The following is a 70,705-nucleotide window of genomic DNA, read 5'->3' on the forward strand; positions in this document are numbered from 1 at the left end:
GCTGTGTTCCAGACAGCTAACAAACCCAGTGATGGGCTTTTCTCTTTCCTTCCAGAGGGGCTGGCTGCATTGAGAGGTGAGAATCCTGGTGGTTGTTCTAGGGCAGGGAACAACAGCTGCTGGGAGCCTGTTCCCCTGATTGGAGCAGCCCCTGGGCTGGGTGGCTGTAAAGGGATCTGCACAGGAGAGAAACCCAGCTAGAGAACATGGGACAGAAAAGACGAGGGGGAGTCAGAGCCTGTTGAACCCTGGTTTGTTGTGAGATGGTGCAGAGCCAGGTGCTGTGGGGAGCAGCCCGTGTACGTACCTGATCCTCGCTCCGGGTGACTCTGCTGTGTGAACTCTCCACACTCTCTCTGTGCCAGTTGTTCCAGGACTCAGAAGAGCCCAAGGATTCGCAGGTAACTGAAGCTGATCTTGTATTGGGGGACTCCAGCTCCCTTACCAGGGAGAGATTTGCTCCCTGCAGCCCCTCCTGGCACCATGCCCAGAGCTGGGAGATGGCACAGACTGGTGTGTGTGGGGGAATAAACCCCCATTAGGGGAGTAGAAGAAATAACAGACCATAGGGCCCATCCCTGTGCAGGTACAACCCAAGGAGAGGTAAGAGCAGCAGCATGACTCCAGCCGAGCCCTGGAGAAATGAGTTCTGATCCTCCCTGAGCCTGTCCCCTCTGCCTGGTTCGAGGGAATTGCCAGGAGCAGGTCGGTTGGACGGGTTCCAGTTTGTGCCCAGACTCCCGGCTGAGCTCGGTTCAGCTCAGGTCAGTTCCTGACCAACATGAAGCTAAATCCGATCAGCCCCGTCCACACAGAGCTGGGAGAGTCACACAGGGGTTTGTACTGGGGTCTCTACATCATTTTTGGAGTAATTTGAGTTAACCCAGTGCAGCTTTCCTGGGGAACACTCCCTGGGGCTCTCACAAGTGGAGCAGGCTCTGCAGGGCTCCTGGTCTCTTTGTGCTGTTTGTCTGCAGCAGGAAAATCTGGCCTGTCCCACCCCACACCCACCCACATGGTCTCAACAGCGCAGAGATGTGTCAACCACCATGTGGGTCAGACTGGACTGGAGCAAGGCTGATCGCTGTGGGGCCTGCCCGGCACCAAGCCAGTTTGCACTGAGATCACTGGCATAATAGTCCCAGCCGTGCACATAGTCCCCAGCGCTATCCCACAATGCTCCTGTCCCAGCTCTGACAGCTCAGAGGGAGAAGGGAGGGACCCTGGGGCTTCTGTTACCCATCCCAGGAATGGGGGGAAGGGGACGTGGACACAGACAATGTCCCTGCGCATAGGCGGCAGGTTTGTATAATTTTTGGTGGGGCCCAAAATGGTGGTGCCCCCCCGCTCCCGCCCTGTAAGCCGATATAAAATGAAGCTACAACGCGTCAGTGCCACAAGATTACAAGGGTCAATTAAAAGTGGAAAGTCAGAAGCAGCACTTGCCTACTTCAATATACAGTATTATATTTTGTTGCATCTGTTGTGATGAAGTGGGAATGTTCTTAATATTTTCTCTGAATACTGTGTGGGTGCCTCAGTTTCCCCTGCAAGATGCCAACTGAAGGTGTTGGGGACAAAGAGATCAGGTGGCCTCCTTGTCCAGAAGAGACACAGAGGCCAGAGGAGGGAGTGTCAGTTTGGAGCTGGCTGGGGAAATTGGGAGAGACCCAGAACTTGGTTCTGGGCTCCCACCCCCAAGATGGACCTGACAGAGGGGTTCTGTTTTCTGTACCAACAAGCTCTGTTTAAACTGTGTTCCCATCATCTAATAAACCTTCTGTTTTACTGTCTGGCTGAGAGTCACATCTGACTGCGGAGTTGGGGTGCAGCGACCTCTAGTTGCCCCAGGACCAGCCTGGGCAGACTCACTTTGGAAAGTGCATGACGTGGAAGGGCATGCTGAATGCTCCGAGGTCAGACCCAGGAAGGTGTAAGCTTCTTGCCCTGGAGACAGTATGCTCCGAGAGAGGAGGCTCCCCCAGAGTCCTGACTGGCTTTGTATGGAGATGTTCCAAAGCATCACAGCATTCCTTCCACACCGTGCACTTCCCAGAAGTCCGCACAGGCACTGACACTCCCTCCTCCGGCCTTTGTCTCTTTTCCAGGCATTAGGAGGCCACCTGATCTCTCTGTTCTCCAACACCTTCAGTTGGCACCTTGCAGGGGAAACTGATTTGGGAGAAATGAAGTAAAAGCTGCCCAAACCGAGCTTGAGCACTCCTGAATTTTGAGGTGTTCAAATCTGGAAGGCAGGTGCTGGGGGTGGGAGAGGGCTGTGGGCTCCATGGGGGAGCATGGCAGCAACTGTCTGGAGCTGCATGGAGCCAGATACGCTGGTCTGAGTGGCACAGTAAGCAGTTTGGGGGTTGGAGAAGAGGTAGGAGTTCCGGGGCAGTCAAGGGACAAGGAGCAGGGGGAGTTGGATGGGGCAGAGGTTCGAAGGGGCAGTCAGGAGACAGGCAGCAATTGGATAGGCATGGGAGTCTAAGAGGTTTATCAGGGGACAGGTAGGGGGTGCGGTACTGAGGGGGGAAGTTGGGTGGGGTCTCAGGAGGGGGCAGTTGGGGACAAGGAGAAGGGAGGCTTAGATAGGGGCTGAGGTCCCAAGGGGCAGTTAGGGGCAGGGGTCTCGGGAGGGGGTAATCGGGAACAAGGACCAGTGGGGCTTAGATAGGGGTGGAGGTTCTGGGGGCATTTGGGGCAGGGGTCTGGGAGGGGGCAATCAGCGGACAGAGGCTGGGATTCAAAGGGCTCTGGGCTGCTGGCAGCCGCGGGGATCCCAGAGAGCTCTGGGCTGCCCGCCGCGGCGGGGAGCTCAGAGCCTTTTAAATCCCAGCCGTGGCCGGGAATCAGAGGGCTCTGCGCTGCCCGCTGCGGCGGGGCGCCCAGAGCCCGTTAAATCTCTGCCGCGGCCGGGAGGTAAACGGCTCGGGGCTGCCTGCAACCGCGGGAGCCCAGAGCCTTTAAATCCCAGCCGCAGGCCGGGAACCAGAGAGCTCTGGGCTGCCCGCGGGCGGGAGCTCAGAGCCTTTAAATCCCAGCCGCGGCCGGGAATCAGAGGGCTCTGCGCTGCCCGCTGCGGCGGGAGCCCAGAGCCCTTTAAATCTCAGCCGCGGCTGGGATTTAATGGATCAGGGCTGCCTGCAACCGCGGGGAGCCCTCAGCCCTTAAAATCTCAGCCGCGGCAGGGATTAAAAGGGCTCTGGGCTGCCTGCAACCGCGGGGAGCCCAGAGCCTTTTAAATCCCAGCCGCAGCCGGGAATCAGAGGGCTCTGGGCTTCCCGCTGCGGCGGGGAGCCCAGAGTTTAAATCCCAGCCGCGGCTGGGAATCAGAGGGCTCTGGGCTTCCCGCTGCGCGGGAGCCCAGAGCCCTTTCTCAGCCGCGCTGGGATTTAAAGGGCTCTGGGCTGCCTGCAACCGCGGGAGCCCAGAGCCTTTAAATCCCAGCCGCGGCCGGGCATCAGAGGGGTCTGGGGTGCCTGCTTCGGCGGAGCGCCGAGAGCTTTTTAAATCCCAGCCGCCGCCGGGATTCAGAGGTCTCTGGGCTGTCTGCTGAGGCGGGCAGCCCTGAGCCCATTAAATCCCAGCCGCGGCTGAGATTTAAAGGGCTCTGGGCTGCCTGCAACCGGGGAGCTCAGAGCCTTTTAAATCCCAGCCGGCCGGGAATCAGAGGCTCTGGGCTCCCGCCGGCAGGCAGCCCAGAGCCTTTTAAATCCCAGCCGCGGCCGGGAATCAGAGGGCTCTGGGCTGCCTGCAACCGCGGGGAGCGCAGAGCCTTTTAAATCCCAGCCGCGGCTGGGAATCAGAAGGCTCTGGGCTCCCCGCCGCGGCAGGCAGCCCAGAGCCCTCTGATTCCCTGCCGCGGCTGGGATTTAAAAGGCTCTGGGCTGCCGGCAGCGCACAGCAGGGGAGAAACCTAGCTCCAAATATTGCTGGAGCAGAGCCCCTGTCTGTGAATATTCCTGGGGCTAAAGCCCCAGGAGCCCATATAAGTCGGCGCCCATGTCCCTGCGTGTGCTGTGAGGGGCAGACCTGGCCGGCTCTCCCAGCGGGTGGAGCCTGTCAGCACCTCAGGGGCAGGGAGAGCCAGGCCAGGAGCAGAAACGCTGTCAGAGCTCAGGGTCCCAGAGAAACCTCTTCCTGTTGGGGCCTCTGGAGCCTGTAAACTCTGTGGGGAGCAGCTGGGCAGCCCCAGCCTGGAGCAGCTGTTCGAGGAGTGCACAAGCCCTGCAGACTCACTGGGAAGCGTGTCAGTGCCATGGGCCAGAGATCTCCATGGAGGGGACTCACACGCTGTTCTGGCAAAGCCGGGGCGGCTAGATCCCAAGGGAGGAGCAAGGGGGTGTCACAGATCCACAGCTCTGGCACAGTCCCCTTGGGAGGTACCCCATCAGAATGTGAACTCCCTCTGGTGTCACTCTCTCTGGGCTAAGCCCATTGGCTTCATCGCCTCCTAGAACTGGACTTTGGGGCTGTAAGTCCACCTGAATCAGACCCCTGAGAAGAACTTGCAGACCCAAGGGAGCAATGCACCGCCACCTTCCATAGACCAGAGTGGCTCTCAGCCAGCCTTGTAAAACAGAAGGGTTTATTAGTTGTCTGGAACACAGCATAGAAAGTCCTTAGATTAGCATAGAAAACAGAAAGTTACAGCTTAGTCCATCTGGGTCAGACCAGAGCCCAGGGCTCTCAGACCCTGAGACCCAGTCCAACTGCGTCTGTTTGTGTCTCTCTGTCCCACACGTAGGCACCCCAGCTCAGTTCTTTGTTCTCCAGCTGGTCAGAACGGGCTGATTTCCTGTCCTGGACAGGGTCACCAGTTGCCAGGTAACAAATCTCTGGGCCATTTTCTGGGTCTAGGCCCCAGTCAGGTAGATGTCAGCACCAGCTGGATTCTCCTGCAAAGAAAATACCCTTTTCCCCACCACCTTTTAAACCCTTCCCTATATAGGGGAAACTGAGGCACATACAGTATTCAAAAAATATTTGACAATTCCCACTCGATCACAGGGGGTTGTTATTATGGAGACTGGTTGTGACTCCAGAGCTAAAGCCAGGATACATTTCCCACATTAACCCTGATCATCCCCCATCTCTGTGTGACATTAAACTGCTTCCTCCCTACAATGGCCCTTTAGCGCTCTCCAGCCTGGGGAGAAAACTGTGGACTAGGCTGTCAAGCAATTAAAAATATTAACCATGATTCATTGCAGTTTTAATCATGCATCCGACGAAGTGGGTATTCACCCACGAAGCTCGTGCTCCAATACGTCTGTTAGTCCATAAGGTGCCACAGGACTCTTTGCTGCTTTTGCAGTTTTAATCACACTATTAAAAAATATTAGAATACCATTTATTTACATTTGAGGGGGTTTGTAGATTTTCAAATATAGCCTCAGAGCTTCAGCCTCTCTCAGGGTACAGGGGTTCCTGCAGAGCTGTGAGCTGAGGCTTCAACCCCCTCCCCCCCAGCAGCTCTGCTCTGGGGCTCCAGCTGTCCCGCTGCCTACGGAATTGCAGGCTGGGGCTTCTTCAGCCTCCCAACCTGCCCACAAATATGCAATTAACTCATTAAAATTAATGCATTAATTTTGTTTTCAGTTAATCACAGGAATTAACTGCAATTAATTACAGGAATTAACTGCAATTAATTGGCAGCTCTACTCTGGACATTTGTGGCCAATCTGGCTGGGCACGGGGATAAAATTGAGTTTCTGGCTTTGCGGAAAGTCTCATGTTTTAAGCATGAAGGTTTCGTCTACACAGCCCACAGCAGTGAGTCCCAGAGCCAGGGCGCCAGACATGGGCTCATGGGATTTGTGCTATAGCATTAGAAACAGCTGTGTAGATGTGTCTGGGGAATCCCCCCCCTGCTCCCCAGGCTCCAGTGCCCGACCTCCAGCCTGAGCCTGAACATCTACACAGCTATTTTTAGAGCCAGGTTGAGAGCCCCCGTTGACCTGGTTCTGAGACTTGCTGCTGTAGACTGTGTAGAGACATACAAAGTGTCTCCAGAGCCTTGGTGTGAAAGTTCCCATCTCTGACCCAGGGCTGGTTAATGAGAGTGAGGGAGGTGGCTGGCACAGTCATTAGCTGGAGACACATGATCAGCAGGGGCAACCAACTCTGCCTAAAAGTGGAGGGCCACAAGGCCCCGCCCCCGAGACCCCCACCCCCAGGCCAACCTGGAATCTGGAGCTGGGCCAGGGAGCCGGGGCCCCTCCACCTGTGCATTTCTGGGAATTTTACAGTCACTCACTGCAAATCACTGGGATTTGGGCTCCTAAGATGCTCAAACAGGTTTGAAATGGAGCTGGACAAAATGTTTTGGAGAAATAGTTTATTTGCCAAAACATTATATTTTAGGTTGATTTAAATTATTCATGAATCCATGTCGAGTCTGCTGAATAGTTTCAATGAACAGAAAAAGGTGCCACTGCTTCCCTTCTAACCTTTAGCTCAGTGGCTGGGCCCTCAGCAAGGAGCCCAGGTTCAATCTCCCTGTGTGATGTGGGGCAGGAATTGGAATGTGGGTCTCCCCAACTCAGGTGAGGGCTGGAACTGCTGGGCTCTGGGTGGCTGATGTGGGGCTCCCTCAATCTGGATATTTCTGTTGTTTGTTCTAGAAATGCCACACCTACCTCCTCCTCCTGATTTGGTGGTCTATAGTAGACCCCCCCCCCATGACATAGCCTCTATTTTTCCCCCTTTTATCTTAAACCATTTTAAGGCACTGCTGCCACCCACTAGGAACCTATCTCCTGCCCAATCCCTAGCACAAACCAAGAACCCAGGGAAAATAGGTGCCCCTCTGCTTATCTTACTTTCTGGGCCCAATTCAGCTGCTCTGCTCAGAGGCAGACCCTCAGTTCAGGTCCCATTCAGAATCTGGCCAGAGGAAGCAGTACCTGCCTCTCATTGCTTTCAGCCCAGTGATTAAAACACTGCTGGGTTTAAGAGCTGCTCTGCTGACCAATCAGGTGCTCTAGCCAATCAAACAGCCTAGTACAGGCCAGCTGCACACATTATGTTCCCCAGAGACTGGCTCTGCTGCGGGCCCTGATTCCTGACACTCAGCCTTCTTGAGGTTGTCAGTTATTAGCTTCCTTCTTTGCTAAGTAGGGGGCCTGCACTTTCCTTCATCTTTCTCTTGCTCCTAACACATGTATAGAATCTCTTCTTATTGAGCCTTTTTTGTGCCTAGCTAATTTTCTGACTTGGCCTTTCTCATTTTGTCCCTATGTGCTTGTGCTGGTCTCCTGTGCTCGTTCTTAGCAACTTGTCCATGTTTCCACTTTTTCTAGGATTCTCTTTTGGTTTTCAGGTCATTAAAAAGCTCCTGATGGAGCCACATTGGCCTCTTACTGTTCTTCCGATCTTTCCTTGTCATCAGGACAGCTTGCTGTTGCGCCTTTAGTAACAAACTGCCAGCTCTCCTGAACTCCTTTTTCCTGTAGATTTTCTTCCCATGTGGCCTTAGCTGCCAGTTCTCTGAGTTTGTTGAAGTCCATTTTCCTTGTTCTGCTGCCGCGTGCTGGGGAAAGAGGTTGGGATTTGGGGACGGGATCCAATAGTGGCAGGGAGGGGGTGGAGTTAGGGTGGGGACTTTGGGGCTGGGGCTGGAATGGGGGCGGGTCCAGGGGTGGGGAAAGGATGGAGTCAGGGCAGGGGCGGGGGCACCCACTGGCACCAGAGAAAGTTGGCACCTATAGCTGTGACTAAGGGCTGCTGGGGAAGTGGCTGGGGAGATGGAGGACTTTCAGGGGGTGTCGGTGGCTGGGAGTATCTGTGCTGAGCAGCAAGGACACAACACCAGATCTGGGCTCTGCTCCCTGACCTGCTCCTGTTCCCTGTTTTGGAAGGAGCTGGGGAGAGGGGAACTTGGGTGATTCACAAGAATCCAGCCCTTTGGCTTAGCACCCAGGGACTCTTCCTCTCCAGCTTCCTGCTGATTACAGCAGTGACAGGACCCTGCTGCCTTCAGCACCAGCCCGGAGCCCCCCAGAGATGTTACTGAAATTCAGATTTGGCCATTAAAACTCCCTCCGGGGTCGGGGGTGGGGGGGGCTTTCTCTCATGGCTGGAACCACCCCCTGGACAGCCCCAGGCTCTGCCGACACCAGCTCCTGAGCCTGCAGCTGAGGGGAGCAGGGTGGCGAGTTGTATGGGCCCATAGTGCCCAGGCTCCATGAATATTCAGGGCCCGTGGGCTTGGCTCCACCAATGTTCGGGGCTGGGTCTCTCCTCCGGCCCCATCTGCTGCCCCCACATGCCTCCCAGCCCCTCCTACTGCCCCCGGGTGATTTAAAAGGGCCTGGGGCCCCCCAGCTGCTGCCGCCACCACCACCGAAAGCACAGTCGGACTGCCCATGTGACAGAGCTTTCCCAGCGATAAAAAATAACCACCCAGTGACAAAGCGCTGCCTATACTGGCGCTTTTCAGTGCTAAAACTTTTGTCGCTCAGGGGTGTGTTTTTTCACTCCCCTGAACGACTAAAGATTTAGCGCCGAAAGTGGCAGTGTAGACACAGCCTAAGGTGGCTTCCTGCCTGCCTGCTCTGCGCCTCTCCGGGAAGTGGCCAGCACATCCCTGTGGCCTCGGAGGGGTGGGAGGTGGGGGGCACATGTCCCCGCACTGAGCCACTGCCAGAGGGGTGTGTGGGTCGCTTTCAGGAGCTGGCACTGCCCAAGTTAAGCGCCGACCCACTGACCCCGCCCACACCCGAACCTCCTGCCCCATCCCAGAGCCTGCACCCAAACTCCCTCCCTGAGCCTTAGGCAGGCGGGGGTGGGGGGACTTGGACCCGTTCTGAGCACCACCAAAAATTATCCAAACCTGCCACCTCTGGGGAGAGGCCCAGGGGAAAGGGCTGGGGCCAGGCAGAAAAGTGACTCTGCACCAACAGCCCCTTCTTGTCCCAGCTCTGCTCCCGGTGGGTGGGGGTCTGCGAGTCCTAGAGCTGCTCCCCTCAGCGCCTGCGGGAGCCGAGCCTGCTCCAGCCTGCCTGAGTCACAGTCAGTGCGTTCTGATTCGCCCACCCACGCTGCATTGATCAGCTGTTGCTTCCCGCCGCCCCGCCCCCTTTCCCACTCAGTCACTCCGGATTTCAGCTCCCCTCCCCCGGTAGCATCCCCCCTCCTCTTCCTCATTCTGCCTTCACCTAGGGCGGTGGCATGGGGTGGGGGTGGGAACTGGCTGATGCTTTTTGCTGCTGTTGCGTTATGTCCCCAGCCGGGCAGGGCTGTGGCGGGCGGTGCTGGACGGGGGGATTACTGGGAACCCAGCGATCCCTGGGGGCAGGAACAGCAGCGGGGGGGGACTGACACCCCTGCACTGGCTCACCCAGCAAACTGCCCCTGCCAGACCGCTCCCCACCAGCTCCGGGCCCTGCGGGTGGTGGTGGTGTTATGGTACTTTAAGCGGAATTTGCTCCGCCCAAACCAGTGATGGAGACGGACCGTTACTTTCACTTTTGAAGCGTATATAAGGCCCAGGCGCGCATGGGGGGGGCTCGGCCCCGTCAATTCAGCTACAGATGTAACACCGGTAACGCTGATGGATCCGGTCTCAAACCCTCTGGCTCCGTGACCCGTGTGCGGAACTGGGGCTGCAGCCTCGGTGAGTGACCGGGGGACCAGGGCTGGATTTAGGGGCAGGTAACCGAGGCGACTGCCTGGGTGCCAGGCTGGGGGGCGCCGGGCTCGGGGTCTGTGTTTGTTGTTAGCGAGAAAAGGAAAAACCGAACGTGTGAAGTGAAATGTTTCAGCTTTTCCTGCGCTCTGCAGGAATTTGCTGCTTAGGATGCACTCCGCAGTCGCGCACAAACTGAGCATGCTCAGTAACATCTGCTGAAGCCACCGCCCTTCACCTGGCCCTTACTAGGGGTAAGATTCTGCTTGTGGCTTTTTACAAGGGTTAAAAAGGGGCAAAGGGGGCGAATTGGAGCAGGGGGTGGCCAGGGTCTGAGCAGGGGGCGAAAATTGACTGGTCGGGGGGCTCAAGCAGCTAAAAGCAGGGTTAGGAAGGGGCTGAAGGGCAAAATCAGGGATGCGGGTGGAAGGAGCCGGCGTTAAGTCCAGGGGTGAGGCGCTGCCAGAGGGTAAAACCCTGGCACAGGCAGGGGCAGAGGGGTGGGTGCAGCAGAGGGGATTTTTTATTTCCCCTCTCACAGACAAAAACCTCTCAGCATCGGCTACCCAAGGCTGGGTTCTTAAAGGCACAGGCATCCCAATGCCTAGTCACTGCAGCTTTTCTTTGATGTAACCTACTGAGCTGCTGCAGCAGGAGACTTTATTCAGTGAGACCAGGCCTTCCCTACAGCCCCCCGCCTCCACCCCAGACTTAGTGAGGGACAATGGGGCCAGGGGGGTATTATGTCATTCAATCATTCAACCCATAAAATAGCACACATTCTGCCACACTGAACCCCCCCCCAACAGTAACCTAGCTAATGATAATAATAGTAAATAATTTCAACTCATATAATTAATGAAAAATGTGTGTATGCTGTATATGAGATGATATGAGAAATGAAAATGAGCTTGCTTTGGGATTTTACAAGGCACTTATATCATTTAAACATATTTGGTACCTTGAGTAATGATAACACTTCTTGCAAATCACATAAATAGGGATCTCATGGTCCCCTTCCCTCACCCATTGCAAAGGCACAGGGGTTATTGCTGGCTGCCCTAGGGCTGCAGAAAACCCTATGGGCAAAACATATGGAAAGAACAGGATCAACTTATACAGAGGGCTGAAGGGGGACTCCCGTAGTGCATTAACTAACACTTAATAAATACATCAAAATTAAATACATTACAGAGATAAGAACCTGTCATGACACACTTTACTTCATGAGAAGGTCCAGAGAGAGAAGACCCAGAGGGAGTAATGGGAGGGGCAATCCTAGGGTGACCAAAGGGGCTGGTAGAGGGAGCAGACAGAGAACAAGGGTAGAGGCAGAGTCACTGCAGGGTTGACCCAGTCTTCTGCCTCTCCCTGTGCGTGGAAACACTGATCACTGTCACTATAGGAGGGAACAGTAGAATGGAATGCCCAGAAGAATGAATGACTTGAGGACAATTTCCTGAGGGACCCTTACCCTTGCAGAGCTTTTCTGGCTCCAACCTTTACATTTCTACACAGGATGGTTTTGCCCACAGAAATAAAAATCTGCACATCTTCCATGTGGTTTTGGACCAATGGAAAAAAACAGTTACAATTCAAGTGACTTTTAAAATTGCCTATGAAACCGAGTTAACAAAATAAATGAGCTTATGAACAATCAGAAAATCTACTTCTCAAGTGAAAAAACTATAACTGGACTTCTTGGCAAAGACTTTGTAAGTTTTCTTACAGGAGAAGTCACAAACTATCTGGAAAGGAAGAGTAGACTGAATTACTTGCCTCAGTGAAATTAAATACCCAGAGAATTGCTGGGCCTGTGATGATGATGACCAGGGCTTGCTCACCTGTGCCCCCCCCCCCCCCATGCTGTGGCGGCATGGCCAGGCAGGTCTGCATCTGCAAGCAGGTGCAGCTCCCATGGGCCCTGCTAGCCAATAGACTGGGAGCCTCCTGGCCAATGGAATGGGCTGGGCTGGGGGCAAAGGCAAAGGGGGAGATTGTAGGGAGCTCTGGAGTGGGGGAGGGGCGTTGTTTGGCACAAAGGGGGGGCTCTCTGGAGAGTGGTGACAGGGGTGCACTGTCATTGGGGGTGTCTCGGGGAGTCAGAGGGTTGTGTGGGTCTCTGTGGGGCAGGGGGGGAGTGATGGATGGAGCCAACCACAGCCCAGGTCTGCTCTGCAGAGGGGGTGTTGCTATAGCCCCGTCAGGAAGCCCCCTCTGTATTTTATGCCAGCCCTGGGATGTCCATCGCTGCTCCTTTCCCCCGCCCATGGCTCCATCTGTCCCCACAACACCCCTGGCTCACTGGCTGTGTCTGCCTGACAGTGACACACTCCTGCTGCTCACTCTGCCTGTGGCTCACTCCCACTCCCTGCTGTGGAGGCGCAGCCAGGCAGCTCTGGCACCGCCCACTGCAGCTCCCATTGGCTGGGGTTCCCGGCCAATGGGCTGTGAATCGGGTCAGTGCTGGGGCCTCCCCTCAGCACACAGCGACTCCTAGCTGCCCCCGAAGTGAGAGCGCCCCACATTGCTGACCCATGGCACTGGGACCCCCAAAGCATGGGGCCTGGGGACCAAACATTGATGGATCTGGGCCCACCTTCAGGAATATTGGTGCAGCATGGGAACCACGGGCCCATATAACTCACCGCCTATGTTGGCTGCATTTCTGACAACACACAACTTAGAAGAGTTAAATGCTTGTCTATTGAACCCCAAACAGATGGCTGCTTGTGCATTTGATGGAGCTGCAAACTTCTCTGGAAGACATAGTGGAGTACAAGCTTTGCTCAGAGAAAAGTGTAACTCTAATCTCTCTAATACACACTGCAGAGACCTTATACTCCAACTAGCACTAGAAAAGGCATTTAAAAAGCTATACATTGAATCAGGTATCGGGGGTAGCCATGTTAGTCTGTATCCACACAAAAAAAGAGGAGTCCGGTGGCACCTTGAAGACTAACAGATTTATTTGAGCATAAGCTTCCATGGGTAAAAAACCCACTTCTTCAGATGTGTGGAGTGAAAATTACAGATGCAGGCATTACTATACTGACACATGAAGAGAAGGGAGTTACTTCACAAGTGGAGAACCAGTGTTGACAGGGCCATTTCAATCAGGATGGATGTAGTCCACTCCCAATAATTGATGCAGAGGTGTCAATACCAAGAGCGGGAAAGTTGCTTTTGTAGTGAGCCAGCCACTCCCAGTCGCTATTCAAGCCCAAATTAATGGTGTTAAATTTGCAAATGAATTTTAGTTCTTCAATTTCTCTTTGAAGTCTGTTTTTCAAGGTTTTTTTGTTCAAGTATGGCTACTTTTAAATCTGTTCTAGAATGTCCAGGGAGATTGAAATGGTCTCCTACTGGCTTTTGTATGTTACCGTTCCTGATGTTCAATTTGTGTCCACTTTATTCTTTTATGTAGAGACTGTCCGGTTTGGCCAATGTACCTGGCAGAGAGGCATTGCTGTCACATGATGGAATATATCGCATTAGTAGATGTGCAGGTAAATGAGTCCCTGATGATGTGGCTCATGTGGTTGGGTCCTCTGATGGAGTTGCTAGACTAGATATGGGGACAGAGTAGGCAACAAAGTTTGTTACAGGGATTGGTTCCTGGGTTAGTGTTTCTGTGGTGTGGTGTGTAGTTGCCGGTGAGTATTTGCTTCAGGTTGGGGAGCTGTCTGTAAGAGAGGACTGGCCTGCCTCCCAAGGTCTGTGAGGGTGAGGGATCATTTTCCAGGATAGGTTGTAGATCGTTGATGATGTGCTGGAGAGGTCTTAGCTAGGGGCTGTACATGATGGCCAGTGGTGTTCTGTTATTTTCACTGCTGGGACACTGGTACAGTTGGTCAGTAATAGCACAGGACAATGATACAAGGACAATGTCTGGTGATTTGTGTGAAGTGAGCTGTTGGGTCTTCATTTATTTCATAGGGAACTGGAGCCCACATCACCCCATCCACCATCACAATTGGCACTGTTGCAGATGCTGTTTGGCATCTCAGCACAGAGGTGAAACATCCACTGGACACAGAGTGACTGATTCAGATCTCTAGAAGGGGCCTTGCCCTTGGGGTCTCAGTCTGTGCATGAAGTGAACGTGGCCACAAACTCTGCTAAGTTGTTTTATTTTACTTGTACTAGGAAACTTATGAAGGAAACTGACACTGTGAAGAGGGTTTTCTCTGCTGATCTTGGGCTGCTGCTGAGTTTCTGCCAGCTGCCTGCCCTTGTCACACTCCTCACAACCAGAACTTTGTAGGGGTTTATCTCTAGTGTGGTGGGAAGCCTGGGCAGGTGGGTGTTAAATAAACATTATTTTCCTTATTACAGCTGGGCCCAGCGTATTCCTCTGTTCTTAGGCTGCAGAATTCACCTCTTGCTGCAGATATTGGGCTCCAGAATCTCCACCTGCATCTTCAGAAATCACAGGGGGGATTTTCAAAACCCCATAAAACATTTGGATGCCCAGTTCCCATTTGAAATTAATGGGAATTGGGCACCCAATTCATATAGACTTCAAGGGCAGAAGGGGTCATCATGATCATCTAGTCTGACTTCCTGCACATTACAGGTCCCAGAACCTCACCCACCCACTCCTGTCATAGACCCCGAGCCTCTGGCTGAGTTACTGAAGTTCTCAAGTCATGACTTAAAGACTTTAAACAATAGAGAATCCACTATTTACTCTAGTTTAAATCAGAAAGTGACCCGTGCCCCAATGTGCAGAGGAAGACAAAAACAAACAAACAGCGTCTCTGCCAATCTGTCCTAACATTCCTTCCTGACCCCCAAAATGGTGATCACTTTGACTCTGAGCATGTCAGCAAGACCCACCAATCAGACACCTGGGAAAGAATTCTCTGTAGCAACTCAGAGCTCTCTCCACTAATATCCCATCTCTGGCCATTGGAGATATTTGTACAGTCACAGATGGGGCATATGGCACTGTAGGCAATGTCATCATACCATCCTCTAGGTAGCTGTGAAACCTCAGCCTAAGTTTCTAGTTTTATGGTTGCAGAGATAACTTTGAAAATGAGAACAGGTAATGACTGCCTGAGTCTGCAGGCAGCCTGAAACAGCAGCTCTGAAAAGAGAGAACTGCACCAGGCATCTGAGTTAAGGCCCCATGGAGCTTATGATGGTATGGTATATTATATGTTGTATTAATGTGGCTGGAATCAATGGGTCCAAAGAACTAAAGGTGTTAACATGACCCCGTCACTTTCTAATATTAAGCACTTTTAAACAAGGTTTGGGGTTTGGTTTTCAGAGACCTCAGGCTGCTGAATCCCATGGCAAACACACCATGAAACATCCTGTAACCCCTTTGGGGTTTAGAGAGCATGGCCCCTTTAAATCTTTTTCCCGGGGGGAGGGGGAGAGTAAGAAAAAGGAGGGAAACTCCAGGGGGTGGCACTGGAGCTCCAGGGAGAGAGAGAGGAGCAGCACAGCTGGCCCTGCAGAAGGAAGCAGAGGGAACCTCCCTGAGGCCTGAGGAGGACAGGCCCGATCGGGGACAACCCAGGACAGGAGCCAGGAGGAGCCCTGTGCTGGGGGGAATCGCCCGAGAAGGATAGGCCAGAGCTGGACCCAGTATCACAGCTGCCCGGAGCTGCGTGGGACTGTGAGTACTGGGGCTTGTGACTCTGCACTGGGTACAAGGAGGGAGGCTGTAGCTAGTTAAGTGGGGAGGGGGTCGCTCTGTGCGGCTTTGCAGAGAGTGGCAGAAGAGGCACCGGAGGGGTTTGCTGGGGAGAGTTCACTGGCGCCGAAGACGACCAGGAGCACCCAAGACTCACCACCGGACTGGAACTTTGCTCAGGCCTCCTGAACTCTGTGTGCAGACACATTGCTCGGTGTCTGCCCTTCCAGATTGTGCTGCCACTGGGCCCGTGGGGCCTTGGTTTGAATGCAGCCCTGTTTTACTGCTCCCCCTATATTTCCCCTTGTTGTTTTTCTCCTCTCAGCCCTCTGTAAATAAATATCTCCCTTTGTTATATAGACTGTGCTTTTCCTGTGGGTGTGTGTGTTCACTCTGGGGGGTTTGGAACAGGTGCCCCTGGGGTGGAAGGGATTTCTCCTGCTGCGTTCCTGCGCGCGCCGTCTCTTGGCCAGAGCTGCCTGCAGAGCAGACTCCATCTTGGCCACGAGGGCGCTAAAGTTACAATCCTTTTAACCTTTAATTAAAGATACAGAAAAGAAGGACAAACAGTTAAAACATCTGAAATTTAAAGTATTGAGTCAGGCTCTCATTTTAATAACATGCCTTGTTTCCGTTAGCTGCAGAGAGATTTTAGAAGGGAGCACCCCCTGTATGGCAGTCTTTATGGTTTCAGAGTGGTGGCCGTGTTAGTCTGTATCAGCAAAAGCACCAAGGAGTCCTTGTTGCACCTTTAGAGACTAACAAATGTATTTGGGCATAAGCTTTTGTGGGCTAAAACCTACTTCTCAGATGCATGGAGTGAAAAATAGAGTAAGCAGTTACAGCACATGAAAAGATGGGAGTTGCCTTACCAAGTGAGGGGACGGCGCTAAAGAGGCCAATTCAATTAAGGTGGAAGTGGCCTATTCTCAGAAGTTGACAAGAAGGGGTGAATATCAAAGGAGAGAAAATTACAAATGGTAGTAGCTGTTCTTTTGAGTAAAAGGGAAGAAGTTAGTTGAGATGGGCTGGAGCTGTCATTACTTCTGTGAAAGTCCAATCCCGTTTCCTAGACGACCAAACAAGACAAGCCCACGAGGGGAGAGAAAAAAACAGCAAAGAGAGGAAATGCACTTTCTGTCTGTGAGTCTGAGGGCTTGGCTACACTTGCAGATGTGCAGCGCTGGGAGTTACAGCTGGGAGTTACAGCTGTCTTCGTACAGCTGTGTAGGGAAAGTGCTGGAGTGTGGCCACACTGACAGCTACCAGCGCTGCAGTGTGGCCGCATTTGCAGCGCTGTTGGGAGTGGTTCATTATGGGCAGCTATCCCACAGAGCACCTCGTCCCATTTTGGTGCCGTGGGTTGTGGGAAGGGGACGGAAGGGTGCAGGTCATTCCGCTTCCTGTCCCAACGCCCCGTGATACATCGCTTCACGTCCCAGCAGTCACTGTTTTTCAGTCCACATTTGGCGCCATTGTGACTCTCCCCAATGGTTTCTGTGCAGCGTGATTTCTGTGGGAAATGAAGCTCGAGCTGCTGAGGAATATGCTGATGAGTCTCGCCAGCACATCATGTTTGGCAGTTGAGCTATTCCTTCAGCTCAAAAGTGACAGTGAGGAGTCTGACGATGATGATATCGAGGCGCCTGATGCATATGACACTAAATTGCTTGTGGCATTCACGGAAATGCTCAGCACCGTGGAACGCCGCTTTTGGGCTCGGGAAACAAGCACTGAGTGGTGGGATCACATCGTCATGGAAGTCTGGGATGACAAGCAGTGGCTGCAGAACTTTCGGATGAGAAAAGCCACTTTCATGGGACTGTGTGCTGAGCTCGCCCCCACCCTGCGGTGCAAGGACACGAGATTGAGAGCTGCCCTGCCAGTGGAGAAGCGGGTGGCTATTGCAATCTGGAAGCTGGCAACTCCAGACAGCTACCAATTGGTCGGGAACCAGTTTGGAGTGGGAAAGTCGACCGTTGGAATCGTGTTGATGCAAGTTTGCAGGGCCATTAATCGCATCCTGCTAAGAAGAACCATGACTGTGGGGAACATGCAGGACATTGTGGATGGCTTTGCACAAATTTCCCTAACTGTGGAGGGGCGATAGATGGGATGCATATTCCTATTGTGGCACCATCCCACCTGGCATCAGAGTACGTTAATCGGAAGGGGTATTTCTCTATGGTTCTCCAGGCGCTTGTGAATCACCATGGGCGTTTCATTGACATTAACGCAGGCTGGCCTGGAAAGGTGCATGATGCATGCATCTTTCAGAACAGTGGCCTGTTCAGGAAGATGCAGGTCGGGACTTTTTTCCCAGAGCGGAAGATCACAGTAGGGGATGTCAAAATGCCCATTGTGATCCTTGGAGACCCCGCTTACCCGTTAATGCCTTGGCTCATGAAACCGTATACAGGGAAGCTTGACAGGAGCAAGGACCGGTTCAACTACAGGCTGAGCTGGTGCTGAATGACTGTGGAGTGTGCTTTTGGCCGTTTAAAAGGGTGCTGGCGATATCTGTATGGGAAGCTAGACTTGGGGGAAAGCAGCGTCCCTGCGGTTATACCTGCGTTCTGTACCCTCCATAATATTTGTGAAGGGAAGGGTGAAACATTCAGTCAGGCATGGACTGCTGAGGTTCAAGTCCTGGAGGCTGAATTTGCACAGCCAGAGAGCAGGGCTACTAGAGAGGCCCAGCACAGGGCTACAAGGATTAGGGATGCCTTGAGGGAGGAATTTGAGGCTGAAAGCCAACAGTAATGTTTGTTGCCTTGCACGGGAGTGAAGTACAGTGGTTACAATGTTAGTAGGAATCTGTTTTTCCTAAAATGATTTGCAGTGCCTGTTTCTTTCCTGGGCTACGGTATCTTTCAATTTTTGCAATAATAAAAGCAGCAAAGAATCCTGTGGCACCTTATTGACTAACAGACGTTTTGCAGCATGAGCTTTCGTGGGTGAATACCCACTTCTTCGGATGCATCCGAAGAAGTGGGTATTCACCTACGAAAGCTCATGCTGCAAAACGTCTGTTAGTCTATAAGGTACCACAGGATTCTTTGCTGCTTTTACAGATCCAGACTAACACGGCTACCCCTCTGATACTTGCCATAATAAAGACTGTTTTCAAAGCCAAGAATTCATTTATTGAAAAGAAAATAACTTTATTGACAGACACACAACATTTTGGGAACCTAAAGGGCAGGGGGGCGGGGTGGTGGACTGTACAGTCACAGGTTTGAATATGTCCTGTCTGGAGTGCTGTGCAGTGAGTGCTGCACTTCAGGATGCCTATACTGCATGGTGATGTGGGTTGAGTGCAGAGGGTAAGGGTCGTAGTTCTCAGGGCTGGTTGGTGAACGCACAGATGTTGGGGGCAGCGGGTGCTGGTAAGAACCTGGATGCTGGGGAAGGGGGTTTTGAGCTGACATTGGGGCACAAGGGAAAGAGCTTTGGGACGGGGGCGGGTGGGGCGGCACGGTAGTGCTCTGCCTGCATGGCTATGAGTGACTGGATAGAGTCCGCTTGGCGGCCAGGATGCTTATCAGCTGCTTTGTTCTTTTCTTCTTAGCCACTGCATTTCTCTGGCGGATCCTGCTTTCCCTTTCCCTCTAGTCCTGCAGTTTTTTCCTCCAGTCCTGCTCTTTCTTACTTTCTCTGGCAGACTGATCCATAACTGCTTTCAGCATGTCTTCTTTGCTTTTTCGTGGCTTCTTCCTGAAGTTTTGTAGCCTCTGAGCAGTCAATGATACTGGTGGTCCAGTAGTCAAGGACACTTTTCGAAAGGCAAAAATGGGAACAGTTAACAGGGGGAGCATTGTTTATAATCTCATCCAGACAGTAATTCCCACACACTGAAGGAGTTTACAGTCTTCACTTTAGCATACTTTTCCCATACCAAACAAAGTGCACATAACCCACAGGAGCCACAAAATGGTGAGTAAGGGGGACTGATTGCTTCAGGGCTGTGCAGGGGTTTCTGTGCATTGGGGACAGCAAACAGCTACAGGGGGCATCTGCACTGAACACTCTCCCAACATTTTCCACAGGAGTTAATCCTGGAAGATATCTCTCTGCTGTGGGTCACCTGGGAAGAGCGGGAGGGTCTTCTACAGCAATGCGGATTACGCCCTGGCCCCTATGCATCTTGCCTGTGTGCAGCAATGATCCCCCCACCCCTCGCGGCACATTGGCGCGGACGTGTTAGCCTGACTGGGACAAGGACCACAGTGGCTCTCCCTATAAACTTGCGCAAGCACATTGCCCACGCTCTGGCTGAAACTTTTGAGGAGATTACTGAGGCTGATTACCACGACGTGATAGACCACATCAATGGGCTATTCCACATCTAGGCATGCATGCATGCAGCCCTAACCCCCCCTCCTCTCCCGAAACATTTCCATCCTGAAAATAAAAGCCGCTTACGGGTAACCCGCTCCTCTGCTTCTCCTTCATCAAGTACCGGCTGCTGCGACTGGCTACCTTCCTCCTGGCTTGAGAAGAGCTCCTGGTTGCATGCCTCCTGGGACTCTGGTGTATCTCCCCCCACTCCAGTACCCTCATTCTCGGTTTCCACCCCCCCCCCCGCGCTCTGAAGTGTCCATTGTGGTCGTCGGATTAGCAGTGGGGTCACCCCCAAGTACTGCATCCAGCTCCTTGTAAAAACGGCAGGTCGTGGGGGCAGTGCCGGAGCGGCGGTTTCCCTCGCGGGCTTTGCAATAGGCACTCCGCAGCTCCTTCACTTTAACCCTGCACTGCAGTGCGTCCCGGTCATGGCCCCTTTCCAGCATGGCCTTTGATACCTGGCCAAAGGTATCGTAATTCCTACAGCTGGAGCGCAGCTGGGACTGCACAGCTTCCTCCCCCCAAACACTGATGAGGTCCAGCAACTCGCCATTGCTCCATGCTGGGGCTCGTTTGGCGCATGGAGACATGGTCACCTGGAAAGATTCACTGATTGCACTCCACACCTGGCTGAGCAAACAGGAAGGGGATTTTTAAAATTCCCGGGGCATTTAAAGGGCGGGTCACCTGAGGCCGGGGCAGTAGAGTGCGAACTGATGAGCAGAGTGGCTGAACAGGCATTCTGGGATACCTCCAAATACCTCTGGAGGCCAATAACAGCGCTTTTGGTGGCCACACTGGCGGAGCAGCACTGCATCACCAGCGCTGCAATAGTTATACCCGAGGGAGAGCAGGAGTACAGCCAGTGCTGCAGCCAGGGAGATGCAGCCCTTTATGTGTCTTGCAAGTGTGGACGGTGTGTAAGTTGCAGCACAGTAAACCCACCACCAGCACTGCAACTCTCCAGTGTAGCCAAGCCCTGACTTTGACTTGTAGCCTCGCTGCTGGAGAATCACAGCACAAGGTCTGATCAGCCACTCTGAGGACAGAACAAACTTTTACCAGCATCGGGCTGCTTAGGGCATTGCTTGTAGCTGCCTCTTTCTGGCCACAGGCTTAAAGCTGAGTTGCAAAATATACAGAAGGCAAAAAGAGGGGGATAGGACAGAGAAAGGTAGGAAGGGAAGGAAATGGACACACGGGGTGTGTGTATGTGACAAATTCTCTTATCCCAGGTGGTGTCTGGGATTTAGCCAGAGTTAGTGGAGGTGGTGATGCCACCTGGGTCCCTCCCTGGCTCAGTCTGGTCAGCACATCCCTCTGGATCAGGACTATGAAGGCCCAATCATGTAATGGTGGATTCTGAAGTCCCAAGAGATGGTGGGGGTGGCAGCCATGACGGTGAAGCTCGCTCTTTCTGGCTCACCTGGCTCCCAGGCAGCCAGCAGTTAATCCCCCCCCCCCCCCAGATTCTCTTTTAGAGGTCGCCAAGGGAGAGCGGTGAGTGGAATAGCCCATCCTCTCAGTATTATGTTTACCAGCTTGGCCTAATTTCAGTCACACCCATTGTGGTCCATTGATTTCCCATCCCACACTTCTCATGTTTACCAGGCATGATCTTAACACAGTCCTGGAATTAAACCAGGAGCCTGTTTGTTGGGATTGATTCAGTCGGCCTGTCTCCCACCAGAGCTGGCACTAGGCATAAGCAGACTAAGCAGTAGCTTAGGGCCCCGAGCAGCTCAGGGTCCATGATTTGTGGAAATAATACAGTTAGAATTCTCTGGGGTGGGGCAGGGCCACCCCCCCCACACACACACACTATTCCTGCTTAGGGCACCCAATGGGGTAGCTCCAGCTTTGTTTGCAGCTCTTCCTATCAGCATTTATTGTTACTGGCTATTGTGATATTTTATTAATGTTTGCTCACTTCTCACAGCCCAGCTCACCATCCAGGGACATTTTTACCCCGAACATTACAACATTCCCCGGTGATGGAATTTAGCATTTTTCCAAGATCCCAGAGAATTCAGCAGGTTTGTTGCACGCAGCCAGGCACCAACTTGCTTTTTTGTTTCCCTGCCTTGCTGGCACCTGCGTCTTGGAGAAGAGCAGAGCAGCTGGGGCCCAGGAGAGGAGTGTCTGAGCCAGGCTGTCTGAACAACATTGCAGGAGCTGAGGCCCAAAGGGTGGGGCTGGGCCACCTGGAGAGTATAGCAACAAACCCTGTCCCCCAAATAGTCATGGGTTAATTTTGCATCGATGAGTATTTTCAGCCACGAGTCCTGCATGTATTTGTAGGGTGGGGCTGGGAATGAGGAATATTCCAGGGCACTAGAGTAAATTAACCTGGCCACTGAGTCTAGCGGCTGCTGAAGCAGACTTTGGTCCCATTCTTTACACAGGGCTGAGGTAATTACAGTGACTCCTGGAGCACAAGAAAACAGCCTGCAGAACTGACTGTGTCACCAGTCGAAGTTGAGAGCTGAGGCTGCTGGCACAAAGCTGCCCTCACACTAATGTTGTGGGTGTGTCAGATGAGTTTGATCTTTGTGCCAGAACCATTCTGAGGAGCCAGTGACAGTCACATTCCAGCCTCTTTCCGTTTTGAAGCTGGTGGATGTGCCAAGAGAGGACAGTGCTTCCATGAAATATAAAATGTATTAACTTAATGAAAAGCTCAGGGGCAGGCTGGAGTTAATCCCTGTTGCTCCCTGAGGCCTCCAGCAGGATGGATGTTACAGCCTGGGAAAGTGGTGCAGTCACTGGGAGCAGGAGCTCTGCCTAGAGAGAGTGGCTCTGGGGGCTAGCGAAGCTGGGAGATTGGAATGGCTCAGAAACAACTCCAAAGGACTCCGCAGGTAGGGGGTTCACTCACTGCAACCCCAGCTGAACTGCATCCTTGGTATTTCCTGGATCCTGGCGCTGATTAGTCAGAGGAGCTGCAGCTATCAAAGGGCCTCGCTCCTGGGATTTGGGGGATAAAGTGTCACTTTCCCATGGGAAACTCAGCTGTGGCTGTAGAGATGCTCACACAGATTCAGAGACCTGCTCAGTCACTTCTCCACTGCCAGGTTCATGTTTGTTTGCTGTTCTCCTCTATTTACTGACAGTCGTAGGAACCGATTGTCAGTTGTAATTTTCCTGTGGGCGCTGTTGGGAGTGTGCAGGTGTTTTCATCATCAGCTCACCACTGTGAGCTTCCAGAGTGAGAGGGTGAAAGATGGAAGGGAAACACCTGGAGCCAGATTGGGTGCAGCTGATGCAGAGAGGGGGAGAATTTCTAAAGCTCCTAAGGGATTCAGGAGCACAAGCCCCATTGATCCTAACTCTCCTGCGTTTGTGAAAATCTTCCCCTCCGAGTGTGAATTGCACCTGCCTGTGCCCTCAAGGCCCTTTGCATTCCCGGGGGGAGGAGACTCACCCCAAGGGAGGACGGGATGAAGCAGCTGTTTCCCTCAGGGGGGTTTCTGGCAGGGAGGGGGGAGCTTTACCTCTCACTGGCAGGGTCTCAGCAGCCGCCACCAAATGCATCTGTCAGCCCAGCGCTCACCTACTTTCTCCCCAGTGCGGCTGCTCTTTGGGCTGTGCTGGCACCTGCTGCTGTCCTGGCCTGAGGCAGGTTACAGCCACTTCACCCTGCCACAGCCCAGACCCAGCCAGAGCTTCCATCAGTGCTATGTGGTGTGAGCCCAGAGTGAAGTCAGCCCTCGTCGGAAGCCCCCCACAGCCATGCAGCCTCTTACAGGTGCCAGCGGCCATAGGGGCCTAGGGCCACATTTCCAAGAGAGCTCAGCTCTGAACTGCTCCCAGGCAGGTGCCTGTGTGACGTGGGCAGGTTTCCGGGGGCTCTGAGCAGCAACACTCAGGAGGGCAGGACTGGATTGCACCCAAAATATCACCGACACTGCAGAAAAGGGTCACAAAGATGACTTGGGGGCTGGAGCAAACACCTCACAGAAGGAGACGGAAGGAGATCGATCTGTTCAGTTTAGCAAAGAGAAGAGTGAGAGGTGAGTTTCTGTCATGGATTCACAAGGTCTGGTCTGTGCCTTGGCCTTCAGCCAGCCCCTCAGGAGTGACCCCTTGATTGTGCTGGACCCCACGACCCACACAATTCCACAGAGGCAAGTCCATGGCTTCAGTGACTCAGAAACTGGGCCTTTGAGCACCAGCGATCCCTGGCTTTCTCCATGGCTCCCTGCAGCAAGTCCAGCAAGCCAGACTCCTGACCTGCAGGAGACTTGTTCTACCCTTTCAGGGCTCAGTGTTCTCAGGGAGTATCTGCAGAGACACCAGGCACCTTTTCCACACCAACTAACAATGTGTTAGTCCCCTGGCCTATAGAGTCTGAAAGGCCTTAGGTCAGCACAGAGAAGCAAAGTTTAAGAGCGGGTTCAGCCTGGCCTGAGCTGGGGCTCTGCCGAGCTGTGCTGCTGGAGGGCCCAGCTTGGCTCACTCTCTCCCTGTCCCTTTTTGTCTCTCAGTCCCAAGTGAGTTCCTCTGTCTCTGTCAGCCCAGCCCCTTAACACAGACCCCTGACACCTTCGCCCTTTGTGCTCCAGCCAGGGCCGGCTCTAGGTTTTTTGCTGCCCCAAGCAAAAAAGATTTTGGCTGCCCCCTACCTCTCCCCCCCTGCTACCCCAGCCCTTGGTTCTTTCTCCCCCCCCCCTGCACACCCTGCTGCCCCAGCCCTGCCCCCACCAAAACGTGACCTCCTCATTCACCTCCTCATTTCACTTCCTTTTGAAACATCTTGTTCCCCCATTGGTTCCTCTGGTCAGGTGTGAGCTAGGCTAGGTGAACTTCTTAACCCTTTGCAGGTAAAAGAGGCATTAACCCATAACTATCTGTTTATGACAGATGGGGATCTAGTAAAGAGGGTTCAGGCAGAGGAGCAGGTGTGGGGGTGCTGGGGGCTCTACACTGGCAGAGAAGCCGCGTGTGATGTACTCACAGAGGAGGGTGGAGAGAGGGTATCGGGAGGGTTGCAGGAGAAGAGGTGCAGGGGGAGGTGCAGGAGGAGAGGGCTGGGGGGAAGGTACAAGGGGAGAGGTGCAGGGAAAGGGACAGTACAAGGGGAAGGGGTGCCGCGAAGGCGCGATGGGGGAGGTACAAGTGGAGGGGCTGGGAGTGGGATGGGGGGTGCAAGGGCTGAGAGGGGCAGGCACTGACAGGTGCTTCCCCAGCCCCGTGCAGGCAGAGCCGAGAGGACGGACGCTGACCCCCAGGTGCCTGAGCCAGGGGAGTCCCCTGGAGGGGCAGTATCCCCGCTGCCCTGCTCGGAGCTGGGCTCTGCCTCTCCCCACCCAGGGCAGGCAGTGCAGGACTGAGGCGGGGAAGGTGCACGGCGGGCTGGGTCCAGGGGCAGGAGGTGGCAGCCCCCTGGCAGCTCGAGCTGCCCAGCCACTCGCCCTGTCAGCGCGAGCCGGGATCCGCGCCCCCTGCCCAGCCCGGCGGCGCCCTGCACAGCCCACTCGGGTGGGGAAACGCCGCACGGCCCTGGGGAGACTCAGAGCAGAGCAGCAGCGGCAGCAGGACCCCTCCCTGCATCCTGGGCCCTGCTTCCCTCCCTCCCCTGCTCCTCACCCACAGGCTGGGCTGCAGTTTAGGCTGCCCTGATGCTGGGGAGCCCGAGCATCATCCCCCGGAGCTGAGCCCCTCTCGCCGCCGCAGCCGGGGCTCAGCTCCAGGGATGATGCTCAGGGCCGCCTGAACTGCAGTCCAGCCTGGGCGACTCAGGCTGCCGTGAGCGCCATCTAGCGACTGAGGGCAGAACTGCAGTGTCAGTTCCAGCTCAGCCTGAAAGCCTCAGCTGACAGGGAACATCCTGGTTCAGGGCCGGCTCCAGGCTTTTTGTGCCCCAAGCAAAAAAAAAAGCGGGGAGGGGGCTGGAGTGCCGCCCCTTGGAAAGTGCCACCCCAAGCACATGCTTGGAGTGCTGGTGCCTACAGCTGGCCCTGGCTCCAGCTCTGGGCTATGGCTCCTCTTCCCTGCAGAGAGGTGGGGGGAAGAAACTTGGTGTAGGAGTTGATGCTTAATCGTTGAGGTTTCCCATTGTCTTTCCAAGATCCTCCATTGATATGGGTTGATTCCAGCCCAGACAGTCCGGGTGGCTCTACATCTAGCCTGTTCGGCCATGTCCCAGCGAGAGAAGCAATTCTTTCCCCCGAAACAGCAGTGATGCCCAGGATCGGTACAGAGTCCTACCGATAGTTCATAAAAATATTTCAGTAAAATTCCCACCTGTCACATCTTCATGGAGAAAACACAGGGTACTAAAGGGCTCTTTAATACAGTGGAGAAAGGCATAAAAAGAAGCAATGGCTGGAAGTTAAAACTGGACAAATTCTAATTAGAAATAAGGCACAGAATTGTAACCATGAGGGTGATTAATCACTGGAACAAACTACCCAGGGAAGTGGTGAATTGTCCATCTCTTGCTGTCTTCAGATAAAGACTTGGTGACTTTCTGGAAGATGCTTCAATCAAACAGAAGTTTGGGCTCAGTACAGGGGTAAATGGGTGAGAGTGTTTGGCCTGTGGCACAGATCAGACTAGATGATCTAATCTATATTGGGAGGTGGGCCAATGTAAACATAACTGACCAATGGACCAGGGCTATGAAAGTCAGACAACCTGGCACTATCACTGCATCCCACTCACTCGCTGTCTGGTTTGTTATTTCTCCTGTTCCCAAGAACAAGCTACGATGACAGGGAAGGTTCCCTCGTTCTCCCCTGGCTGCACAGTGAGCTCCGCTCTGCCCGGCTACGTCGCTCTCTGCCTCGCTCTACAGGTTCCCAGGCTGGTGTCAGGTAGGAGCTCCGGCCTCCTCGCTGGGTTTGCTGCTGTTGCTATTGCTGGTCATCGCCGTCTATCCCACATCACTGCCTTGTCATGTAAACCACGTCTGCTCAGCCTGCCAACAACCAGCAACATGGAGAAATCACAGGCTACACCTGGGTCCCCACTGACCATAGTTACTATCTATACACCATCTTGTCAGGCCTAGACAATACATCCATCCTACTGCTCTGGCTGATTTCTGGCAGCTTCTAAAACACAGAACACAGTGAGAACCACTACAGGGCTCATAAACTATTTAAAAGGACACTATCCAATTCCTATACACTGCACTGACCGATCATATATGTCACAAATCAGGTTCTTCAGCCACAAAGGAGTCCTGAATCCTAGACTCTCCAGTTTAGACGTAACAACCCACAAGTCATTCATGCTGCACTAGGCACATCTGACTAGGGCTCAGAGCTAGACCTCATCTCACAGTGAGGATGTGAGGATATTTGCTGGCTTCTTCCGTCTGTGCCCTCAGTGAATCCCTTGCATTGTCCCACCCACCCCAGGGCTGGCTCCACAGCTACCTGGGCATTTTGGTTCCCCCCGCTGTGGTTTCCCTCCTGTTAATTTAACCAGCTCTCTCGGTCTCTCCTGATGTTGAGTCTCTTCACGAGCCCCACATCCTGTGCAGTTCCATTGTGACCAGTTCTTTGTTTCCTGCACTTTTCTAACTGCCTCCTCCCTCTCTCCATTATCTGACCCTGACTTTACCTTTAAAGCCATTGCCTGCATAGCGATGGTCTGTTTTCATATCTTTACACCTTGACAGTCTTTACACCACCCCTCCTGCAGATGAGGAGGCCCCTGGGCTGGAGCAGCATGAAAAGGCCTTGGTGTATCAGAGACCCAGGCCCCAGGGTGCCTATGAGAAGTTAGAGCTTTATTCAGAGATAATAGGGACAGTGTATGACACTCACATGTGAACTCTGTGTGACAGATATTGCAGCCACATGCGGCATTTTGGGGACTATCAAATTCACGTTATGCATGTTCTGTTTATTTGTGTACCCCTTTATCAATGGTATCTATATGTGTTATATGTATCTTTGTGGGCTCGGGATTGTAATCTATGCCATGGGGGAGGGTTACCCCATCTCCTTCAGAATTTGCCAACCATGGAGGGTAATTACTTGTGGGACAGGTAACAGCTCTCTAGGGGGAATTGCATAAATTGGGTTAGACCAGGTCCCAGAACCCCAAGAGAACAAAGATGTTTGGTATAAAAGCTGGATTTGAAGGACCAGAGGCCCGAGATCTTGGGCTGCAAAGTGACAGGACCTGTTAACCAAGAGGACAAACCCTTAGAGAAAGGTTGGAAAGACTTTGGAACCTACCAGAGAGTCCCATGTGCCAGATGAGAATTTTTTGGGACAAGTGTAACATGTTCAGACCTTTTATTGGTTTATGCTCCGTCAAGCTTTTGTCTTTAAATGGTCTTTCACTTCTAACGCAGGGTACTCTATTACTCTGTATCTTACTGCTGAATTAATGCTAAACCCCAGCCTCTCGCCAATTTAATTTCCTTTTTTCATTGTACATTTCACAGCACAATTCACAGTGACTGGACCTAACCATCCAATCGCTGCCTCCCTAGATGGGGAGGCCGTCCTGCCCTGCCACCTCTCCCCCAGGATAAGCGCTGAGAACATGGAGGTGAGATGGTTCCGATCCCAGTTCTCTGCAATCGTGCACCTGTACCGTTATGGGCAGGATCAGTATGGACAGCAGATGCCGGAATATCGAGGAAGAACTGAGCTCTTGAAAGACGACATCACCAATGGGAGAGTTTCCCTGAGAATACATGATATCCGGCCCTCCGATGATGGACAGTATACGTGTTTTTAAATCCAACGTGTCTTATGAAGAAGCTTTATTAGAACTGCAGGTGGCAGGTCAGTAACTTGTTCTGACATTTAACGTCTTCAACAGGGTAATAAGTGGAGTCAGAAGGTTCATTGTGAGATTACACAATTTTTTTCATTATTGTGGGTCAGCAGCACTGCTCTGGATAAGGTTGATTCTAGTTTGCTGTTTAATATCCATTTTTTGTAAGTTCTCCAAAACCCATACTCAGATTGTCTTGAAAATTGCTGTAACTCATTGGTCTCTGGGGTGGGGCTAGTGGCCCAAATTTGAGGGCATTGGAGCAAGGGGTTAATGAGACACACTAACTCCCTTAAACAGTCAAGTGACATTAACATGTTGTGCTTATTATAATTATTTTGTGCACACAAGGGGAAACAATGGCTGATCATCCCCAAACTGATGCCATCAGCTGGGACTGATCTCCGCTCATGTCTGGCCCCTTCAGGGTTACAGTGGTTGATACACAGGGCCCTGTAGTCCAGAGCCTGGTCTAAGAGTGGGAGAACTGAGGAATTCCCCGCCCCCAGAACTGGTAGAGGCAGGAGGCCTGACCCCCGAAGTTGCTGTCAGAGAGACCAGCAAGGGGACAGAGGTGCAGCTAGTTCTGTAACGATGACATGAGGTTTAGGCCAGGTGTAGTGAACACCTGGGTCTACATTCAAACACTGAGCCTACTCCACACAAACCACCCCCAACTTGCAAAATGTTATCGCCTTGTCACCCTTGCCCTGTGGGTGTGGATTTCTTCTGGGACGTTGCCTTCACTTACCCCTCACCAAGCGCTGGTGATCACTGGCATATCTGACACCAGGCTGCTGACAATCCCCACAGCAAGGAGTCTGAGCCCTGCTACTGACAGAGCCCTCACCGCTCAGTTCTGAAATGAGGCATGATTGATCCCTCAAGGTACACCTGCACCTCTCCTAATGTCACTGTGACAGCTCTGCCAGTAAGCTCTAAATAATCCCTCCACTGGTCATTACAGCTACACCCAGCATAGTGGATGCAGCTTTAGTGCATGCAACCAATTCCCAGTGGTTATTATGAGCTCCAAAGGCGCAGAGTTAAGGTTGTTTGGGTGTTTACCTTCCCAATAGATTTCCTCATTTTAGAGGTCTGAGTATTGCTGAACTCAGCGTTCTGGAAGTGCATGAGATAGTACAGAGTAAAGGTTGCCTGGAGGTAACTAAGGCTACATCTATACTACAGCCAGGATCAACAGAGTGGAGATTGATGCATCGGCAGTCGATTTAGCAGGTCTAGTGAAAACACGCCAAATCGACCGCAGATCACTCTCCAGTCAACTCATGTACTCTACCCCCTATGAGAAGAGAAAAGGTAAGTCAGTGGGAGACTGAATAATAATAAATATTATTCATGTAGCTGGAGTTGCACCTAAAGTCGACTTACCGCAATAGTATAGACCTACCCTAAGTTTTTTTGTCAGTGAATGGACATGAGGAAGGATTACAGGAAAGTGCCACTGTTTGTGCTGTGCTCCACTGATTTGAATTGCAGCATGTATCTGCCTGCAGTGCAGCTGCATTCCCTGTGTTCAGTGTAGCTGTACTGACAAGTGGAGCTGTCACTGTGATATGGAAGGGCAGGAGATAATATCACCAGGCAGCCTGAACTCTGTGCTAGCCAAGGTTTTGTCAGTGAATTTTCTAGTTGTGTTGTTTGTTTGTTTTTTTTAACAGAAAGAGAAATGTTTGTTGTAGGAGCTAGTGGCCATTTACGTGGTTGTAGTTCTCACCTAGGTTTGCAGTTGCTACATGTCTGTGCCTAAGTAATAACCAAAAGTATAGTTAGTGCTTTTCTATTAGTAGACCTGAAAGAACTTTACATCATTATCCCCATTTTACAGATGGGAAACTGAGGCATCCAGCAGCTCAGTGGCAGAGCGAGGAATAATCCCAGTCCTGGGAACTCTCTGTTAGGCCACTTAGTTGCTCCGTGGTTGCTCACTGCCCCTCCCCCCTGTATGTTCTGTGATAGCGCAGTGGGGATAACGGTCGTGCTTTGCAATGTTCGCAGTGTGTAGCTGGTAACAGGGCTGGTGAGAAATCTCATCCCAGGTCCCTGCCCCAACACCTGGACAGTTTTATTACCCAGCGGCTACTTTAAGCATGTGAGAGGAGACTGGTGTGTCTGTCTCCTTCTCCACCATCCCCCACAATGTGTAGCTCCCCTCTGCCCTGCGTTTCTGGGTGCCCACATCACAGGCAGCAGCTTACTGATTGGCCACACTCCCTCGGTTATGTAGCCTGAGCTGCACACTGAGCTGGGCTCCTCACCCCAACTACCAGACCTAGCTGGGCCCCCTGCCCCTGGTCCAGCCAGACTTCCCCAGGACCCCAGCCATGTTGCAGGCCCACCCAGTCCAACTCCCCCTCCCCCACACACTCTGGCAACCCCACACAGGAGTGATGTGTATTTTAACTATTCATTTCCTGTGTTTCAGGTTTTACATTTTCACCACATTCAGCCCCCACCCCACTCCCCCGTGATCACAGATTACATGAGGGGGTTAGACACCCCAAGAGTGACAGGGTCTCCCAGATCCCAGGACATACAGTGGGAAGAAAAGGAATTCAGAGCCTTGTAAAAGGGTAGGGCTCCCCCAGATCAGGAAAAGGGAGAATTTGGTGCTGACAGGACTCCCTGCCCCTAAACCCACAACTTTTACTGTCACCCCTCACAATATCAAATCCCTCCCACCCCACTCCTTTCCCTTACCTGAGGAGGCTCCAACCCTTTTTTCCTCCCCTTCCACCCATTCCCATTTATCCCCCTCCCCATAATACCCACATGCCTTGCTGCAGACCCGACCCCTGTTCCCATCTCCTCTTCCATCCCCATCACCCCTCCCAGCGAGTGTTTGCAGGTGTAATTTATTTTCTTTTCAAATATAGTTTCAGCACCTTCTGAATTATCTCAAAAAGGAAAAACAAAATCAAAACAAAAAACCCACCCACCTCGAAATAGGCCTTGTCTACACTGCCAACTTTTGTTGACAAAAGTTACGGTGACAATCAAAAAGCATCATTATAATGTAGCCCTTCTGCCAGCTGGAGTGGGCAGCAAAAAGGGCTGGGTTCAATATCCAGGGGGCTCCTTTTCGACAACATAAACAAAACTGGCTTGAGCCCCCACCCAGTAATGTGGGAAAATTTCACTCTACCCTCTGGGCGCTTCTAAGAGGCAATTCTTCCCCTCTCGCAAGCACAAAGTCTGAGATAGAAATAGTTTCTGTAATAAAAGTAACCTAGCATTAATCTGAGAGAACAGCACGAGTGATATTCATTAACTCAAAAGCATCAGCAAGACACTCTCCGCAGAGTGTGCTGGGCAGTGTCCTTTGCTTCAGGTTCTTGAATCCAACAACCAAGTTCTTGCAGTGCGCCCCTCATTTAACCATCACTCACAGTTGTTGTGCCTGGTCAGCACAGACTCAGAGTTCATAGGTACATCTGTGTGCATGCTGCTCTTGCCATGAGCAGAGTGGTGGTGGGGGAAATGCATCCGCGGGCCACCTGGCTGCTGCTCCTACCAGCCGTCCCCACTGGCCGCCTGCCTGCTGGTCCCACTGGCCGCCTGCTCACTGCTCCCATTGGCCACCTCTGCGGACCACCTGCCCACTGCTTCTGTTGGCCAACTGCTCCCTGCTCCCACCTGCCCACTACTCCTGCCGGCCGCCTGCTCTCTGCTCCCACCAGCCGGATTAAGATCATTCAGATTAAGATCATTTTATTTCAGTTTAGCTCATCAGTAAAAGTGTGATCTGGGGCAGAAGGCAATACCTTAACCCTGAATTTCTTTGTTATCTAATGTCTGTATTTTGTGGCTGTGAGTGTGGGTGTGTTTCCTGGCTCTCAGTGAAGTCCAGTTTTCTGCTGCCAGCTTCTGTGCTCTGGAAGGGTACAAGCAGGGGCGGCTCTAGGCACCAGCTAAACAAGCTGGTGCCTAGGGCAGCAAAATGTAGGGGGTGGCATAAGGCTGGGGCCCCAGCTCATCCCGCCGCTGCGAGCCGAGGAGCAGCCCGTCCCCTGCAGCCGGGGCAGGGCCGCGCTACCGGCTCCGCTTGGGGGAGAGGGGGAGCCCCTTACCGGTAGCGCGGACCCGCCTGGCTGCAGAAGACGGGCCACTCCTCCTCTGCTTGTTCGCGCCCGGGTCCTAAACAGCGCTGCAGCCGCCTGGCTCCGGGGGGGCTGAGCTCTTCCCCGCTCCGAGCCGCATGGTCAGGGGGCGGGGCTGCGAGCTCCGGGCCGAGTCGCTCCACCCCAGACCACGCGGCTCAGAGTGGGGCAGAGCGCAGCCCCCGCCGGAGCCAGGCGGCTGCAGCGCTGGGCAGCGCCGCTTCTCGAGGGGCGCGGTGAGCCGGGGGTAAGCAGCCGGGGCCGGGGGGTTGGCTAAGGGGCAGGGAGTCCCGGAGACACTCCGGGGGCAGGGAGGGGGCACGGGTTCTGTGGGGGCGGTCAGGGGCCAGGAAGGGGGTTGGATGGGGGGTCTCAGGAGGTGGTTGTCAGGCACCCCCCAACCCCATTACCCCCCAGGCCCAGCCCTGACCCCCAGCTCCCAGCCCAGCCCCTCTGATCCGGGCACCCCCCGGACCCCAGTCCCCCCACAGCCCTGACCCCCAGCTCCAAGCCCAGCCCCTCTGATCCGGACACCCCCCTGACCCCAGTCCCCCCACAGCCCTGACCCCCAGCTCCGAGCCCAGCCCCTCTGATCCGGACACCCCCCTGACCCCAGTCCCCCCACAGCCCTGACCCCCAGCTCTGAGCCCAGCCCCTCTGATCTGGACATCCCCCTCACCCCCCTTACCACGCGGCTCTGAGCGGGGAAGAGCTCAGTCCCCTCCGGAGCCATGCGGCTGCAGCGCTGTGCAGGGCCGCTTCTCGAGGGGCGCGGTGAGCCGGGGGTAAGCAGCCGGGGCCACGGGGTTGGCTAAGGGGCAGGGAGTCCCAGGGACACTCAGGGGGCATGGAGCGGGCACAGGTTCTGTGGGTGGGGCAGTCAGGGGCAAGGGAAGGGGGGTTGGATTGGGGGGTCTCAGGGAGATGGTTGTCAGGCACCTCCCGACCCCATTACCCCCAGGCCCAGCCCTGACCCCCAGCTCCAAGCCCAGCCCCTCTGAGGTGGGCACCCCCAGCCCCATCCCCTCACAGCCCTGACCCCAGCTCGAGCCCAGCCCTCTGATCCGGACACCCCTGACCCCATTCCCCCACAGCCCTGACCCCAGCTCCAAGCCCAACCCCTCTGATCCGGACACCCCCGACCCCATCCCCCACAGCCCTGACCCTCATCTCCAAGCCCAGCCCCATTGAGCTGGGCACCTCCAACCCCATCCCCACCCCAGACCCCAGCTCTGAGGCGAGCCCCTCTGAGCCAGACAACCTCTGACCCCATCTCCTCACAGCCCTGAGCCCAGCCCCTGTGAGTCGGGCACCCCCCAGAGCCCAGCTCCCCACCCAGCCCTGGGCAACAGCAGCACCACCTCCAGGCAGTGACAGCCCATTGGCACCAACCATCACCCAGCAACAGCCCATTATGTAATTGCAAATGTAGACAGACCAGTAAAGCATTTAATGTTTTTAAATAATGTATTTGGTGTATTTTCAAATTATTACAAATTAATTTTCACTAGTTATTTTTTACATTTCCAAATACATGTTACTATAGTATTGCAACTTTTTTTAATGGAAGGGGCCCCCAAAATTGCTTTGCTCCTCTGGGCGGCCCTACCCAGTGTGTGTGAGAAGCCGGGGAGGGAGGGAAACGGGGTCTCCTGGAGCCAAGTCCAGGCTGCGATGGTGGCGAGGGGCTCCTGGAGTGTGTGAGGAGGTGAGCAGCCGGCTGGGTTTGTCGGTGCTGAGCAGGTAGCCCCCCAGCCGGAGATCCTTGCCTTCCCTCCTGCCAGGGCTGGGCCAGGGCATCATGAGGCTGAAGAGCAGCAGGTCCGGGGGGCTCTCCAGGTCCTCGGCCGCCAGCATGTCGGGGGCGAGGGCGGTGAGCGCGAACGGATCCACCTTGGCCACCAGCAGTGCTGCGAAGCCCAGGGAGGGGGCCGTGTTCTTTGCGCCGCCCCATAGCTGCACCGCCACCTGGAAGTACTCCCGCTCCGCGCCGCCCAGCAGCTCCTCATGGGGACAGAGTCTCTGCTGGGCCAGGGCTCAGTTGCAGTGTGCTGGTAGCGGATCCCACATTTGGGGGGGAGCCCAGTGCTGGGGCAACAGGGGGTGTGAGTGGGGGGCACTGGTGGGCTGGGGAGGCTCATGTCTGGGGGCGGGGGGGGCAGCCAAAATTTTTTTTGCTTGGGGCGGCAAAAAACCTAGAGCCGGCCCTGATGTGGAGACTCTTAAATTATTTGGAAATGGCTTATATTAATGTAGCTTGAGTTGATTCCTTCTTGATTTAAGAGTGTCCACACAGGGGTTCACACTGGTTTAAAAAAAAACACTTTAACAAAACTGGAGCAAGTTTGTGCATAGAACAGCCCTGACATTAAGATTAATTCTATCAAATTTGAATCTGACCAGATTAACTGACCAGCTGCACTTGTGGACTCACATTCAGTTCTCAGTTTAATAGGAAATGGCTTTTGATAACTGAGTAATAAAACATTTGACTCATTACTGGGCACGGTAGGATTATCACAAGTTCATTTATTTCTTCTGTAGGTTTGGGCTCTGCTCCTGCCATCTCTGTGGAGGGACATCAGGACGGAGGGATCCGGGTGGTGTGTCGATCAGCTGGATGGTACCCAAAGCCCGAGGCTCAGTGGAGAGATCCTCAGGGGCAGGTCTTACCATCAGCCTCTGAAAAAATATCCCCAGAGGCCAATGGCCTGTTTCAAGCAGAGATTGTCACTGTTCTAACTGAAGAGTCCAACCAGAAAGTGTCCTGCTGTGTCAGGAACCCCCGACTCAACCAGGAGAGAGAGTCAGTGATTTCCATAGCAGGTCAGTGCCCGTCCCAGCCGCACATGGATAGATTGAGATGCAGCAGACATGGGCAGAAAGTATTTATCATTGTGTCTCCTGTTTATTGGCCTGAACCTTCCATGTGCTGAGCACGTCTTGGAAAGTCCTGAATAACCTCAGTTCTCTTTGGATATGTCTACACTGCAATTCAAAACCCGCTGGTGACCCAGGCCAGCTGGCTCAGGCTAAGGGCCTGTTAAATTGTGGTATAGATGTCTGAGCTTGGGCTGGACCCTGCTACATGCACTAAAAATTCTATGCTGTGCTTTGATCTACCCCACTTTAAAACGGGAACAGATCAAAGTGCACCAGGGAACTTTTAGTGCAGTGCAGCAGGGTGCACACAGCCAGTTAGAGCTCAGCAGGCCAGTGCACAGTGGATTTACACCCCAGCCTGTCGCGCACTAACTGTGCCTATAGATGAGCCACCATAGAACAAGGTGGGTGAGTTGTGCCTGCTGCCTTCGGGAGACACCTGCCTCTCTGTTCTGGGGTTCTTGTGTATTCAGGTTCTGGATTCTAAGAGATAAAGTCATGATACACTGCAGCCTTCCAGCAGGAATATTTATGCTTATATCTCACTGTGTGTGTGTGTGTGTGTGCGCGCACACGCTGTGAACATCACAATTCTCTGTGGGGGTGGGGGAGGGAATTCTCCTTTGTTCTCAGTGAGAGTTTTGGGTGCTAAATATTTATGAAAATCTGGGTAATAAAGTCACTTTTCCTGACTAGCACAAGAGAGCCCTGAATATGGCCTGAGCGTTGCTACTTAGGTTACATCTGAAAATACCAGCAATAAAAGTTCAGGGCCAGAATATGCAGAATGAATATTTCATCATTATAATAGTAAGAATGTTGTATTTGTAACTATAAGAGTAAGAACGTTGTATTTGTAAAGCATTATTTGTCTGAGGTGTCATAGTGCTGCACTGCTGGTTAGTCTATGATATGCCCAGTATTACCTGACTGTTCACAGCACACATGGAGAGTTAGAAACAAAACATAAATACTGTTCCTGAAAGGCTGCAGTGTCACACTGCTTTATTTCTAAGAATCCAGAACTCTAACATGCCACAGCCAACTACAGAGAGAGACAAAGCAGGCTGCTCCCTAAGGCAGAGAGGCAGAACCAAACCCACCCTGCTCTAGGCTGGCTCTTTGCTGACTGACTGCAGAGGACCCAGATGCACGCTCCCTACAGAGCCCCTTAGCCTGCAAACAGGACCAGGAATCCCCTCAGGATTTCAAGTGTCAACTTGTAATTTTTACATGGTTTTCAATACACCACACTAATCACTTAGCAAGAACCCTCTAGGCAGCCATTGCTCCAAGGCCCAGGAAAGAGGATGCTGGGGGAATTTTTACTCTGAATCTCCAAGCTCAGTTTTGTTTTTATTAAAATCCTGCATTAACATATTTTGGGCCAGATTCCTTCATGTGGCTGAACCCCAGTGAGCACAGGGGTGTCGGGAAGCTCCTCACAACTCTCTGATTCTGAGGGCCAGTCTGCACTGGCTTCAGCCTTGGGATCACTTAGAGCAGCCTAGGGAGTGCCTGAATTTACACCAGTGGGGGATGGTGTAGCATAATGGAGCTGCACCCTACCCTCTCCCCTCCCTCAACACACCCCCTCCCAGTAATTAACCATGTTCAGTAACCAGGCAAAAGCTTGGGTTTTGATTGGCAGCCACATCTCCCTGTATATTACCCTGTGAGACTCTTAACTAGTCACAGCATCACCACTGTCACTGTGTCCTGCCTTCATTCTGCGCGTGTTTTCTCCCAAGTCAATGGCACTTTCTCTTGCAGAGCTGTTTTTCCCGAGGGTCAATCCCTGGATGGTGGCTCTGGGTGTGATCCTGTCTCTCCTGGCTGTTCTCATTGGCCTGGCCAGTTACTGCTTCTGGAGGCAACACAGAGCGAAAGGTGAAGTAACAAAAGGGGGGAATTTGGTGAGAGAGAGAAACAAAACCAAAAGTAAAGATACAGGGATTAAGGGGCTTTGATTCTATATTTGGAGGAGTTTCAGGCAATGGGAGCTGGGCTGAGGGTGAAGAGGAAGCTGAATAAATTATGATCATGTTTGAACCAAGAAGTGTCAAGTGGTTTCACCCATTCAGATCTCACTCAGGAATCCCAATCAAATGTGATTCTGAACTGTTCCCTGGGGATCAGCCTGGCTCAGTCTGAAACACCTTGTGAGGCTCAGGTTGCTGGGCTTGGAGCACCGACATACGTAACTTGGCTGCTCACAGGAAAACCAGACTGCAAAGCCGGGCAGGGGGAACTTATGACCCAATTCTGCCCTTCAGACTGTGCATGAACCCCCCACCTCCCATCTCCCCATGCAGGTGAGTAGGAGCTGTGGATGGGCAGAGTAGTGGCTGTGCAGATGGAAAGGTTAGCAGTTACCTTATCTACACTAAGGCCTTGGCTACACTTGAGAGTTACAGCGCTGGTGGTGACTTTACAGCACTGTAACTTACTCCCCATCCACACTGGCAAGGCACATATAGTGCTGTATGCAAATAGCCTTCAGACCAGATAAGCAATTCCAGTCCTAATAACCACTGGGAAGCATTTCTTGCTCAATTTTATCCTACTTTTTCTACATCAAGTTACGGTGGATCAGTATATTTGATTTGGGAGAAATGAAGTAACAGCTGCCCAAACTGAGCTTGAGCACTCCTGAATTTTGAGGTGTTCAAATCTGGAAGGCAGATGCTTGGGGTGGGGGGAGGGGGAGTTGTGGCTTCATGGGGGAGCACAGCAGCATGTATGCAGCAGCGTGTCTGCCGCTGCGCGGAGCCAGACACGCTGGTCTGAGTGGCACGGTAAGGGGGCTGGGGGTTGGAGAAGGGGTAGAGGGTTCGGGGGCAGTCAAGGGACAGGGAGCGAGGGGTTGGATGGGGCGGAGGTTTGGGGGCAGTCAGGGGACAGGCAGTGGTTGGATAGGCATGAGAGTCCCAGGGGTTTGTCAAGGGACAGGTAAGGGGTGGGGTCCTAGGTGGGAAGTTGGGGGTCACAGGAAGGGGCAGTTGGGGACAGGGAGAAAGGAGGCTTAAATAGGGGGTGTGGTCCCAAGATGCAGTTAGGGGCAGGAGTCGCGGGAGGGGGTGATCAGGGGACAGGGAGCGGGGGGGGGGGGGGGTTGGACGGGGTGGGGTTTCTGTGGGGGGCAGAGGGATTATGGGACACTTCTAGAGGCCAATTGATTGCTTTCTGTGATGTGATGTGTTTACAGTGCTGGAGCCTCGGCACTTTAAGGCTTATGACTCTCGTCGAGGTATTTTTTTTGCAACGCTGCAACTAAGGAGTTTCTGCACACACAGTGGCTTGGCAGTGTGTACATCTCGGGAGTTACAAGGCAGAAAGCTGCTTTACTGCACAGTAGCTTGCCAGTGTAAACAAGGCCTATAAAAAGTGAAATAAGGACAACCCAGGGAATTACAGACCAGTCAGCCTGTCTTCTGTACCTGGAAAGATAATGGAGCAAATGACTAAGCAATCAATTTGCAAACCTCTAGAAGATAATAAAGTGATAAGAAACAGTCAGCATGAATTTGTTAAGAACAAATTTTGTCAAATCAACTTGATAGCTTTCTTTGACAGGGTAACAAGCTTTGTGGATGGGGGGAAGTGGTAGACGTGGTATATCTTGACTCATAAACAAACTAGGAAAATGCAACCTAGATGGAGCTACTATAAGGTGGGTGCAAAACTGGTTGGCCAATGTACATGGCAGAGGGGCATTGCTGGCACATGATGGCATATATCACATTTGGTAGATGTGCAGGTGAATGAGCCCCAGATGGTATAGTTGACGTGGTTAGGTCCTATGATGGTGCCCCTTGAATAGATATGTGGACAGAGTTGGCACTGGGGTTTGTTGCAGGGTTTGGTTCCTGGGTTAGTGTTTTTGTTGTGTGGTATGTGGTTACTGGTGAGTATTTGCTTCAGGTTGGGGGCTGTCTGTAAGCGAGGACTGGCCTGTCTCCCAAGATCTGTGAGAGTGAGGGATCGTCCTTCAGGCTAGGTTGTAGATCCTTTATGATGTGCTGGAGAGGTTTTAGTTGGGGACTGAAGGTGACAGCTAGTGGCGTTCTGTTACTTTCTTTGTTGGGCCTGTCCTGTAGTAGGTGACTTCTGGGTACCCTTCTGGCTCTGTCAATCTGTTTCTTCACTTCAGCAGGTGGGTACTGTAGTTTTAAGAATGCTTGATAGAGATCCTGTAGGTGTTTGTCTCTGTCTGAGGGATTGGAGCAAATGTTGTTGTATTTTAGAGCTTGGCTGTAGACAATGGATCGTGTGATGTGGTCTGGATGAAAGCTGGAGGCATGTAGGTAAGAATAGAGGTCAGTAGGCTTCCGGTATAGGGTGGTGTTTATGTGACCCATCACTTATTTGCACTGTAGTGTCTAGGAAGTGGATCTCTTGTGTGGACTGGTCCAGGCTGAGGTCGATGGTGGGGTGGAAATTGTTGAAATCCTGGTGGAATTCCTCAAGGGCCTCCTTCCCATGGGTCCAGATGAGGAGGATGTCATCAAACTAGATGTCAGTAAACAAGTAAACAACTCTCCCCCTTTTCCTGCCTGCAGCAGGGACACTACAGAGCAATGGGGAGTGGTGATGGGTGAGAAATCAGCAGACCCCATGGGTGAAAGTGGGTTGGTACGGGCCAGTACGGCGGACCGGGAAGAAGTGGCCACTGGTACCGGCCCATATGCAGCCAACATTAAAGTGCTGTCGCGGCAGCGCTTTAACATCGCTGCCCCTTTTGTCCCCCCCCCCCCCAGTGGCGGTCCTGCTGGACCCTACCGGCAGGGCTGCCGACAGGAAAGAGGAGGGGTAAAAGGGGCAGCTGCCCCGGGGGCTGGGGCTCCCAGCTGCTGCCACCAGTACTGTGGCCAGAGCCCTGGGCCCTTTTAAATCACCGCTGGAGCCCCGTGTGGTGTGGGCCAGGGAGTGCATATGGGATGGCTGGGAAAGGCTGAGCCCCCAGCCCCGCCCCTTCTCCCCGAGGCCCTGCCCCTTCCAGGGGCCTGGAGCCGGGGCCCCATGCCAGTAAGTCTTCTGTGTTACTTTCACCCCTCGCAGAGCTCCTCCTTCAGCAGGTGTTGGGGGGGAAGGTGTTTGCACACTGACAATTCCAGTAGGGAGGGAGGGGAGAGGGAGAGTAAATGCATGTTCTGGAGAAAGTGCAAAAAACCTGTGGGATGGAACAATTACAAATGACGTGCTGGTGTTTGAAGGGGTGATGGGGAATGTCTCTGTATTGGCACCAGAGCCCAAGCAGTGAGCTCAGGGCTGCTTGCGCTGACACAGATGGGCTCGAAAGGGAAGGGGCCAATTGTCCTAAAACCCCTTGAAAGTTACAGACACAGCACCCGGAGCCCAGGCCCTGAGTCACCCTAGCCTGGCTGGGCCAGAGTCATTGCTGAGGACTGTGAGACTTGTACAGTATTTAACAGAATCCCTCACATGGGATCCCCCCTTCCACAGCCATGTAAAAAGGGAAGGGTCAGGATTTCACCCTCAGTGACCTTGGGCTCTGTGTGTGTGTGTGTGTGTGTGTGTGTGTGTGTTCTGGTATCCAGGACCAGGAGGCATTTCATACTTGAGGGAAGGGAGGGAGAATGTATCTCCTCTCTCCCCTCCCCGTTTTAGCAGGCACAGAGCTCACACTGTATTTGGATGGAGGAGGGAGGGGCCTGAATTCACTGTTCCTCACCCCGGCAACCTTTGATGACAGGTAGCTGCCCCACTGCCCTCTGCCATTGCCCCACTGCCGCCCTCCCCAGTACCTGTCCTCATCCAGCTGTGAGGGAGAAGCATAAAAGCTGGATGTTTCTGATTAAACGATCAGCACTGAGATAATTGCAAATAGTGACAATTAAATTGTCATCAGTCAGGCTTCAGTGTCAGCATCCCAACCCCACTGTGCTGAGTGTGAGCAGGGAACAGCGCTGCCTGCAGACTCAGGCAGATCTCCCTGGGCTGGAGCATTGCTTACACCCGGGTCACTTGATCAATGTCACCTTTATACCCAGAAAGGCTGGACACATTTTAATATATGGCGGGTGAGATTTTCACCCCCCTCTCAACTGCATCATGTTCAGTAAAAGGACCAGAGCAGCGTAACAGGGCTCCTGAAAACCTGGATCCAGCTGGGGGCAGATTCCTCCACTGCAGCAAGGGCATAAAACAGCTGCAGGCTGCCCTTTGAGGACCCCCTCACAAGCCTTATTGTAGGGGACATATGTGAGATGGGACTGGGACAAGAGGGGTGTGTCAGGGCGGGACCACAGTGCAAGGGCTGGGCCTTAAGGAAAATGGCACCCTGGGTGGACTTGTATTTTGGTGCCCCTGGCCTCTGTGGGCACAGTGCTCCCCCCATTTCCATTCCCTGTGGGTGCCCCCAGTGATCCTGGCCCCCACAGGCTCCCCCTTCACTCCAACCCCTGCACTGTGCCCCCTCCTCCCCAACCCCAGCCCCTCGTACCCCTAATCCCTTCACTCCCCACCTCCTCTGCTCCTAACCTCTGCCTCCATCCTGTGTCCCCAACCCCTGCACTGTGCCCCCTTTGCCCCAACCCCAGCCACCCATATCCCTAATTGCTTCACTCCCCACCTCCTGCGCTCCTAACCCCTGCCCCTGTCCTGTGTCCCTAATCCCTGCACCCCCTTCCTGTGCCCATGTGGGAGAAGTGACCTGAATGCACGGAGCATCTGGCATTGCTGCTCCCTCCCACCCTTGAACACTGCTCCTCTGAACACCCCTAGGGGCTGGGGGGGGGGCGCGATGGAGGAGCGATGTCAAAGTTCCCTGCATCCCAGGTCACTTTCCCTGCCTGGGCTGTGTAAGGGGAGGGCAGGAGAGCAACAGCTCCTGATGTCTCGCCTCTGTGAGTTTGCTTTGCTCCCCTGCCAGCCAGGAGCAGTTTCTGATATTACATAAACTAAGCCAGAAAAACTCACTCTTCTTACAGAATGTGTGTGTTGCCGTGGAGCTATACACCGGTGTAACAAAGGCGGTTTAAATTGCCAGTTTACCTTGTACCTGTGTAACTTTCCCATGCAGACAAGCCCTGCATTGCTGCGGGGTAGGGTGACCAGATCACAGGGATGAAATATCGGGACACGGGGAAGGAGGCGGAGCAAAAATGGCGGCACCCAAAAAAAAAAAAAAAAAAGCAGTTTTGCAGGGGCCGGGGGCATTAGCAGGACCCAGCCGCGCCGCCGGATTGCACACAGCGCCCCAGCCGCGCGCACTGCATTCCCCGCGGAGCCTCCCACCCCGGGCACATGAGACTCGTCCCACCGCAGGCGGGGAGCCCCACGCCTCTCCCGCTCAACTACACTCCAGCAGCTCCTTCCCGGCAGGGCAAGATGCTGGAGCGCAGCCGAGCGGGAGAGGCGCAGGATTCCCCAGCAGCGTCGGGGAAGTTTATCGGTTCGGGGGATCCTGGCCGGCCCTTCCTTCCCCCACGTGTCTCGCCCCCGAAGCCCCTCTCCACCACATGTCTCCGGCGGGCAGCCCACACCCCCGGGCCACGCCGCTCACCCGGGCCCTGCCTGCTCCGCGCTGCCCCTGGACCCACCATGCTGCCCCGTGGACTGCAGGGCTGGAGCAGCCTCCGCGCTGCACTGCAGCGATCCCGGCCCCAGCCAGCCATGGCTTGTGTGCCCAGACTGCTGCACAGGGGCGCCTCCTCCCCAGGTTCGGGTTGGGATCCAATGGGGCAGTGAGGGGGCGGGGCTGGGGGCAGGGATTTGGTGAGGGATCCAATGGGAGAAGGAAGGGGCGGAGTCGGGCCGGGGGGCAAGAGCCCCTCCGGGCTCCGCCTGTGCACGGGAGCGGAGGGCAAAATTGTTTGTTTGTCCAGTGTCCCGACCGAACATTGGTCGGGACGCGGGACAAACAAGCAAATATCGGGACAGTCCCGATAAAATCGGGACATCTGGTCACCCTGCTGCGGGGGTTGATTTGGCATCCAGAGCACCCAAGATCAGGAGGATACAGGGCAGGGCCTGAGCCCTCACATGCTCCTGGGCTGCAGGGTCTGAGCGCAAAATCTCACCCTGAGAGTTTAGGTCACGGAGCATAATTATGTGGCAAATCTTTAACAAGAGGGTAGCACATTTTGTTGATTACATAGGCCCAGTAGTAATCCTGGCTGGGCTCCTCCCCATCTCCATCCCCTTTCAACTGGGTCCCTCTTCTCCCCACTCTGGCCATAACCTTATCGAGCTTGGTGAAAAGCAGAAAACTGGAAAAATTAATTTCCACTAAAATCAGGCTTTTCTGATTGTTACCCAGATCAATAGCGTTCAGACCAGGGCAGGGATGAGAACGGCCTGGCTGGACTCCGGGGGTGAGGAGACCAGCTGGGTGTCTGGCTGACACTGGGGCAAGAAGTGCAGCTGGGGAGGGGATGACTGGAGTGTAATGAGGGGCCTGCTGACCCTAACTCTAACCTCACCCACAGCTTAAACCCTAACCCTGAGGTCACTGCCTCATCCTGTATCTTGAGGGATCAAATGGTGATTTTAGTGGAAATCCGGCTTTTACAGTTCTCCGGTTTTCACCAAAATCAGGAGGTTTCTGCCCACTGAAGCCTAGAACATGCCCTGAAACGCTGGAGCTGATGGGACGTGGTTTTCAAAAGTTCTCCCAGTACAGATGGACAGAAACGCCACCGAGTTGAGTGTGGGGCCTCCCTTCACTCAGCCAGAGGGGAAAGGAGATAGACATTTACTTGTGTTTTAACTGCACTAGGCCTTCTGTCCACAGTATAATGCTCGCAATGGGAATAGTTAGGCAGAGCACCTCTATGGGTATGGCTACACTTGCGAGTTGCAGCGCTGGTAGTTTGCAGCGCTGGTCGTCCAGCTGTGCAAGGCCAGCGCTGGAGTGTGGCCACACTGACAGCTACCAGCGCTGCAGTGTGGCCACATTTGCAGCATTTGCAGCGCTGTACTGAGAGGTGCATTGTGGGCAGCTATCCCACAGAGCACCTTGTCCGATTTTGGCGCTGAGTATTGTGGGAAGGGGAAGGAAGTGTGTGGGTCTTTCCGTTTCCTGTGCCAACGCCCCATGGTGCATCGCTTCACTTCCCAGCAGTCACAGTGTTCCCGTCCACGTTTCTTGCCATTGTGAGTGCAGCACGCTTTCTGTGTGAAATGGAGCCTGAGCTGCTGAGGACTTTGCTGATGACTGTCACCAGCACATCACGTTTGGCAGTTGAGCTATTCCTTCAGCTCCAAAGTGACAGTGAGGAGTCCGACAATGATCAGGATTTGCCTGACGCGTGTGACATGAAATTGCTTGTGGCGGTAACGGACATGCTCAGCACCGTGGAACGCCGCTTTTGGGCTCGGGAAACAAGCACTGAGTGGTGGGAAGTCTGGGATGATGAGCAGTGGCTGCAGAACTTTCAGATGAGAAAAGCCACTTTCATGGGACTGTGTGCTGAACTCGCCCCCACCCTGCGGCGCAAGGACACGAGATTGAGAGCTGCCCTGACGGTGGAAAAGCGGGTGGCTATTGCAATCTGGAAGCTGGCAACTCCAGACAGCTACCGGTCGGTTGGGAACCAGTTTGGAGTGGGAAAGTTGACCGTGGGAATCGTTTTGATGCAAGTTTGCAGGGCCATTAATCGCATCCGGCTAAGAAGGACCGTGACTGTGGGGAACGTGCAGGACATTGTAGATGGCTTTGCAGAAATGGGTTTCCCTAACTGTGGAGGGGCAATAGATGAGACGCATATTCCTATTCTGGCACCACCCCACCTAGCCACCGAGTACGTTAATCGGAAGGGGTATTTCTCTATGGTTCTCCAGGCGCTTGTGGATCACCGTGGGCGTTTCATTGACATTTACACAGGCTGGCCTGGAAAGGTGCATGATGCACGCATCTTTCGGAACAGTGGCCTGTTCAGGAAGCTGCAGGACAGGACATTTTTCCCAGACCGGAAGATCACAGTAGGGGACGTTGAAATGCCCATTGTGATCCTTGGGGACCCTGCTTACCCGGTAATGCCTTGGCTCATGAAACCCTATACAGGGAAGCTGGACAGGAGCAAGGATCGTTTCAACTACAGGCTGAGCCGGTGCCAAATGACTGTGGAGTGTGCTTTCGGGCGTTTAAAGGGGCACTGGCGAGCGCTTTATGGGAAGCTAGACTTGGGGGAAAGCAGCATCCCTGCGGTTATATCCGCGTGCTGCACCCTCCATAATATTTGTGAAGGGAAGGGTGAAACATTCAGCCAGGCATGGACCAATGAGGTACAAGTCCTGGAGGCTGAATTTGCACAGCCAGAGAGCAGGGCTACTAGAGATGCCCACAACAGTGCTAAAAGGATTAGGGATGCCTTGAGGGAGGAATTAGAGGCTGAAAGCCAACAGTAATGGTTTTTTCCTTGACCGGGAGTGAACTGCACTGGTTACAGTGCTTTTAAGTGCCTGTGTTTTCCTTGGGGTTTGTTACCTGTGTTTTCCTTGGGGTTTGTTATCTTTCACTTTATGCAATAATAAAAACCGTTTCATAATCAAAGAAATCATTTATTTAAAAAAAAAAAGTAAAAGGGCAGGGGGGTTGGTTGTTGGACTGTACATTCATAGGTTTGTATATGTAGTGCCAGGAGTGCTGTGCACCTCAGGATTGTACTGTTGCATGGTGATGGGGGTTGAGTGCAGAGGGTAAGGGTCGTAGTTCTCTGGGCTCATAGGTGACCGTACAGGTGTCAGGGGCAGCTGGTGATGCTGTAGGTAAGAACCTGGATGCTGGGGAACGGGGTTTGGAGCTGACATTGGTGCACAAGGGCAAGAGCTTTGGGAGGGGGAGGGGTTGGCACGGTAGTGCTCTGCCTGCATGGCTACCAGTGACTGCATACAGTCTGTTTGGCGCGCCATGAGGCTTATAAGCTGCCTCGTGGTTTTCTTCAGCGACAACTCCTTTCTCCTGCTTTGTGTTTCCCTCCAGTGCTGAATTTTGCCTCTCCATTCCTGCGTCGTTTTATTGTCTCTTGCACACTGATTCATGACTGCCTTCACCAAGTCCTCCTTGCTTTTCTTAGGCTTCCTCCTTAGGTTCTGAAGATTTTTTTCAGTCTCTGATAAGGCCGGTCCAGGACTAGTCAAGGACACTATAAAAATACAGCAAATGATACATTTTAAGAGAGCTTCCATTGTGTATAATCTCAGTGAGTTACTTTCCAGTCTCACACTGTAGCATTCCTCAGACATTTCAAACACACCTAGAGAATTCACAGACTCACAGAAATGGTAAGTGAGGGTAAGGCAGTAGAGTAGAAGTCAATAAAACCTGGGAGATATGTTTGCCTGGTTTGCCTGGGCAGGGGGCTTCTTGGTTCATGGGTGCACTGCTGTTTGTGGGTTTTGGGGAAGGCAGAAAGCTGCTGTTGGGACCTGCAATGAAACAGTGTGCCTCCCTCCATTTTAAACAGGAGTTAATACTTGAAGATATCTCCCTGCTGCGGGTTTCCTGGGAAGCAAGGGAGGGTCTCCTACAACAATGCGGACTCCGCCCTGGCCCCTATGCAGCTTGCCTGTGTGCAGCAATGGTCCCCCCACCCCTCCTGGAACAGTGGCGCGGACGCGTTAGCCTGACTGGGACAGGGACCACACTGGCTCTCCCTTTAAACTTGCTCAACCGCATTGCCTATGCTCTTGCTGAAACTTTTGAGGAGATTACAGAGGCAGATTACCGCAACGTGATAGACCACATCAATGGGATATTCCACGTCTAGGCATGCAAGCATGCAGTCATACCACCCTCTCCTCTCCCAAAACATTTGCATTGCAATAAAAGCTGCTTACCTGGGACCTGCTCCTGTGATTCTTCTGAACCAAGTTCCAGGTGCTGCCACTGGCTAGCTTCCTCCTGGCTTGAGAAGAGCTCCTGACTGCATGCCTCCTGGGACTCCGGGGTGTCTCCCCCCATCACAGTAGCCTCACTGTCTGTTTGGATCTCCCCCTCCACCTCCCTCTCCTCTACCGGCTCTGAACTGTCCATCGTGGTCCTCGGATTTACAGAGGGGTCACCCCCATAAATCGCGTCCAGCTCCTTGTAAAAACAGCAGGTCGTGGGGGCAGCGCCGGAGCGGTGATTTCCCTCGCGTGCTTTGCAATAGACTCTCCGCAGCTCCTTTACTTTAACCCTGCACTGCAGTGCGTCCCGGTCATGGCTCCTTTCCAGCATGTCTCTTGATACCTGGGCAAAGATATCATAATTCTTATGGCTAGAGCGCAGCTGTGCCTGCACAGATTCCTCCCCCCAAACACTGATGAGGTCCATCAGCTCGCCATTGCTCCATGCTGGGGCTTGTTTGCCGCGTGGAGGCATGGTCCCCTGGAAAGATTCACTGATTGCACTCCACACCTGGCTGAGCAAACAGGAAGGGGATTTTTAAAATTCCCGGGGCATTTAAAGGGCGGATCCCCTGAGGCCAGGGCAGTAGAGTCTGAGCTGATGAGCAGAGTGTCTGAACGGGCATTCTGGGATACATCCTTATACCCTGGAGGCCAATAACAGTGCTGGTGTGTGGCCACACTTGATGACCAGCGCTGCAGCACCAGCGCTGCAATCTTTATTCCCCATGCTGAGCCAGGTGTACGGCCAGCACTGCAGCCAGGGAGTTGCAGCGCTGGATGTGCCCTGCAGGTGTGGACGGTTATTAATTGCAGCACTGGAAAGCCTCCACCAGCGTTGCAACTCGCAAATGTAGCCATACCCTATGTGTGTTCTACTTTCTACCAGTAGAAAAATGACTCCTATGAGCTTGCAATACTTTCAGATAAATCTTCTACCTTGTAACACATCTCTCCTGTTACTCACTTGCAGCGGCGCATCGAGCAGAGAGAGGTGAGTCCCTTTGTTCATTGCAATGGGTAAGGGAGGGGGAATCTCAAACTTTACAAGTTCCGAAGACACCCCCCACCCCCAAGGCAGGTATTCAGAGCTCACACTATGAACTGAGAGTCAGTTGGGTTTGTGTGGTATGGGAACTTGTTGAATAGCCTCCTTTATCTTTTATCACGTTTACTCGTTTCTCTTTGCTTTACTTTTAGAGAAACTGCAGGGTGAACTCAGTAAGTTGCCTTTTATTTCTAGTATAAACCTTGCTACAAAATTGTATCGTATTCGGAGTGTCTGTGTTCAGGGGAGGTCTCATCTCTCTGTCTGTGTTTGGTTTCAGAGTGGAGAAGAGCCCTACTAAATGCAGGTAAATAAATTTGTGGTTTTGCTAATAGATAGTTATCATACCGAAATATATTCTCTTATCATAAACTTTGTTAGAGATTGTTTTCTATTCAGCAAGTCTGTGTTCAGGGCAGTTCTCATTTCTCTCTATTTGCTTGATTTCAGGTTGGGAAAAAGCCCGACAATATGCAGGTAACTGTGCTGTAAGCTCCGCTGAAATGAGATCTGTCAAAACCCCAGCAGCCCCTGAGAGCTCTCTGCTCCTTTGCTTTGGAAAAATGCTGAGTAATTTCCCCTCCACTTCACCTTCCCAATATGGTATCTGGGTCGTGCCTGATAGACATTATCTCACCTAACCTTAATAGGCATTAAACTGCTCAAATCGCCCCTCCCAACAGCAGGGTTTCCATGCTCATACAGGCCTTTAACCTGCAATTTCCTTCTACAATACTCTGAAGGGCTAAGAGCTGTTCAGTGTGTCCATGGATTGGGCTGAGGCAGGCTCTCTCCCCGGTGCAGAGGCAGATGTTTTTATAACCAGACTGTGAAACTCATGGACACAAGTAAAACAAACTGTGCCCACACAGCAGCTTTCCTGTCTCTCAGCTGTGTCTGAGCTGTGTTTTACATTCACACCCAGCCTGCTGCCTGATCTCTGTGTGCACTGGTGCATGCTGGGGGCGATTGGGCAGCGCCAGCAGAGGTTAGCAAGCCCAGGGGACATGCGCGCACACACAGCAGCACCAGTAGCCCAGGGGTCAATGAATTCTGGGGTATCCTACCACACAGAGCTGGGAGGGAGGGGGGCGCTCTGGCCACCATCTCCTCAGGGAAGCCAAGGCCTGAACAGGCCGCAGGGATGGTTCCTCCCCAGGGAGAGGTTCCAGCAGGTGTCAGGGCTGAGCCACGTTGGCAGGACAGTGGGGGGACTCACACGGCCGTTGTGATGTCTTCGTATCCTCGATACACAGAGCTCCAGCAGCTGGGGTGTAAACCCCACTCGTACCCCCAGCACGAAGGGGGTGGCTGGCAAAGTCAATAGATGGAGACACCTGAGCCCCTGGGGCTCTGAGATGGTCTCTGTGACCATTATCCGCTCTGGGAGATGCCCAGGTGCAGCTGCAGAGGGTCTGTGCCGCTAGCATCGTCCATGGGACAAATGGCTCTGGGCAGAGAGTTCAGGCTGGAGCCGAGTCTCCATTTTCAGCCTGATTTGTGGGGGTGAGATCAGGGGCCCAGGGGCTCCTGCCCCTCCCTTACCCTTCCCTCACCCCTGTGAGGGACCCTGGACCCAGCATCTATTCTGACCCCTCACCAACATCCCTCCCTCTCTTCTCACTCCCTTTCTGCTCCCCTGGGCTCCTGCCCCTCTACTCCCACTTTGCTCCCTGGCACATGCCCCTGCCCTCCACCCATCTCTGCCCCACTGGAACAGCCCATCCCTTCTCCCCCTGCCCTCCTGGCATCTGCCCCTCTCCCCCAAACATCCTCTGCACCCTGGAGCCCACCCATCACTTCACACCCCCGCTATGTCCTGGCATCCACCTCTCCCCTTTCCCTCCTCTGTGCCATGTCTCCCACCCGACCCCTCACCCTCCTCTGCTGTCCTGACTTTCACCCTTCTTACTCCCCTCATCCCTCCTGACACCTGCCCCTCTCCCCACCCTCTCTGACCCCTGGCACCCGCCCCTTCCCTCGCCCCCCTGTGCCCACCCCTCCTCTAGCCCCACTCTGACCCCTGGCACCTGCCTCTCCCCAATCCCCTCTGCTAACACCTCCTCTGCCCACCTGCCCTGCCTTTCACCCCTCTCTGCTCCCTGGTGTTTCTCCCTCCTCCTCTGCCCTCCCTGTGCCTGCCCTTCTGCTCAACCCCTCAATCCCCTGGCACCTGCCCTTCCCTTTACCAGCTGCCCCTCCTGCTGCCTGCCCTTCCCTCACCCTGCCCCCAACACCTGATACTCCCCTTGTCCCCGTCCGTCCTGGTGCCCAGCCGCTCCCCACCCTCTGCCCCACTGACCCTGCTCTCCTCTCCCCCCTCTGCCACCATCACCCAGGCCACCTTCTCTTTGTCACTCCTGCCCTTCCCCTCCCCCTCTGCCTCCGTGACACCTGCACCCCTCACCACCCCTCCAGTCCCCTGGTGCCAGCTCCTCCTCTGCCCCAAGTCCCAGCTCTACCCTGGCCCCATCTGCCTCCCTGGTGCCTGCTTTTTCCTTTGCCTGCCTGGTGCAAGTCCCTTCCCTCGCCCCCCTGGTCTCAGCCCTTCCCTTCACCTAAGCACTGCCGCACCCCTCCCCTCACCCTCTCCTAACCTCTGGGCCCCACCCTCCCTTCAGCCTCCCTCTGCCTCCCTGGTGCCCACATCTCCCTGCACACGCCTCAGCCCCCCTGGGGCCTGCCCGTCTCCTCACCCCTCTCTGCCCCCTTCTGCTCACCTGCTCCCTCACCCCCATTCTGCCCCTTTGGCACCAGTGCCTGTTCATTCGCTTCCCCCCATGGGTCCACCTCCCCACTCCTCATCATCTCACCCCCTGGCAGCTCACGCTCCCCTTGATTTCCCCTGCCCCATTGGAGTTCCCCCATTCCCTCACACCCCTCTGCCCCCTGGTGCCTGCCCCTTCCCTTGCTTCCCTGTGCCCCCTGGGGTCCATCCCCTTCTTCTGCCCTGGTGCCCACCCTCCCCAAACCCCTGCAGCCCCTGGAACCTGCCCTTCCCTTCACCCCTCTGCCCCCTGGTGCCCCTCCCTTCCCTTATCACCCCATAGCCCTTGTGCCAGCCCCACCCCAATGTCCCTCCCTCCACCCATTCTGCTCCGGTCACCTCCCCCTCCCCTTTCCTCTCCCCTCCCCCGCTCCGCTGACACCTCACCCCTCCTACTCCTCCTGCCCTTTCCTCTCATTGTCTCCTCACAGGCAGAAGGGCCCTGACTCCACTCACGCAATGCCCCCTCCCCCCACAGTGATTAACGGGGCTGCAGGTTAATTTCCCTTTGATCCCAGTGACCAGCCCCTGCCCCCGGCCCTGACTCTGTGACTCTCTCCGCAGTGGACGTGACTCTGGATCCAGACACGGCAAATCCCAAACTCGTCCTGTCTGAGGATCGGAAACGTGTGAGAAATGGAGACAAACGCCAGGATCTGCCCGACAACCCTGAGAGATTTCATCATTATCCCTGTGTCCTGGGCGCTGAGGGGTTCACGGGCGGGAGGCGTTACTGGGAGGTGGAGGTGGGAGACAAGACAGGCTGGGAACTGGGGGTTTGTAGGGAATCTGTGAGCAGGAAGGGATGGTTCATAGCCACACCTGGGAATGGATACTGGGCCGTGTGGCTGAGGGATGGGGGATACAAGGCCTGCACATACCCCAGGACCCCCCTCCCCGTGAGCGTCAGGCCCAGCTGGGTGGGGATTTTCCTGGACTATGAGGCGGGCGAGGTCTCGTTTTACAATGTGACTGACAGGTCCCATCTCTTCACTTTCACTGACACCTTCTCTGGGAAGCTCCGCCCTTATTTCTGTCCTGGTTACAGTGCTTGGGGTACAAACGCGGCTCCCCTGATAATCTGCCCGGTCCCAGCTCAGGTCGGAGGGAATCTCGGTCCCTGACAGTGACCCCGCGGCACAGACTGGCCCCTCCCAGCCCTGCTGCTCTTCCCGCCCCCAGTGGTGGGGGCCAGTTACTGCAGCAACTGGACTTTCTGTGCTGACCCGACGCTGCCAGTTTCCCTTTTCAACTGGAGGTTCCAGTCGAAAACTGAACACCTGGCAACCCCCAGCCCCCACCTTTCCCGTCCCCTGCCCCAGGGGTAGCAGATGGTGGGGGATGGGGTCATTCACTCCAGTCAGAATTTTCTACCCCTGTGAAATAAGTGTAAATATGAAAGAAAAATATTATTTTAATTTAGAAAATATTATTGTAACAAGGTGTAAATACAAGAATATTTTACTTTACATTTCAACAGTATTTCAAAAACAAGCATATAAATATATTTGTAGAAATGGAATTATTTACATTTTTTTGTTTCCCTCAAATCTATAGTGAAGGTTAACTTCTCTAAATAACGTCATTTGTATTTCAACTGTGGAATTTCAAGAAATCCAAAATATTTATCTTAACAAAATAAACTATTAAATTGTCAGACTGGGTTGTTCAGTTCAATGTACATGTGTCATAAACATCACAACTACACACATGTGCAGCTGCTCTCTCTCTCCCTCTCCCCCTCTCTTTATTGTCTTGACTGGTTCTCTCTGGAAGGCAGGGAAGCTACACCCACCTCCTGCACTACACCTTTGAAAATTAATAGTTGAAAAAATGATAGAATTAATTAAGCAATATATTTAAGTTAACTCACACAAGATTATATAATAATCTTTGAACTTCTGTCAGCATTAATTCATGTGATTTTTAACTTTCTATCTACATATAATTGGTAATCAAGATATGACCCTTCCTTTCTTTTTCTCACATCAATTAACAAAACACAGTCCCCAACCTCAAATGCTCTCTTCCTATAGCTAGAAATCTCTTCTACAATCTGCAGTTTTTAGTTTATTTTTTTTAGACATATTATTTACAGGCAATGTACTGTCACTGTGCACTGTTGATTTCAGTGTACTGCCAGGCTCTTCACGTTCTTGGTTATAAAGACACAACAAATGTAGTTTGATAAAGAAACAGAGAAGGGGTTGTGTTCCTTTACTCAGTCATCACAAATTAACTTAATTGTATTAAAGACGCCGGCAGTTAATGACACATAACATGAAATTTGGTGAAGCTTTTTGGCAAACTTTTCTTCTTGGCCATAAATCAGTTGAAAGGGTGATATTTTTGTTGTCATGTGAGGTTTAGAGTACAAAGAATAGAAAGTTTCTCCAGGAAATTCCTCTGGGTTCTGTCCACCACCTTCTCTAATGCTCTGTAAAAATAGTGACTGATTGATCTAATTCCTTGAAATTAGCTGTTGAACCTAATTTCTTGAAGATCTAGCTGAGCAGAGTCTGAGGGGAGGCACATAACATGGCAGTGCTAGGACTCCTTTTTGTTTTAAACTTGATGCGTTATGAACATTTTCAATGTAATAATTCAGTTTTGAAGATTTATTCACAATATGCCATTCATGCCAGAGTGCTCTAAGCGTACCTTGATTATTTGAAAATAAATACCCTAAAATTATCTTTTAACGGATTCATGTGTGCTTTTTATCAAAGCTATGTGTTTTTCCTAATTTTTAACACAGGGAAATATTAATCTAAAAATAGATAATTTTTCCCATAAAATTGCCTTCAGAAATATCTGCGTTCCTTTCCCTAGTTCTCACTGAATTCTGTGTAATTACTGTGTTCTCTTATCCAATCTTACTGTGTTATTACATGGGGAAATATGTTGGCAAATAGGTTAATATACAACACGGTTTTTACTATCTGACAAGACACAATAATGTGTTGTCACTCACAATTTGCAGCATGAAGTGTCATGAAGAGATTGCAGGCAATGTTCATTTTTAAATTTCTAACTCTGAATGGGCTCCCCCATCAGTTCCTGCAACCCCTGGCTGGCAGACCTCTGTGTGAATGAAGCAGCAGGCAGTCTGCCAGTGAACCTCCACTAAGCACTTTTTATGGTGCATCACAACATAGCAGCAGTTACGAGAAGCCCCCTTCCTGCTCCAATTGAGAATCTTATACTGCTGCTTTCTTCTCAGCACTGAGCTAGTGACTTCCTCAGGCTCCCTACAGGTGCAAGTGATCCCCTCTGCCCTTCCAAACCCAAACTACTCAGTCCCTCCTACCAGTGATGAGCTGCCAAAATCATAACAACCGGTTCCCTCCTCACCCCAGGAGGGATTATGGCCCACCCCCCCCGTTCCTTGACGCCCCCACCCCCACCCCAGGGACCCCTGCCCCATGCACCCCCCTTCCCTGTACCCTGACTGCCCCCCGCCACGGCATCCAACCCCTCCTCTCATTCCTGATGGCCCCCCAGGACCCCTGCCCCATCCAACCACCCCGTCTCTCTATCCCCTGACAGCCCCTGGAACCCTTGCCCCAGACTGCCTCCCACAGCCCCCTCCGACCCCGGATCCTTTCTGACTGCCCCACCAGGACCCTTGCCCCTATTCAATCCCCCTGTTCCCTGCCCTCTGACCCCCCTGACCCCTATCCACCCCCCCACCCCCAAACTCCCCTGTTCTCTCTCCAACACCCCCTCCCTGCCCCCTTACCGCGCTGCCTGGACGTGGCTGGCGGCGCTACAGTCTGGCCGCAGCTGGAGCCGAGAGCCCGGGGATGCAGGACCGGGGCAGGAGTCACGCGGCCGGAGCCAGGCGGCTGGCCTGCCGGAGCTGGGGAGGACCGCGCCCAGACCCACGCTGCGGGCTGGAGCCCGGCCCGCCGCGCACCGAACCCGCGCTGCGGGCCCAGCATCTGGGTAGGTGGGGTCGCGCCGCCGCCATGCCCGGAACCGGGCTGCAGCTGAGCCGGCGGCCGGGCCGCGGGCCGGGAGGGACGTGGCTGGAGCCGGAGACGCGGGCCGGGAGGAACGCAGCCGAGCCGGGCGGCTGGAGACGCGGGCCGGGGAGGGACGCAGCCGGAGCCGGGCGGCCGGACATGCAGGGCCGGGGAGGGACACAGCCGGAGCCGGGCGGCCGGACATGCGGGGCCGGGGAGGGACACGGCCGGAGCCGGAGCCGGGCGGCCGGGGACGCGGGGCCGGGGAGGGACGCAGGGCCGGGGCACACCGCTCTCCTCATTCCCTCTACCCCTACCTCAGCGTCGTCTTCCTGAGCCTGAGCGGAAATCGTGCTTGCTTCTCAGCCCTCCCAGGCTTCCCGCGCGAAGAGCTGATTCGCGGGAAGCGGGGGCGGGGGGAGGAGAAGCAGGGCGGAGCATTCATGGGAGGAGGTGGAGGCAGAGCTGAGGTAAGCTGGGCCGCAGCAGGAATCGCTTGTTAAATTTAAATGCCCTTTTAGTTGTCCCACGCGGGACAACCGGTTCTAAAATGGCTTCTAAATTTAACAACCGGTTCCCGCAAACCGGTGCGAACCGGCTGCAGCTCACCACTGCCTCCTACTCTAACTGCACCCGGTGCCCTGGGTGTTCTCTGTGACCAGGGTGCCGGCTTCCAAAGGGCTCAGTTTGTAGCTGCTAACAGCCCCTGTCACACGGCCATGATTGTGTAATTGACCATAGAGTGAAAATGTAAACTGTTACCTCATGATTCAATTCAGAACCTAGATCTGCCAGTGTCTGCTCTGCACAGCCATGTGGATATATAATTTTACATGTTGTCTTCTTCACCTCATGTGCTGTCAGAGTTCTAAGTGGAAATTCTTCTTCCTCTTTTGAAAAATCACCTGTAGCTGTCAGTACATACTGGTATCGCGTCTGTGGTACTGGATATAGTCCGATTAAATTTGCTCTCAGCAGTTCCCAGGGTTTAACAACCTGTGTGCAAGAACACAGGCTAGAGTTATCATTTGGATCTTTCCTATGACATTTTTATTATAATCTCATCTATAGAAAGCAAAGTAAACGTTATAATGTGGTTTCTATAATAGTTGATGTCTCCACACAGTCAGAATCTAACTTTTGGTGTCTTTCAGACATAAATAAATACAGGCCAAAGTTCTGCAACTGAAAACTTGCATAAATACGCTGTCACTGTGCCAGCACAGCGGGCAATAGAAGTGGTTGCTGCACTGTGTGTTAGAGCTGATTAGAGGCTTTTTTGTGCAGCAATAATAAATACAGATAATGCTAACCAATTAGCTTGGTTAATGTTTAAAAACACTTCAGATGTATTTAACATGGGGAAAGATGCAAAGTGTTTGATTTAACGGGGAGCCATCCCCTCAGGTCCACTTCATTGCAGGAGTTGTAAAGTTAAGTCCAATCCAAGCAGGACATTTGCCTGGCACGAGATCCTGTATGAACTCCTGCAAAGCATATGACAGAGGCACCAGGGTGACCAGAACCTTCTATAACTCCCTGGGTTCTCTGCTGTCTTTCCAATGAAACCAGAGAACGTTACCCAGAGCACTCAAAGGTCTCCTTGGAGATCTAAGAGGGACCCAAACCAAGCAGTGGAAACACAAACTGCCTGATGGAACCAGCACAGGATAATTGAAAGGGTCTCAAATGCCACAGCTCTGGACAGTTTCTTGTCCCTGAAGAAGTCAACCCTATTTTAATCTACAGTCTGTGCACTAAGAATTTCTGACTTACCCAACAAGGCAGAAATAGAACCCAGGTCTCCTGATTCTTAGTCCAGTGCCATAATCATTAGACCCTTCTGACTCCCCTGGAACATGGTTTCTTTACACCCTCTGTGCTGGGCCAAGGGGCAGTCCCTCCAGACGTGTCCCATCTCCCGGCAGAGGTAGCACCAGGCCTCCCCCATGGAATAATGCACCCAGTAGTGGGCTCCATGGTAGGGGACGAGGAAGAAACCCTCGAGCGCCTCTCCATCACATGCCGCCAGCGGCAGTTGAAGTTGCACCTGCCGGCGGAACGAGAGGACATGACGGAGGGTGGGGTCTTTGCAGCCCAGTGGAAGAGGGCTGATGACTGAGATTGGTCGCCCCAGAATAGAAAGGGCAGGCAGCAGGGCAGCATTGCGCAGGAAGGGAGGGACAGAGGTCAGGACTAACTGGACACCCAGGTCTTCCAACGGCTCCAGGGGCCGAACACGCCCCCACCGCCAGACCATTCACCACCTCCTGAGCAGCGGCCTCCGATGCTAGGAAGAAGATGACCTTTCCATACATTTTGGAGGCCACCTCAATGGCAATGGGCACCACCACCCTTGCCAACGCCTGCACGTAGTTCTCCACTTGGGGCAAGGCGGGCACCAGGAGGCAACGGATGCTGTGCTGCCTGGTCACAGTGAGGGGCCCCGGACACTATAGATGGTTGCGGAGGAGATGATGTAGTGGCAGGTGAGGGAGTTGCTGCCATCTGGGCGTATGCCCTGGGGGTTGGGGGAGGGGCATCTGCAGAGCTGGTAAAAGGAGCAGCGGGGAGGGACGGTGCAGCCCTAGAACGTGTGTATAACACAGGACCTAGAACGTCACCGAGTGCTTCCTCCAGAAAACCTATGACGTGCTTGAGCCAGAGCACATCTTCTGGAAAGACATCTCCATGCATTAGAGCCAGCTGGTAAGAAAAAATCTTTCTTCTGCAGTGACGTGAAGTTAAAGAACATGGAGAAGAAGAAAACCTCTATTCTGGTTGTTACTGGAGCTGAAGCAGAGAGGCCAGGATAAACACGGCTAGGGATCAGGACTGACTATCAGCAGATCTGCCATTTTCTATTCCTGGCTTTTTGACCATGAGCGAATCTCTTTGCTTCTGTGTCCCTCAGTTTCCACAACTATAACATGAAGCTAATCAAGGTTCTGGTTTTTCTTTCTCCTATTTTGCAAGGCGGGAAACTTAGATACATTTGGGGCCTGTCTACACTACTGGTCTAGAGTGTCTTTGTAAGCTGATGACCCCCACATGTTGTTCAGAACCTATGGATAACACAAGCTCCTAAGTGTGTTCCGTGCTTCGCCCCTATGGAACAGCTGGGCTGGGCGGCCTTTTCTCGCTGGGCTCTGCGGAGCAGGTTCTGGGCACTAGGGATATGAAGAGGCTCTCAGGGACTCATTCTTGAAAATAAATATCAATGAACTGCAACGCAATATAAAATCACTGCCGCTATTATTGGTGGGTGATAAAATACTAGCAGAGTGGTAATTAATGCTGAGGACGGGGCAGTGACATAGAGCAATCGGATCCCTTGAAAAGCTGGACCCATTCAAAGAAAACAAGTTTGAAAAGAACCAAATGAAAGGTCCTATACCTAGCAGCAAAGCATGCAGGCCACACCTACAGCATGGGGACGTGTATCCAGGAAAGCACTAACTGTGAAGAGGATTTAGGGCCATGCTGGGCAAGCCATTCAACATGAGCAACCAGTGTGATGCTGTGGTGAACAGGGCTAACGCCATCATTAGATGTAGGAAAAGAGCAGTGAGTAGCACAGGGAGGTGACACACCATCAGTAAGACTGATCCTGGAATACTGCATCCAGTTTTGGAGTCCACCTTTGAAAAAGATTTTGAAATATTGGAGATGGTACAGCAAAACGTTTTGAGGGCTGGAGAAAAATGCCTGCTAGTGAGCTATTGAAAGAGCTCAGCCTGTTTAGATTATCAAAAAGATCGGGAGGTGACGTCACTGAAGTGTTGAAGTGACTTAATGGAGAGAAAATATCGGGTATTAAAGGGCTCATTAATCTAGCAGAGAAACGCATAACAAGACCCAGTGGCTGGAAACTCAAAAGAGACCAATTCATATTAGAAATAGGGCAGAAAATTCAAAAGTGAGGATGAATCACCAAAGGAACAAACTAGAAAGGGAAGTGGTGGGAATTGTCCATTTCTTGATGTCTTCTAATGAAGACTAGATGCCTTTCTGGAATGTATTTAGTCAAAAACTAGCTACTATGCTATACAGAAAGCATGTGATATGCAGGCTGTCAGATTACATGCTCTAATTTTCTCTTCTGTCCATAAAGTCTGCTAATTTATGAACAACCGAGCGTAGCCTGGGGAAGAGCATCTCGTGTTCTACTGTGTAGTCGGTGTCATCCCCACAATGAAGAGTCGTTGAGTGGGGTGATCCAGGGGAAGCAGCTCAAACACGCAATGTGGCTGGACAGGGGCAGGACATCAGCACTGCAGGGGAGGGGTGGATGTGGCAGTGACATCACAAGGGCCTTTGGCAGGATCTCAGCCTATTGGACAAAGGTGGTGGAGAGGCGATGATCTCACAGAGAGATCTTGACATCAGCCAGGAAGGACGGGGTGCAGGACAGGGGCAGCCTTGGAGATCCCTGTGGCTTTGCTTCAGCACGTCTCCTTCTCGAGGTCTCTCCTTGAGGACTGAGAGAGAATTCACTTTCACGTATGTGAGTTCAAGGAGAACCCTCTTTGGAGTTTTCTCCTTTTCTTTTCTTGATTTTGTTAGAAAACAGATGTCTCTGTTTAGAAGGTAAGATCCTCCAAGAGGTTTGGAACCTGTTCAGTCTGATCCATCGGGGCCTGCTGATTTTTAGGAATGGAAAACACTAGATTGTGGGGGCAGCATTTTATTTCTGACCTAGGACTTTGTCCCTTAGAATTACTGGGGACATTGGGGTTTCTCCTTTTTGTTTTCTCTTTTCCTGTCTCTCCCACCTTTCTCTTCTTCTCTTCATAGAATCATAGAATATCAGGGCAGGAAGGGACCTCAGGAGGTCATCTAGTCCAACCCCCTGCTCAAAGCAGGACCAATTCCCAACTTGCAGCTTTGTCCTTTTCCCCTGCTCTCCTTTCACCACCAGGACCTGTCTGTGCATGTGGAGTGATGGGCAGTGGGCTTTGCACTCCAACTTTCATTGCGGGAGGCCCTCTGTAGCGGGCCGGTGTGGCTCCCCTCCTACCCTGGGAGGGTTGAGCCCCGGCAACTGGAAGGGGCGGGGCTCCAGAGCAGTAAGCCTGTCCCTCAGAGGGTCAGGCGGCGACCCGGAAGTATAAAAGCCGGTCATTCCAGCTCAGTCGGAGCCCAGCCACCGCCGGGAGCAGACCGGTCCAAGGGAGCTCGTGACTGGGAAGCCGCTGGGGGCCAGAGCAGTTGCCCGGACTGGCCGGGGCTTCCCTTCGCTCACTACTGGGAAGACCCGCCAGAGCTTCCCCGCGCCACATATGAGGAGGAGCCGCCGGAGACTTCCCCGATACCTTGTTGTTACCCCGAGAACCCCCTGGAGCAGAATTGGCCGGACTTCCCTGAGGAACTGCCGGACCTATCCCCCAGCCCGGGCTGCGAGGAGCCCATGCAGTGGGACTTCCCAGGAGCGGACGCCACGGACCAGGTAGGCCCCGAGGGGGATATTGGAAGTGGCCCGGGGGCAGCCGACCTCAGTCAGGCTGCTGACCAAACAATGCCCATGTCAGTGTGTTGCGGTCAGGATCTCCACTGACCATCAGCGGTCATAGCCGCTGCTAGGGCCCCAGGCCGGGACGCAGTGGAGTGGGCGGGCCTGAGTCCCCCCTGCCACCCCACTCACGGGTGGCAGTTTTTCCCCTCACCCCAGTGCTCAGCCCCTGCACCTACGGGCCTGAGCCCCAACTGTTGTTGCCCCGCCCTAAGCTAGGGCCTGGGCCTTCCTAGACTTTGTACTGTTCACTGCTCAGCCCCTGGACCAAAGGGCCTGAGCCACTTTGTACTGTTTACTGCTCAGCCCCTGAACCAAAGGGCCTGAGCCACCCTGAACTCTTTGTTGCTCAGCCCCTGCTACAAAGGGCCTGAGCTCCCTTGTCCTGTTTGCTGCTCAGCCCCTGAACCAAAGGGCCTGAGCTCTTTGAACTATTTGTTGCTCAGCCCCTGCTACAAAGGGCCTGAGCTTCCTTGTCCTGTTTGCTGCTCAGCCCCTGCCCCAAAGGGCCTGGGCCTTCCTGAACTGTTTGCTGCCCAGCCCCTGCACCCAAGGGCCTGAGCTCTTTGAACTGTTTGCTGCCCAGCCCCTGCACCCAAGGGCCTGGGCCTTCCTGAACTGTTTATATTTCCCCTCAGCCCTGCAGCAGAAGGCCTGAGCCCTAATTGACTCTGACTCTGTGGTTGCTCGGCCTTAAAGGGATAGGGCAGAGCCCATGTGAGACCAGCGGGCCGGTGTGGCTCCCCTCCTCCCCTCGGAGGGTTGAGCCCCGGACCCACATGATTACACCCTCCCAAAGACATGTGGCTGGAATAGTGCTCTATGAGTGACTCCCTCCGGTGGTGACCTGGGACATCTGGCGAGAACTCTCAGCTTTCTGATTCTCAGAGTCTCAACGCTGATAGGGCGAGCATGGGGCTATTGTGAGGAAGAGACTCAGGTTACTCGCTTTTAAGACCAAGGAAATAAGCCATAACCAAACACGTGTTCAATTGCTCTTGCTACTTTTCTCCATTCATTGTCTTTGAGCAATTGATGATTCTCTCTCTATGGGGCTAGCTCTTCTAAAATACTTACTGAATATTTAGGTTTTAATAAAGCCATAGGCAAACCCATACTTCCAGTCATAAAGGAGTCAGGCAGCACCCTACAGAATGGGGGACAGTCTGCTGGAAAGCAGTGACCCTGAAAAGGATTTCGGGGCCATAGTGGACGAGCTGCTCAACATAACCTGTCCATGTGAAACTGTGGTAAAAAAGGTTAAAGTCATTCTTGGATGGATAGAGTAGTGAGTATGGAAGGGAAGTGATCCAGCATTGGTGAGACTGATATTGGAATGTTGAATCCAGTTCTTGTGTCCACATTTTGAATATTATGTTAAAAAATTGGAGAAGATACAGAAAAGTTTCATAACTGAGTGATGGGGATGATGTCTTGTAATGAGACACTGAAAAAGCTCAGTCTGTTTAGTATGTACAAAAGAAGAATGAGAGGCAAGTTGCTTGAGTTCATGGAGAGAAAATGATGAGTATAAGAGGGCTTTTATCTAGCAGAGACAGGCATGACAAGCCCCCATGGATGGAAGCAGAAATCAGAAACAGTATAATGACAATAAGACCCACATTTGTAAGAGGGTGATTCATCATTGGAACAAACTACCAAGAGAAATGATGGCTTCCACATCTCATGAGATCTTCTAATAAAGACTAGATGCCTTTCTGGAAAATGTTTGAGTAAAAGAAAAACCCAGCTCTTCTGACATACAGGAGGCCTTAGGATACACAGAGGAATCAAATGCTCTAATGGTTCCTTCTGCCATAAAGTCTACTAAGTTATGAGAACTTGATTGTTGCCTGGGGAAGAGCCTCTTGTGTTCTACTGTGTAGTCGGTGTCATCCCACAACCTATGTGCCTTCTCCCCACCAACTTGCTGCTTGCCTTGTACTGAGCATGCTCACACAGACTGACAGGGCCGCCCAGAGGGGGGGGGGCAAGAGGGGCAATTTGCCCCAGTCCCCGAGCCCCACAGGGGCCCCCACCAGATTTTTTCGGGGCCCCCGGAGCGGGGTCCTTCACTCCGGGGGGCCGGAAAACTCTTGCGGGGCAGGGGCCCCGGAGCTTCTTCGCTCCCGGTCTTCGCCGGCGGCGGGTCCTTCCGCTCCGGGGCGGAAGAACCCCCCGCTGGCGAATTATCGCCGAAGACGGAGCGGGACCCGCCGCCGAGTTCAGCCCGGTCTTCGGCGGTAATTCGGCAGCGGGGGGCCCTTCCCTTCCGGGACCCGCCTCCGAAATGCCCTGAAGACCCGCGGCGGGGCCCCCCTCTGCCTAATTACCGCCGAAGACCCAGCTGCACTTCGGCGGCGGTCCCGCTTTGGCGGTAATTCGGTGGCGGGGAGGTCCCCGCCGCGGGTCTTCGGGGCACTTCGGCAGCGGGTCCCGGACCGGAAGGGCCCGAAGACTCGGCCCCCGGAATCCTCTGGGCGGCCCTGCAGACTGAGCATGCTCAGTTACCTCAAATGAAGGCACTGCCCTGACTCTGCCCCCACACTACTGGCAGGTACAGGTGTCTCTGCACAGCAGTATGGTGAGTCTAAGCACATGGAAGTTTGTGAGTTGCTCAGACAGTGCAGGGATGGGGGCCAGGTAAGGACATGCAATAGCTAGGAGTGCAGCTCTTTCGTGTCCACATTAAATCACAAAAACATCACACTGGGATTGTCGCAAGATTTCCTGATTTCACACTGACTCCTTCACTAGCTGGTGTTTCTCTTAATGCCACAGCTCTTGGAATCCTGTGATTACGTGACAATCTCAGCTCTCACTTTAACAAAAGTAAGTTTCTTGCTCTCAGGGCTGAGTAGAAAAGGTTGAGTACGTGACCAGAGCAAATCCTGCCTGCTCACAAACAAACAGTCCAGAATATAATTTTTTAGAAGAAAAACCCTCATGTTTTCTTCAGCAGCTTCTTGATTTTTGCTTACATGGTGCTGGCAATATTGCCTTGACAGTGAGCAGTTTGTTTTCAGGCCTGGCTTCTCCAGCAAAGGCTCTAAGGACCTAACTGTAAAAATGAGCATTCTGAGTGATTCCTTTACTTCACCCTTACTCCAGAGGGCCTGTGCTCTTTGCTGCTTCAGCCCACAGCCCGGCTCTATGCACATTCCCACACCTCGCCCTCTCTGTTTCCCTATCTGTTAACTCTGCTGTTTTAGATAATTGATGGCATGAAATTAGGGGGCTTTCCATGGGGGATGGGGATTTAAGGCCTGAGTTCTCAGTGGCACAGCATTGCCAACCCCAAACTTTTGAAAATCATGAGTCAGGACCCCCAGAATGATGTGATGCCTTTTGTGAGACTAAAAAATAAAAATACTAATAAATGTTGAGTTCTTTCTATTTGCCTTCTGACTTCTCACACTTTAGGCTGACTCAGGTAATATTTTAAGTTTTTCTCTGCAACCAAGAAAACTAGAAACTTCCTTTGTTTAGGTCCCTAACTTCTGTTTGCTAGAAGCTGGGAATGAGCAACAAGGGATGGATCACTCGATGATTCCCTGTTCTGTTCATTCCCCCTGGGGCACCTGGCATTGGCCACGGTTGGAAGACAGGACACTGGGCTAGATGGACCATTGGTCTGACCCAGTCTGGCCATTCTTATGTTCATGAGATTCACTATAAAATCATCAATGTTGGCAACACTTTTGACACTGTGTCTCCTTTACACTGAGGCAGAGCTGCCTTAGCGTATGTCACAATCAGGCCTTTGAAACATTGATTTCAGTTTAACCACGTTTTTGGCCTGTGAATTGAATATCCCTAGACTCAGAAGGATTAGATTTTATCGGTAGATGTCAGCAAATGTTGATTTCACTTTGTGCACACAAACCAATGAAAAAATATTTCCATTGATAAGAACTGAGATTTACAAATAGCTACAGTAAGAAAAATGCTGCTTGAGAACTTACTAGAGTTTAATTTAAGGAGATTTACTTTGCATGTTTTGACATGAGATGTTGACAGTTTGTGTTTTAACAGTTACACCTTTTAACTTTTTGAATCTCTGCGTCTACTGTCATAAAATAATTGTCTGAATAAAATATTGTCTGAACCCCCCCCCAACTTCCCACAACTGTGAACAATAATATTGATAAAAATGGAAACTGTGAAAGTTTAAATAGATAAATATATAAACATTCTTACAAATTAATATTAATCTTATCTGTCAAAATTACATATTAAATCAAATGAATTCTGCCACGGCTAAATATCACTCCTTAGACACGCAGTTCTGTCAGCTCAGCAGGACAAGGGGAAGCTGATGTCCATGTGAAGCCCCAGTGACTCCCCCACACACACACCAGCAGAGGGGGCTGATTGCAGGATCAGAGCCTTGTTGGGACATTTCTCACCAAAGCCCCCAGGGCTGGAACGTTACTGGTGATCTGGCTCCAACTCAGCAAACAGCCTGAGTCCGTTCCAGGAAGGGAAACACCCAATTGCTGCTGCTGCAGGCGGGGCATATTTCTGAGCTTGGGAAAGTGAGACTAACCCTGTGACACTGTCCAGAGGGAGCCATGGCCACAGACAACCCCGTGGAAAGTCTCCAGGAGGAAGCTATGTGCCCCATCTGTCTAGAGTATTTTAAGGACCCGGTGATTATAGACTGTGGGCACCATTTCTGCAGAGCCTGCATCGCCCAGTGCTGGGAGGGATCGAATACAGACATCTCCTGCCCTCAGTGCAGAGAAACTGTGCAACAGGGAAACCTCAGGCCGAACAGGAAGCTGGCAAATGTTGTAGAAATGGTCAAACGGCTGAGTTTACAGGCAGCAAAGGGAGCAGGAGAGGAGAGGGTGTGTGGGGAACACCAGGAGACTCTGAAACTGTTCTGTGAAGAGGATCAAACTTCTGTCTGTGTGGTTTGCCATCTGTCCCGGGCTCACAGAGATCACAGGGTGGCTCCCATAAAGGAGGCTGCCCAGGAGTACAAGGTAGGGAATTGCTGTCACCTTTAATGGGTAATAAATTTGGATTTTAATTACAGGCTGATTTCACTGAAAGTTGCCTGTCACAGGTGTGACGCATCATTAAGCTCTGTAAAGCCTTCATTGTATGGGAGATGCTATCACAAAAAATCAAGTCTTCCAAGATACCTGCTGTGGGAAACTTTTCTCTGAGATTCTGAATGTTTTTTCACACTCAGCTTCCACTGCTGAAATAAGGGGACTTTTTACACCACGGCCGGTGTTAACAATCAGTGAGGTTTAAATCACACGAGCTGCAGGCCAGTCTAGGTGAGTGTGTTACCTTCAGACTGGAGAACTGATCATTTAAATCTCAACACTGTTAATTATTTCGTTCCCTTGTGAGAGCGGAGAGGGAGAATTACAGCTGGGCACCATTTATTGCTAGTGACGCCTCCTTTCAGTGCCACAAGCAGGTGCTGTTTGGGAGATGCCACCTCTTATTTCCCCCCCAGTAAAGGAGGACCAGGCCCAGAGAGCCCAGCTGAGCCCAGGGGTACATTCTAGCCCCCTGAGGGGAGTCCGGCCCCAGGAGCCCCTTAGAGCCAATCAGCAACTCCATCCTGTTTTGAACAATGCACCATTTGAACAGATCGTGTGTCTCCTTTTAGTGACTCACGTGGGCGGAGCTTATTTTGTGGGTGAAGCTTCAAAGAATCCAGCCACCTTTGCCCCTCCTCTGTTCTGATCCTGGCTCATTGATGAAGCTGTTTTGCTGGATGCAAAGGCTGCTTTTCCATCTCCTGTCTCTCACTAGCCCCTGCTGGCTCCCTCCCTCCCTCCCTCACTGCTTCCCTGCAGCAGCACCGCAGGGGTGTCACCAAACAGCTCCCTAGGAGCTCTCAGCAGCAGCAGCAGCCTGGGCCCTTGGGCAGAGGGGAGGAGAGAACTCGAGGGCTCAGAGAAAAGAGAAAAAGTGAAACGGGGAGATCTCAGGAGGCGGCTCTGGGGGGCTGCCAGGGGTGTTGCACAGAGCGGGGCTGAGGGGCAGGAGCACGTTGCTGTGCTGTGTGAATGAATCACACGCTGTCAAAGGGGAAGAGAGCCCTGGATTGTTACAGCTCTGGAGCAGTTATAATTATGGGTGGCACATTCCCCCAGACCGAGTGTTCCCTGGTCCTCACTGACCTCCAGCCACATCTCAGCTTCACCCTGTGCAGTTAATGGGACTGTGCTGGCTCAGGTGCTTGGCTGCTGCCTGGGGGAGGCCACATGGGAGCCTGGACAGAGGAGAGCACAGTGGGGTCTTGTTCCTGGCCTGGGTCTGGGTACAGGGCAGCGAGGTGCTGCCCCAACCTCTTCACTGGCACTGGCAGGAGGGATCGTTCAGAACCTTCCCAGCTGTTTCCCCTCTGGCCTGTGCTCAGTGATGTGAAGCTTTAGCTCAGACACAGGCTCTGAGAAGTCCTGAGTGTCTGCAGGGAGCAGAGCCCCTGCTCTGAGACTGGCATCTCTGCGCCCATGAGGCCTTTGGGGCCGGCAGAGCCCAATCTACTGCCTCCTTCCAGGGTATTTACTGCTCATGTATGAAATGCCAATATGGACAGTACTGTCCATCCATCGGACAGGCAGACTAATGGCTGTTTATCATACGTGATGTCCCTGCAGGAGAAACTCCAGGGAGCCCTGGGCCCTCTGAGGAAGGAGCTGGAAGAGGCCCTGACTCTGATGTCTAAAGAGGAGACGAAAACCAAAGAGTGGCAGGTGGGTGTCTGGGTTTATTCCTCCCTGAGCCCTTCCCCCTGCAGTGTTCCTAGGAATGACAGGGCCATAAAGCTCCAGGATGAGGTTATGAACCTGCCCTGGTTGTTTGCTCCGTTGCACAGGCTTGGTGCTGGCCATGGGCAGCACATGCCTCCAGCTCTTGGGGATGCCGGGCATGAGTGCGGGAATCTCCCCGGTGCCCAGATCATTGCCCTGCCCATTGCTCCACCCCCATTAGGCCTCCTCTCCCCGAGGCCCCACCCACACTCCCCATCTGCTCTGCCCCATGCCCCACTCCCGCTCAGCCCCAGCCGCAGCCGGCATCCCTCACCCCTTCCACGGCACCGAGACCAAAGCCTCTGCCTCCTTCCTCCGGTGGGGGATTTGGGGAGGGATTCAATGGGGGAAGAAGGGGGCGGAGTCGGGGCAGGGGCACGAGCCCCCTCCAGGCTCTGCCTGTGGGGGCAAAATAACTGCCTATTCGCATCCTGACCGAACATCGGTCGGGATGCAGGACAATGAAGTAAATATCGGGACAGTACCGATAAAATCGGGACGTCTGGTCACCCTAATCCCATGCCACCTGCAATAACAGACTGTGTCTTTACAAAGCACCCTAGACAACCCCGCTATGGAACTGGCCATATGGACTCTGAACTAAAACAAACTCTTTATGATACGTTTCCCAAAGAAGTAAATCTCCTTAAAAACCTGATACTGATCTAATCCCCTGCTTCATGGACAGAGGCCCAGTCTGTGTAACTCAGCATCTGGCTCACGTTTTCTCTCTGCCTTTCCTATTCTTCTATTTCAAGGGGAAAGTGAAGAATAGGAGAGAGATGATTGCAGGTGAATTTAACAAACTGCACACACTGCTGAGAGAGGAGGAGCAGCTGCTTCTGCAGAGCCTGGAGGAGGAGGAGAAGAAGACTCTGCAGAGACTACAGGAAAATGTCACCAAACTCTCCCAGCAAAGCTCCTCTCTGCAGCAGCTGATCACAGAGCTAGAGGAGAAGTGTCAGCAACCAGTTGTGGAGCTGCTAAAGGTGAGACAGCATCAAAATTCATCTCCACAATTCAGAATTAGAACTCAGATCCCTGGGTCTGGATTCCAACAATTAGAGTAAATGTGTTCTGTGGTTTACTGACAAACAGAACATCCGGCTAAGGGCTCCATCAGTTCCAAAATATCGCAGTTCATGTTAGAGGGGAATTCTCCTCATGGAGACCCAGTGAGGCCGTGGGAGATTAAAGGGATGATACAAGGTTGATACTGAGCTGAACCCATCCCTGCTCTAACTCCAGAACATTGGACCCAACACAGTCGATAAACACAGATACTGATGGGTTGGGTCCCTAGAAGGGAGAATCCTTTAGCTAAATTCCTGTCTCACCTACATAAATGAAACAAGTGTTAATGCAAAATGTCATAGGAGTTTTTACCACAAAACAGTGAAGCCTGGGAGGGTTGATCTATTTTCTAGATGAAAGTTTGATGCCCAGAGTGAAACTCACACAGGTTTATGCACATTGTGTTAATACAGAACATTGATTCTCTTTTTTTCCTTCCAGGATGTGAAAAGCACATTGAGCAGGTGTGTTTCCTATGTTCATTGCTCTTATATTCTTGGTGGTGGTTCTGGGATGATGTGTGTACAGAGCAGCTGAGTGATGAGGGGATGTTTTCTTCATAGGAGTGCGAATGTGAAACTCCAGGAACCAGAAGCTGTTTCTACTGACCTGAAGAACGTGTATAAAATTTCCCTTGACATGAGGGAAGCGCTGAAGAGATTCGTAGGTGAGTGGATTCTACTGGGACATTCAGCTGTGTTGTGCCTGGGGCTCTGGACAGAGCCTGGGACCCCAGGACACGCATGAGCCCAGCTGACAGGCTTGGAGCTGTGATAGCTGGAGGCTGATGTGCTCAGTGCTGGGCAGTTTGCCTGCTACTTACAACCACCTGCTGGTACTTGCCCAGGTATCTGACCAGGCGCCGTCACTCTGACATCCTGACCCCTCCATGGCTGAGTTACCACGTTCAGACATTTCAGGGTGCCTTGGCAAGGTTCCTGCCTCAATTTATCCTATGCAGCACTCTTTAAATTACACCTCACAGTCTAACAGATCCCGTCCTGTGGTCCACTCTGAGTCCAAGTAAACCCCAAAATAAAATCTTTTCCCTCACTCTGCTCCAGCCTCCAGCTCTCACTGCAGCTCCTCACTGTCCTCAAGTCAGGAGCCCTCAGTCCTTCCCGGAGCCGGGCTTGGATTAGTTTCCATCATGGAATCGGACGACTCCAGCCCCCGCTCCTGGAGCTGGGGTCATTTCAGACTGTGCCTTTATTCTCTGCATTCACTTTCTCCATTCGGGGGCAGCTCTCCAGGGCTCTGTCCTACTACAGCTGCTGCTGTCATTGTCTCTGGCAGCTCCTCCCCCTTAGGGGAGCTCCTCTGCCTAGGACAGTGGTCGCCAAACTGTTTTGGTCCTGCCCTCCCTTACCTGGTTTGCGCCCCCACCCTGGGAGCTGCTGTCAGGAACTGGGCCAGGAACGGGGCTCCAGTTGGGGCCAGAAGCTGGGAGCCATGGCTGGGAGTAGACCCGCAGTTGGGGCCGGGAGCTGGTGGCTTCAGCTGGGGGCGGAACCATGTTTGGGGCTGGGGCTGCAGCTGGGTTCTCAGCCTGGAGCAGGGCCGGGAGTGGGTGGCTGAAGTCGGGGCCGGAGATGCAGCTGGGGGTGAGGGTGGGGCTGGAGTGGAGCTGGGGTCAAAGCAGGGCTGGTAACATTCCCTTCCCGCCACCCATGGGGGCTGGCCCAGGCCCCGTCAGGCCCCCCAAATGTTCCTCCACACCCTGTAGGGGGGCACAACCCACAGTTTGGGGAGCACTGCTCTAGGAGCTCCCCTTCCAGGCCCCTTGTTCTGGTGAGCTGTCCTGGGAGCTCCTCTCCTCAGCAGCTTCCTGTCCCTAGGATCCCTTCAGCTGAGCCCTGGTTACCCTTTATCAGCCTCATTAGCTGTTTCGCTGCCAACTAGCCACCCAGGGATTCAATTACTGCCAGGTGGGGCTGGGTTGTCTCATTCTCCCTTACAGGGGCCTGTCACAGGTAGTCTGGCCCCTGACTCCCCTAACAGGACCAGCCCTTGTGATACATTTCCCCCCACCCCCAGAGCCAGCCTGTATTCAGAGGGAGGCTTGACCATGGCTGACATGGTTATGTTCTGCTAGAAAAGTTTCAAACTCCAGGGAAGTAAATCGGTGGCCACTTCCAGGAGCTGCACGGACCGAGGGAGGAAGGGAGCCTGCCTTAGCCCCGGGCCCCCGCTGCACCACTGACCAGACTTTTAATGTCCCCGTCGGTGGTGCCAACCGGAGCCACCAGGGTCCCTTTTCGACCAGGCGTTCCAATAAAAAAACAGACGCCTGGCAACCCTATGGACAGGTGCCA

At 53.0% G+C, this 70,705-nt stretch overlaps 1 protein-coding gene and 1 pseudogene across 1 annotated transcript in view; both read left to right on the plus strand.

Moving 5' to 3' along the window:
- Positions 1-9,291: 9,291 nt before the first annotated feature.
- LOC120394794 lies at positions 9,292-52,488 on the plus strand (annotated as a pseudogene).
- A 12,294-nt stretch (positions 52,489-64,782) lies between these two features.
- Positions 64,783-70,705, plus strand: part of LOC120394801 (E3 ubiquitin-protein ligase TRIM39-like) — an 11,541-nt gene continuing 5,618 nt past the window's right edge. The window contains exons 1-5 of the mRNA XM_039518950.1: positions 64,783-65,522; positions 67,164-67,259; positions 68,075-68,305; positions 68,832-68,854; positions 68,954-69,057. Coding sequence (XP_039374884.1) covers positions 65,106-65,522; positions 67,164-67,259; positions 68,075-68,305; positions 68,832-68,854; positions 68,954-69,057 — 871 coding nt within the window. The 5' untranslated portion in view covers positions 64,783-65,105. The remainder of the gene's footprint in view (positions 65,523-67,163; positions 67,260-68,074; positions 68,306-68,831; positions 68,855-68,953; positions 69,058-70,705) is intronic.

This window comes from Mauremys reevesii, unplaced genomic scaffold (assembly GCF_016161935.1).
Source record: "Mauremys reevesii isolate NIE-2019 unplaced genomic scaffold, ASM1616193v1 Contig79, whole genome shotgun sequence".
NCBI lineage: Eukaryota > Metazoa > Chordata > Testudines > Geoemydidae > Mauremys > Mauremys reevesii.